The 71736-nt window shown below is 39.4% G+C and overlaps 4 protein-coding genes and 2 pseudogenes across 5 annotated transcripts; 3 read left to right on the top strand and 3 right to left on the bottom strand.

The window, feature by feature from the left end:
- Positions 1-17896: 17896 nt before the first annotated feature.
- LOC143534051 (cell division cycle 5-like protein pseudogene) lies at positions 17897-20004 on the top strand (annotated as a pseudogene).
- Positions 20005-20391: 387 nt separating this feature from the next.
- Positions 20392-24519, bottom strand: LOC143534074 (putative polygalacturonase At1g80170). Its single transcript, XM_077028670.1, has 9 exons — positions 24179-24519; positions 23973-24101; positions 23083-23253; positions 22979-22999; positions 22688-22895; positions 22034-22115; positions 21852-21960; positions 20931-21047; positions 20392-20835 (listed from the first exon to the last, which is right to left on the bottom strand). Exons 1-9 carry the CDS (start codon positions 24419-24421, stop codon positions 20533-20535), a joined length of 1383 nt encoding a protein of 460 aa, XP_076884785.1. The 5' UTR covers positions 24422-24519; the 3' UTR covers positions 20392-20532.
- A 1447-nt stretch (positions 24520-25966) lies between these two features.
- Positions 25967-28916, bottom strand: LOC143534075 (putative alpha,alpha-trehalose-phosphate synthase [UDP-forming] 10). 2 transcript variants are annotated; one of them, XM_077028671.1, is made up of 3 exons: positions 26729-28916; positions 26357-26630; positions 25967-26272 (listed from the first exon to the last, which is right to left on the bottom strand). In XM_077028671.1, exons 1-3 carry the CDS (start codon positions 28660-28662, stop codon positions 25967-25969), a joined length of 2514 nt encoding a protein of 837 aa, XP_076884786.1. In that variant the 5' UTR covers positions 28663-28916. The 2 variants fall into 2 exon arrangements, with proteins under 2 accessions (XP_076884786.1, XP_076884787.1); XM_077028672.1 differs by having other exon boundaries at positions 26177-26247.
- A 3409-nt stretch (positions 28917-32325) lies between these two features.
- On the bottom strand, positions 32326-35916 carry LOC143534091 (potassium transporter 6-like). Its single transcript, XM_077028686.1, has 7 exons — positions 35869-35916; positions 35302-35797; positions 35114-35167; positions 34199-34459; positions 34058-34110; positions 33834-33957; positions 32326-33724 (listed from the first exon to the last, which is right to left on the bottom strand). Exons 1-7 carry the CDS (start codon positions 35914-35916, stop codon positions 32445-32447), a joined length of 2316 nt encoding a protein of 771 aa, XP_076884801.1. The 3' UTR covers positions 32326-32444.
- A 16154-nt stretch (positions 35917-52070) lies between these two features.
- LOC143534077 (WAT1-related protein At5g40230-like) lies at positions 52071-53821 on the top strand. Its single transcript, XM_077028673.1, has 7 exons — positions 52071-52249; positions 52335-52400; positions 52653-52766; positions 52863-53097; positions 53163-53321; positions 53391-53542; positions 53626-53821. The coding sequence occupies exons 1-7, from the start codon at positions 52071-52073 to the stop codon at positions 53768-53770; spliced, it is 1050 nt and encodes a 349-aa protein (XP_076884788.1). The 3' UTR covers positions 53771-53821.
- A 9721-nt stretch (positions 53822-63542) lies between these two features.
- On the top strand, positions 63543-67191 carry LOC143534078 (WAT1-related protein At1g70260-like; annotated as a pseudogene).
- Positions 67192-71736: the final 4545 nt, after the last annotated feature.

A 71736-nucleotide genomic window follows, 5' to 3' on the forward strand; every position in this document is an offset into this window, starting at 1 on the left:
GACAGCCTCAAAATCCTGACACATGGATACTCTTGATGCAGCAAAAATGATATCATCCACGTAGACTTGAACCAGTAAGAAGTCACATCCTTCTCTCTTCACAAACAGCGTACTGTCAATCAATCCCCTTTCAAAACCATTTTCCAGCAAGTAGTCCGATAACGTAGAATACCAGGCACGAGGTGCCTGATGTAACCCATATAACGCCTTGCTCAACCTGTATACGTGATCCGGAAAGTCTGGGTCAGGAAAACCCGGAGGTTGCTCAACAAACACAACCTCATCAACTTTCCCGTTAAGAAACGCGCTCTTCACATCCAACTGAAACACCTTCATCTTTTTAGATGCAGCAAACGCCAAAAACAATCTAATCGCTTCTAACCGGGCAACAGGAGCGAAAACCTCATTGTAGTCAATACCCTCTTGTTGATTAAAACCTTTAACAACCAACCTCGCCTTATTTCTCACGATAATCCCCTTTTCATCCCTCTTGCACTTGAACACCCATTTCGTGCCTATAGCATGCACATTTCTTGGTTTTTCAACCAAGGTCCAAACTTCCATTTTCTCGAACTGAGCCAACTCTTCTTGCATGGCTTCGACCCACGAGCTGTCCTTTAAAGCCATTTGATAATTCTTTGGTTCAATTTGGCTTATAAAGCAGGAGTACAAACATTCATTCATTATACCTGTTTCTTTTATACTTGAATAAACACAGGTGTGCTCATTCAGGCTACTTCTGGTTTGTACACTCGAGGACACATCACCTATAACGTTCTCCAATGGGTGATCTTTGTGAATTCTCGTGGTCGGAACAGCACCGACATGCAAATTGTCTTCCAAGTTCGAAGAGATCTCATCTATGGTTGTTTCTGGCTGAGAGTGAAAAGGATTAATAAATTCATCTTCAGTTGAGGCCGCAGGGGTATCGATCGTGTTTGATGTGGAAGGTTGAGATTTCTCAAAAATCTGATGTTGCAATATATTCTCTTCCTCATCAAGTATCATCTTCGTCACAGCTCTTTCGTCTTCTTCAGAAATTTCCAAATTAGGTACGTTAAACGACTTAAAAAGTTTAACATAGTCAAACAGCTCAGCAGGTCCATTGCTTGGTTTTGGCGGTTGGTAACTAGTAATGTCGGTGTTACAAACCACCTCCACCTTGCAAGTTGTCGTATTGAAGACCCGTCTGTTGGGAGTCCCAACAACATAACCGACTAGGATTCCCTCATCGGCTACTTCACCAAATTTCGAGTTAGTCTTCAAAATCGAACAAGGAGACACAAAAGGTTCAAGACCGCACAAGTTGGGCTTCCTTCCGTGCATAAGCTCGTAACAAGTTTTTCCAAGTCTCTTAACGGTTAACACCCGATTCAGAACATAGCAGGCTGTAGCAACTGCTTCAGCCCAGAACATCACAGGAAGTTTTGAGTCTGCCAGCATAGTTCTGGCTCCTTCAATCAACGTTCGGTTCTTCCTTTCAGCTACTCCGTTCTGTTGTGGAGTATACGGAGCGCTGTATTGATGCTCAATACCCTTCTGAAGACAAAAGATTTCCATCTCAAAGTTCTTGAACTCTGTCCCATTGTCGCTTCTGATGAATTTAACTGATTTACTCATGACGTTCTCAACTTTTGTAATTAGATTCTTCACCATTTGAGCCGTCTCGTCTTTCGTTTTCAGAAAATATACCCACGAGTATCGCGAGTAGTCATCAGTGATCACCAAGCAGTAAGAGGTACCTCCTAGACTTTGTACATTCACGGGACCGAAGAGATCCATATGAAGTAGTTCTAGAGTACCGGCAATTGAGTTAATCTTCTTGGTGAGATGGGATTTCTTGTGTTGCTTTCCCTTCTTGCATGCTATACATTTGTCTTCAAAGTTAAAACTTTTTAAGGGAACGCCCATCACAAGCCCATTCTTGACAATGAAGTTCATCTTCCGAAGATGAATATGTCCCATTCTCCTGTGCCATAATTCTGATTCTGATTCGCTTGCCTTTGTCATTAAACAGGATTCTCTGGTGGCCATTTCAGTAGACCTCATATCCATCACATATGTATTCGTTTCACGTGGAGCTTTCATTACTATCCATTCTTCTGGTATATGTAAACCAGGCTTCAATACAATCGCTTCATTCTTAGTGAAATGGACAGTGTATTCTTTATCACAGATCTGCGACACACTCAGCAGATTGTGCTTTAATTCCTCCACAAAATTTACGTTTTCAAGTGTCATTCTCCCATTCGACACAGTTCCTCTACCGGTAATCCTTCCTCCGCTTTCACCAGCAAAACTAACTCTAGCTCCCTGAACAGGTTTTAAGTCTTGCAACAAGTGTTTGTTGCCTGTCATGTGCCTGGAACAGCCGCTATCTACAATCCAAAGATTGTTTGCAGCCCTGTTCAACTGTTCCTGCACAATAAAACAAAGAGTTAGAATCTTGGGACCCAAGACCAATTGGTCTTGGATCGATACGTCCCGTACCCTGGCTTTCTTAAGTTAGCATCAGGATAATTTCTGTAAGTCCTGTTAGGGAATCTCCCTGCAGATCGTGTGTAATGCCTTCCAAACCTTTGAGAATTGAAGGTGTTATATCTTGAGGTTTGGTTGTAAAACTGAGGTTGGTTTTTATGAAAACTTGAATTCGTTACATTTTGGCATTTTTTAAAGTTTTCATTTTTAGCAGTAACAAAATGACGCTTATACTCAGTTTTATTTGGCTTCACACCTCTTAATCTTGGCTCCAGAGGGCAATCTGCAACTAAATGCCCTAATTTGTTACATCTAAAGCAACACCGACTCTCCAATTTCTTGTCAAATGTTGGTTTGGATGTAGAGGTAGTGTTACCAGCCGTTCGTCTCACATAAGGTGGGACGTACGGATTGAGTGGAGAACTCTTTTTAGAAACTTTATTTTTATCTCCATCGGTGGGTAACCCTACCTTCTCTTTTGTCTGATCAGATTCGGACAACTTATCCGAATCCGATGAAACTGGACTCAAAACAGAAATATTCACATTAGAAACTTTCGAACTTGTTTCTCCACAGCTAACACTTGGTTTTACACTTGTAATCTTGATTGGAGTTGTCTGAGGAACTTCGAAATCGACAGATTTCTGAACACTCGGATTATAAGTATAGTTGTGGTTAAAGGGTGGTGGAACTTCATTATATCCGATTCCTCCCCTCTTTGCAAAGGTACCTGGATCACTCACGAGGTGATCAAGGATGGCCGAGGAATTCCTGAACTGCTCAAGTTTGCGGTTCAGTTCCACCACCTTTACCTGGTGGTCAGCAATCTGTTTATCTCGATCAGCAATCACTTTAGTTTTTTCCTCCAAAACTTCATAACTAAGATCAATTATTTCAATTTTCTCAGCAAGTTTAATTTTTAAGCTTTGAACGTCTTTTTCACATGCTTTTATTTTAATTTTATAACTCGTTTCTCTTGCTTTCGTAAAATGGTGATCTTCTTTAATAGTTTTAAAGTCAGCATCTAAATGGACATACTGATCAGTTATTGTTTTAAGTTGCTCAGACAGATTCTCACAACTAGTACAAATAGTTTTAGGACTTACCTCGGAGCGATTATCCTTGTCATCTGCCATGAAAGCTGTTTCTTCTTCAGTAGCTTTCTCAATCCCTTCAACCTTCTCACATTCTTTCACTTCAGCCTCAGCCATGTTCGCTTGTTCACCAGAACCACATGAATGCGAGTTCCAGTTGTACTCACCTGCTTCTCTGGTCAACATGGCGTTAATCTCTCTGTTAACTCCAGAATGTTGTGTAGGTCGACCTTGTCCTCGTTCAACCCTCTCATTTCTGCATTCCTTGGCAAAGTGCCCGTACTGCTGACAATTATAGCACCTTACCTTGGATTTGTCGAACCCGGGCCGACCACCAACAAATTTTCTTCCAGTTTTGTTCATAAAACGTTTCACACGCCTCACAATCATTGCCATTTGCCACTGCAAATCCATCTCCTCCAGATCATCAGCATCGATCTGATCGTAATCCTCATCAAGAGCAGCAGGGTCCACAATCTTCCCCTGGATGTAGTTTTCATAGGAAGCAATAAATGATGCATAGACTGCAAACTGCTCTTCAGCAGATTTTACACTCATAGGCATCTTGGAATAACTATTGCTAGATGCATTTGCAGAAAAACTACTTGTGGATGCTTGAGGCTTTGAAGTACTAGATCCTCCAGCAACGAAACATACATTACCATTCGTGTTTACAGAAACTTTTCCTTCATGAGACGAGTCAGAGCCTGACTCCCCTTTCGAGTAAAAAGCAGCAGATTCAGGCCTTGAACTTGAGCCTGAGTTAACCTTAGCACCATACATACCAGGGTCTTGTATCTGATCTGTTGGTGTTTCCTTTCGAACCATATTAAGCTCATAAGTTCTGAGCTTGTTTACTGCCGTTTCAAGATCACAATTTGGAAAGTCTCTGTCTTCCCTCATAAGGACGGTGTACATTTCCCACTTCGGTGGGAGAGCATCGAGAAGCTTTTCAACGATCTCTTCTTCTCGGTAAGCAATTGAATAATTGCTGAGCTCTGTCATTAGATGATAGTATCTGGTGATAATATCATCCAGTGATTCGTTCTTCAAAAATTTGAAGACGGAGAACTGGGTTTTTAAGAGTTTGATCTTTGATGCACGTATACCCACATTCCCCTCGAATCTATTTTCAAGAGCATCCCAAAGCTCTCTCGCAGAAGTGTACTTTCGGAACGTATGGAGAACCTCTTGAGGAAGTGCCATTGTTATCGCAGCATGGGCCTTGCTTTCGGCCTCGTACATTTTCTTCTCTTCGTCCTCCATTTTGCTGTACTTCTTAACCACATCGCGACCTTCGTATTGCGCAGTTGGAGGGATATATCCATCCTGGATGCACACCCACATTTTGGCATCCTGGTATTTGATGTATTGGATGAATCTGTCCTTCCATGCCACGAAGTCAGTTCCCTTCATCAGCCTCGGGGCCTTAGTGGCAGACCCCGCTTCTACTTCCATCTTGACCAAGTCGGAGATATTGATCGACGACATCCTTGCAAAAACCTGAAAAACCTGGAAAAACAAAAAAATATTAAAACAGCTCAGTTGGCGAAGTTAAGAATAACTTCGCTGAAAGAGAACTTCGCTGAGATCTTAAATTCGCTTGATTTGGGCGAAGTTAAGAATAACTTCGCTTAGCTCTGGCGAACTTATGAGTTGAGCGAACTTGGGTTTGAAGCGAAGTTGCGGATAACTTCGCTAAGGCGAACTTATGAAGTGAGCGAAGTTGTAGTTAACTTCGCTAATCCTTATATCTTCGCCAAAAACCCTAATTCCAGCGACGGCAACTTCGCCTGAAGAATGGTAACTTCGCCCGATGAACGGTAACTTCGCCCGATGAACAGGGAAGTTTGTTCAGATCTGTTTTCGTCAATCTAGCAGCTCCTGATCAATGCAAAGGCTTGAAAATGACTGTCAAGCACTAGCATAACTCAATCCCAACAAAAACACGTCCCGCGAATAGGTCAAACGAGACGTTTTCTACACCCGCGTGAAATCCCGAACCTCACAATCGAGCCGTTTGGCTCTGATACCACTTGTAGGTTCCTGGACGGATCGTACACGGGATGTCACTAACAACGCAGGTGCGGAATCCCTGCGTAGGTAGATACGAGTGTAGAGTATGTAGAGATCGAACACACAAGCAATAAACCAACCACGTTATATTGATAACAAACACGTGACCCGAGGTCACCGTTACAGACTATGACACGTAACTCGGTTACTGAAAACTGAAACGAAAACCCTAAACGAACAACCTTTAAACTGTTTCGTCTGAAACAGTATATAAACACGACAACTTCGCCACAGGCGAAGTTGTCAATAACTTCGCTGATTCAACAAGTTCGCCATAGCGAACTTGTTGACAACTTCGCGCATTACAAAACAAACATAAACAAAACATAATTACATTACAGACTCGATTACAAATGCTAGACTATGAACTACTGACATACATGTACCAACACTTACCAACCCGCCCATTGTCCAGCAACCCGCATACCAACCCCCAGTTTACGCGCCTAACCCTCTGTCAGCCTACCCAACACCTCCTGTAGTCCACAATTATGCCCTAACCAATCCAGCACTCCCTGCCCCGCCAACTAAGAAACCTTACACAGGAAACCATCCCTTTTGCCCAACCTGTAGACTCCACCACCCAACCCAAACCCCGTGTCGACTTTGTAACCGATGTGGCCGTACTGGTCACGCTGCTGAAAACTGTAGAGTCCTTCTCGCCAATCCAATTGCGCCAACACCACCAGTCTACCCACAGAACCCACAACCAACCTACCAAAACCCACGACCCAGATCGTGCTTTAACTGCGGTGACCCCAGTCATTTCCGGAACGCGTGCCCGAGACTACAAGTGCAAATCACACAAGCGAATCCGGTGAACCAGATTTCGAACCAAGTGACGCGTGGACGAGCTTTTAACATAACCGCGCACCAAGCGCAAGCGAATAATGACGTAGTTAATGGTACATTTTTACTTAACAGATTTTATGCTTCTGTACTTTTTGATACTGGCGCCGATCGAAGTTTTATCTCTCGCGCCTTCGAGCAGAAGCTTGCGCGACCGCGCAGCGATTTAAAAGAAAATTTTTCAGTTGAATTGGCTAACGGCGAAACTGTTTTAATTAACTCTGTGATTAAAGATTGCACGCTTAACCTTAACGAAAACGATTTTCTAATCGACCTCATCCCTATGCCTCTTGGAAGCTTTGATGTTATCATTGGTATGGACTGGCTTACGCATAATCGCGCCGAAGTTATTTGCGCCAAAAAGATGATTCGCATACCTCGAGAAAATGGTGATCTTCATATCTACGGCGAAAAACCCTCCCGCGGTCTTAAACTTATGTCTTGTGCCGAAGCCCGAAGGCTCATGCGGAAGAAGTGTGTTGCATTTTTAGCCCATGTGGTCAAACCTGCTGAAGAAAAGAAGCTTCGCGATATCCCTGTTGTGCGTGATTTCCCTGAAGTTTTTCCTGATGATCTTCCTGGTATCCCTCCCGCTCGTGAAGTCGAGTTTCGTGTTGATCTTGTCCCTGGTGCTTCCCCCGTAGCTAAATCTCCTTATCGTCTTGCACCCGCTGAGATGCAAGAATTGGCAAGCCAACTTCAAGAGTTGACTGCTAAAGGATTCATTCGCCCTAGCTCTTCGCCCTGGGGTGCTCCGGTGTTGTTCGTTAAAAAGAAAGATGGATCGTTCCGCATGTGTATTGATTACCGCGAGTTGAACAAACTCACCATTAAGAACCGGTATCCTTTACCGCGTATTGACGACCTCTTTGATCAACTCCAAGGTGCCTCTTGTTTCTCGAAGATTGATCTCCGCTCTGGTTATCACCAGTTGCGCATCCGCGATGAAGATGTTCCGAAGACTGCTTTTCGAACTCGTTATGGCCATTTTGAATTCTTGGTCATGTCCTTCGGTCTAACCAACGCACCCGCCGTTTTCATGGATCTAATGAATCGGGTGTGTAGGCCTTTCTTGGATAAATTCGTGATTGTGTTTATCGATGATGTTCTGGTGTATTCTAAGACCAAGGCCGAGCATGAGCAACATCTCCGATTGGTATTGCAAAAGCTTAGAGCTGAGCAACTCTATGCTAAGCTTTCCAAGTGTGAATTCTGGTCTGATGAAGTACAGTTTCTTGGTCATGTTGTCAACAAGATGGGTATTCATGTCGACCCATCCAAGATTGAAGCAATCAAGAACTGGTTTACGCCATCCTCTCCTTCTGAGATCCGTTCCTTTCTGGGCTTAGCTGGTTATTACCGGCGCTTCATTTCGAACTTCTCGAAGATCGCTTTGCCTTTAACAGCTCTAACGCACAAAGGTAAACCATATATTTGGGGCTCGAAGCAAGAAGAAGCCTTTCTAACGCTCAAGCGTCTGTTGTGTGAAGCTCCTGTTCTTGCGCTACCTGAGGGTAATGATGATTTTGTCGTGTACTGCGATGCCTCCAACCAAGGTCTCGGTTGTGTTCTTATGCAACGAGGCAAGGTTATCGCTTACGCATCAAGGCAACTTAAGGTTCATGAAAAGAATTATACAACTCACGATCTCGAACTTGGTGCAGTGGTATTTGCCTTGAAGATCTGGAGACACTACCTTTATGGTACTAAGTGTATCCTCTACACTGACCATAAAAGCCTTCAGCATATCTTTGATCAAAAGGAACTCAACATGAGACAACGCCGATGGAACGAACTCATCAGCGATTACGATTGTGAGATCCGGTATCATCCTGGTAAGGCTAATGTGGTAGCCGATGCGCTCAGCCGAAAACCCTGCCAACTTAACTGTATCTTGCCGCGCACCCAGCTTCACTTCGCGCCGATTCAAAGCAACCTTGAATCGCGTATTCGTGACGCGCAGCGCGCATCCATCAGTAATGGTAACCTTCGCGCCGAGTTAGCGTGTGGCGCGGAAGCGCACTTTGTCCCTAATCTGAGTGGAATTCTCTGTTATCTCAATCGCATCTGGATTCCCTTTGATGAGAATCTTCGCGCTGATATCCTGAGTGAAGCGCACAAATCTCGGTATTCTATTCATCCCGGCGCTGATAAGATGTACAAGGATTTGCGCATTACTTATTGGTGGCCCGGTATGAAAAAGGATATTGCTGTGTTCGTAGCTAAATGTCTGACCTGTTCTAAAGTGAAAGCTGAACACCAACGCCCATCTGGTTTGCTCGAACAACCAGAAATTCCTACGTGGAAATGGGAATGTGTAGCGATGGACTTTATTACCAAGTTACCTTTGACAGCAAGCAAACATGATAGCATTTGGGTAATAGTGGATCGTTTGACTAAGTCTGCTCACTTCCTGCCCATTCGTGAAAACTACCGTGTTGAGCAACTCGCGCAGCTTTATGTCAAGGAAATTGTCTGCCGCCATGGTACTCCTTTGAGCATCATATCCGATCGCGATGGCCGTTTTATATCTCGCTTTTGGAAATCTCTCCAATCTGCGCTAGGAACTCGCTTGGACATGAGTACGGCATATCATCCTCAGACTGACGGTCAGTCTGAGCGAACTATTCAAACTCTTGAGGATATGCTCCGATCTTGTGTTCTTGATTTTGGAGGTAATTGGGATTCACACCTGCCTTTGATTGAGTTCTCTTATAATAACAGCTATCATTCCAGTATTGGTATGGCCCCATTTGAAGCACTTTACGGTCGTAAGTGCCGCTCCCCGATTTGTTGGAGCGAAGTGGGTGAAACTCAAATCACAGGACCCGAACTTGTTCAAGAGACAACCGATAAAATCGCCAAGATCCGTGATCATCTGCTGACTGCCAGAAGCCGACAGAAGAGTTACGCAGATCGCAGACGAAAGCCTCTCGAATTTCAAGTTGGTGATCTTGTTCTCCTCAAAGTGTCGCCTTGGAAAGGTGTTGTCCGCTTTGGGAAGAAGGGTAAGCTTGCTCCTCGTTATGTTGGTCCATTCAAGATTCTCGCGCGTGTGGGAAAAGTTGCCTACAGACTTGACCTGCCGCCCGCGCTCAGTAATGTGCATCCAACGTTCCATGTATCCAATCTCAAGAAGTGTTTAGCTGACGAGAACCTTCACATTCCACTTGATGAAGTTCAAGTTGATGAATCTATGCATTTCGTTGAGAAGCCTGTTGAGATTATGGATCGCGAGGTTAAGCAAACCAAGCGCAGTCGTATCCCTATCGTGAAAGTTCGCTGGGAGTCCAAGCGCGGAGCCGAGTTTACATGGGAAAGGGAAGATCAAATGAAGATCAAGTACCCGCACCTGTTCTCTGCGCAACCTACTTCGAGATAAATTTCGGGACGAAATTTCTTAAAGTAGGGGAGACTGTGACATCTGCCCCGATCCGACCCGACCCAGGTACCCGTTTCCCTTATCCGATCTCTTTCTTTTATGATTTAATATTTATTTATACTTACATTTTACTTTTAATAATAATATATACTTTTCCTTCCCGCCTCTTTCTCTCTCTTTCTTTCCGCCGTCCCGTCCCTCTCCTTCTCTCTTTCCGCCTTCTTTTCCCTCTTGTCGCCGTCCCGCCCTTAAGCCTTGTTTCCCTCTTTTTCTTCTAACTCTTTGCTTGTCCTTTGTTCCTTCCCGCCTAAGGTTGTCTGCGCAGCTCCACGCGCCAGACCCCTTACAAGGAATCCTGCGTGAAGACCACCCGTTTCAGCGATGCGCGAGACGAACTCTTCTCGCAGCGCGCTAAGAATTGTAATTCTTCTCGCAGCGCGCGAAGGACGGTAGTTCTTCTCGCGACGCGCTAAGGATTTGTAGTTCTTCTCGCAGCGCGCTAAGAATCGTAGTTCATCCCTCGACGCGCGAAGAATTATAGTTCTTCCCGCGGTGCGCTAGGAATTTTAGTTCCTCCCGCGGCGCGCTAAGAAATGTGATTCTTCCCGCGGCGCGCTTAGAAATGTAGTTCTTTCCGCGACGCGTTAAGGTTGGTTCTGTCTGCCTTCGCGCTCGCGCTCTCTTGACCTTTTGTGTCTGCCTTTGCGCCTTAGCCTTCTCGCGCTGAATCCTTTGAGTTTTCTTCTGTTGAATCTAGCCATTTGCTTTTGTGTTGTCTTATCTTTTGAGCTGTTGACCTAATCTGCTTTATGTCTGAAAAGTTACTTTCGGCGCAGCATGCGCACCAACCCCATTGGTTGACAGATAAAGTGACTGACATAATCTTTTGAGATCTGCTTTTGCCATGCTTGACCTGTACCTTTATCTGATCCGCCCATGCCTTTTTACTGTTCCCTGACAGCTTTATCTTGCCTCTGCAGCTGCCATATCTTTCCATATCTTTTGCTTTTGGAATCTTTTGCTTTTTGAGATCTTTCCCCTTTTTCTAGGGATTATGTCTCCTAGGGTTTTCCTATAAATAATAATAATGTTTTAACACTACACACACAAAACACTTAATCTCTCCTGTTCTCTTGCTCCTTGCTCTCTCTGCCGCCTCCTCTCTGCCTCCGTCTTCCTCCCTGTTCTGCCCTGCTTTTCCGGTAATATATATAATAATTTGCTTATTAATTATGCTAACTTATAATCAAGACTTAGAACCAATCATTAAAACAATAATCTTATTTATAGGTTAACTTGTGCTTGTTTAAAGTTGGTTCTTGCTTTATCTTACACCGCATCTTTATCAAGTGAGTAATCTCGTACCTAATCCCTTTTTATTTTTAATGTTTTGGGATGTTCATGTGTTCATACAAACTTAGAGTCTTAAACTGTTTATGAACTTTAGTCGCGCAGTATCCCATGTGTTGAGGACGTAGACTTGGCTGTTTATTTGTATGTGTGGATCATTAACCGTCTTGTCGGTATATTCCGCAGTTTTCATGGTACCATTAGATGAACACGGGAGAACTATCGTTTATGATTTTCTCTTTTGTTTGCACATGCACAGTTTGTCTTGTTTGTGAGCTCAATTGTGAGCACTGGCAGTCTTATGAATCTTAGAGTTGGTCCCGATCAGATTACACCCTTGTTGAAAACCAGACATACACATGTTGCGCGCAGATTTATTGTTATCTATGTACTGTATTAAACTTGATTTCTCACCAACACGCAAGTGTTTGACGTTTTATTTTAACACATGTTCAGGTTTGCAGTAGCTGTTTTGGAGCTTGTGGACACGTAGGAAGTTTTCTTTATTTTTGACCTAGATTAAAATGTATCAAGACAAGTTATTGCTGTTCGAATATTATGATTTATAATATATTGATTTATGATGATTTATGTTATCTTATTTTTGCTTTGCGCGTGCGCGAATGAATGTATTTATTAAATATTGACACCCAATAGTGTCACGAGTAATGAAACAATATGTGGCGCCCCGATGTATAATCCGCCTTTGGTCGGGGTGTTACACTTCCCAGACCGGGGCCAACTTTCCTGGGCGTTCTTGGTTCGAAGCCTCGTTGTTACGCAGTATGTAGTCTCCTACTTTGAAGTTGCAGAGTTTTACCCGCGTGTTGTAGTACTTTTGCATTTGTCGCTTGTAGTTCTCTTCAGGCACTGCGGCTAAGTCTCTGCGTTCCTCGGTTAGCATAAGGTCCAACCGTCTTTCAGGATCATTGTCTTCTGGCTGAATCAAGACCCTTGGTGAGGGTAAACCAATTTCGACCGGGACCATGGCTTCCGTGCCATAAGTGAGGCTGAACGGGGTTTCTCCCGTACTGGCCTTCTTCAGCGTTCTGTTTGCCCAAAGGACGTGTGGAAGCTCGTCCACCCAGCCGGATCTGTGTTCCAAGAGTCTTTTCTTGATGCCTTCGACGATGCTCTTATTTGCTCTTTCCACCTCACCATTACCTTGCGGGTGTGCCACTGAGGTAAAGGTGTGGGTGATTTGAAGTTCTTTCAGCCACTGTTGTAGCTTCTTGTCAGCAAAGTTGGTGCCGTTATCGCTCACCAAATTCTGTGGAAGTCCAAAACGACAAATAATAAATTCCCAAATAAATTTTTTGATATGTTTTGCGGTTGTTTGGGCTAAGGGTTTTGCTTCTATCCACTTGGTGAAGTAGTCGATGGCTACCACTAGGAACTGAACATTTCCTGCTGCTGTAGGAAATGGGCCTGTCACATCGATGGCCCACTTCTGAAATGGCCATGAAGAAGTGACTGGAACAAGTTCATTCTTCGGGCGGTGCGTGTTGGGTGCGTAAAGCTGGCAAGACCTGCATTTTCTGATGTATGCCAGCGCATCCGTATGCATCCCCGGCCAAAAGTATCCCGCGTTGTTTAGCTTAGCTACAACAGCGCGGGGACCTGCGTGTACTCCACAGATGCCTTCGTGTACTTCCCTTAGGAGGTAGTCAGCATCTTGGTTGTCCACGCATCTTAAGAGTGGGCCAAGAAAGTTACGTCTGTAAAGGATGTCATCGATGAGTTGATAATTCAGTGCTTTACAGCGTAGTTTTCTTGCCTGTGTTTTTGATTCTGGTAGTGTACCTGCCGCAAGGTATTTTATTATTGGTGTCATCCACGTTTCCGTGCCGGTTTGGATGACACAAATTTCCTTGTGCGGGACCGAAGGTGCCTCGAGGAGTTCAATGCGGATATCCTTTCCTAAGTGGGTGAAGGCTAATGATGCAAGCTTGCTTAACGCATCCGAAGATTTGTTTTCACTTCGCTTGACGTGTATGACTTTGCAGTCGTTGAAATCGCGCATAAGGGATTTTGCTTGTGCGAGGTACAGGGCCATTGTGTCGTTCACGGCCGTGTACGTCCCGTTGATTTGATTGGCTACTAACATGGAATCCACGTGGGCTTCCAAGTTTTTCACTCCCATCTTACGCGCAATTCTCAGCCCAGCCAAGAATGCCTCATACTCGGCTTCGTTATTCGTACTTGGAAAATCCAGTCGAATAGCGTAAGTGTATTCTTGGCCTGCTGGGTTGGTTAGTTTCAGCCCTGCGCCTGAACCCTCGTTACTGGCTGCTCCATCAGTGTAGAGTCGCCAGACATCATTGATGTCTTGTGCTGGAGAGGGTTGAGCCTCTTCCTGGCACTCTTTTTCCCGCGATGCAGGCACTTCTGCAATAAAGTCGGCCAGAACCTGGCCTTTTATGGCTGGTCTTGGCTTATACTTTATCGCGTATTCCCCCAACTCAATTGCCCATTTGGCTAGGCGTCCCGATAACTCGGGTTTGCCTAGAACGTTTGCAAGTTTGAAGTTGGAGAGAATGGTGATTGGGTGACCCTGGAAATATCGTCTTAACCTGCGTGAAGCGTGTATAAGTGCTAAGACTAATTTTTCGAGGGTAGAGTACCGGGTTTCTACGTCTGTTAGGATACGGCTGACATAATAGATTGGCATCTGGATGCCTTTTCGCTCTACTAGCAGGACTGCCCCGGTTGCTCTATCTGTTGCGGAAAGGTATAGGATTAACTCCTCTCCCGCTTTTGGTGCTGTGAGCGTTGGGAGCTCGATCAAGCGTGACCGAATCTCCTGAAAAGCTGCTTCCGCTTCTGGTATCCAGCGGAAGTGCGTTTTCTTTAAGCAGTTTCTCAACGTTGACACGAAGGGAAACGACTTATCCGCGTGGTTTGCCAAAAAGCGATTAAGTGCCACTAGTCGTCCATTTAGTGTCTGAGCCTGTTTGATGGTAGTAGGTGATTCCATTTTGATAATGGCTTCGACCTTTTCAGGGTTCGCTCTGAAGCCATCTTTAGTGACGATGACCCCCAAGAACTTCCCTTCTTCCATTCCCAAGGCACATTTGCTCGGGTTGAGCTTCATGTTTATCTTCCTGAGCGTGTTGAAAGTCTCTTCGATGTCTTTCAACATCGCTTCTGGGTCAGGGCTTTTGATGACCAAGTCATCCATGTAAACTTCCAAGTTCCTCCCAATTTGGGCATGAAACTGGTTGTCCATCAGGCGTTGGTATGTGGACCTGGCATTCTTAAGTCCGAATGGCATCATTTGGTAACAAAATGTGCCATCGGGCGTCCGAAAAGCGGTTTTGTCCTGATCATCAACGGCCATGTGTATTTGATGGTACCCCTTATACGCGTCTAGGAAGCATTTAAGGCGGAACGGTGCCAACGAGTCCACCTTAAGATCAATTTCGGGTAACGGATAACAATCTTTGGGGCATGCTTTGTTTAAGTCCTTGAAATCTATGCACATGCGCCATTGTTTGTTATTCTTCGGTACCATAACGGGATTTGCAACCCAAGTTTGATATCTACTAACGCGTACGATGCCTGCGTCAAGGAGTTCCTTGACTTGGGTTCTACACGCGTTAGTTTGTTCTGGCCCCATTACTCTGCGCTTTTGTACGATCGGCGTAACAACCGGATCGCATTTGAGCTTATGCTCTGCCTTACTTCGGGGTATACCAGTCATGTCAGCTGGTGTCCACGCGAAGATATCAGCGTTTTTTTGTAATAAGCGCTTGAGTAAGGTGCGTGTGGGATCAACAATTGTTGGGCCAATGGTGACGGCCTGGTCAGGGTACTTGCCTTTGAAGGCCCATCTTTCTGGTTCGGTGATGGTTGGTTTAGCCATCTTTGGTTTGGGTTTAGATGAGACAGATGCGATGCATACCTGGGGAATGCCGGTGATCATCGCTACACCCTCAGCTGTTGGCCATCCCATCATGCCGTGGACTGAGGATACCACGGCGTTGAATCTTGCCATCCCGTCTCTCCCGAAGAGAATGTCGTATGTGTGGTGTGGCTTCCTCATCACGACAAAGTCCACATCTTCTGTGCGGGAGTGTTTCCCATCCGTAAGAGTGACGGGGAAAGATAGGATACCCAGGGGGGTGTTTGTGCTGCCATCAAACCCTTCCATCGAGGCGCAGATCGTTTCCAGGCGTTCCTTGTCTTCGTCATCTAGCTTGTCGAAGAACTGCCTGTACATCACCGTTGACGAGGCGCCGTTGTCAGCAAGAGTGCGAGAAGTGATGTAGTGCCCCAGCTGGCTTTTGATGACGATAGGGCCTTCTTTGCTGGGTCCTCCTGGCACTCGCGGGAAGCGCACCTCAGCTTCCTTCCACGCACATGGTTCTGGCGTTCGCCTTTTTCTTCCTCTGATCTTACCATGAACCATGTTGATGCTGATGTCCACGGGCTTTCGTCCGTTGCCTCGGTACCGGTTGTCGTTCCTTCCTCCCTTGATTGATGCCACCAGGTGTGCCAGTCTTCCATCCTTGACGAATGCTTCAACAATATCCTTCAAGGATGTACACTCTTCCGTACCATGACCTTTTGTCCCGTGGAAGTCACAGGATTTGCTCTGATCCGCATTAGGTCTCTGTCGGATCATTGGAGCTTTTGGCCACGGTAGCTTTTCGGTGGCAAATATCTCCGTGACGCTTTTGGTGAGTGGCGTCCACCGGTGCTTTTGGCTTGAAGGGTGTGTGTGATTTCTTCCGCCAACAAGAGGGTGAGAGCTGGATGAGGTTTCAAAGTTTACCCTTGACTGCCAGATACCTAGCTTCCTCTTTTTGTTCTGCCGGGCGATCCGAACATTGTTCTCTCTTGTCCTCTGCGTGTAGAGGTGTGTACTCTGGGGAAGATCCCTTCCCAGTTGCTTCTCCGTCTCGGCAAAGCGCTTGGCCGCCATCATGATGGCATCCCATGTTGATGGCATGCCATCCTTACCCGTCAATGTGCGGATAAGCTCTGGGTATTCGGCGCCTTGGATGAAAGCGGCGCGAACAAGATCTTCACTTATGTTGCCGAGACTTAGCTTTTTGGAGTTGAAGCGGGTGATGAAGTCTAGTAAAGATTCATCCTCCTCTCTAACGCAGTTGAGGATCGTCCACTGTTCTTCAGTATATTTCCTCTGCTGGCTGAAGTGCTGGCTGAACTTATTCTGAAAGTCCGCCCAATCATAAATGTGGTGGACCGGTAAACGATCGAACCATGCCCTGGCCGCTCCAACCAGAGTCATCTGGAACATATAACACCACGTGGGTTCCGTCCAGTTACTGACGGTTGCCCCCGCAATGAATCTGTTCAAGTGGTCGTCTGGGTCGGATAGACCATCATAAGTGCCAATGTTGGACCTTTGTTTGGCACTTCTCGGGGCGATTGCTTCCTCAATGTCCCTTGCGAACTTTGACTTTCCTGCATTTGTAGCAGTTGGTCTAAAGGTTTTGGAGAAGTCACGCGGGTTTCTCTCCGCATTTGTTGGTTTAAAAGCTTCCCCAAAATTCCTTTTTGGTTGGAAGTCCGTTTCCTTACGCTTCCCTTTCGCCTTATGGCGAGGGTTTGCGTCGGTATCGGATTCTTCCCTCTCGTCGTCTGAGTACTCGCACTCACTGTTCATATTGAGATGTTGGCGAGTACTGCCGAATTCGTCAGCCTGTTGAACTGAACGCAAGCGTTCATTCAATTCAGCTTGGAACTCTCTCTGACGTGCTTCGGCCTACGCCTTCACTTGATCTAGTGTTTGGCGAGGGACCCTCGTTCGTTTTTCCAACTGGGCATCAGTGAACCCCAGTGGAATATTTACTGCACTTGCCCCGGCTTGGGTAGCCGGGGTAGTGTTCGTAAGATTTGTATAACCGCCGGTGTTCCCAGTTACTGGGGTTGTGGTCACCGGGGTTTCTTGGTCACTTACTGATCTTGGGACTGGAGTAACGTTAACCATTTCTTCAGAAATTTTGAAAAAAACTAAGAATTAGTTCTAGCTTTTATGCACGGATGGCGCCAATGAAGAAACACTAAGTGAACCCTGGGCAGATTATAGATAATCTGGGGGTTAAATAATGTTTCCCACGAGGATGAGGTCCAGCAGAGAAGGTTGTTCTTCAGGAGACCTGCAAAACAGACACCGTAAGCTCGTCACTGAGAAGGGGGGGGGGTTCCTCCTTGTGACCACCCTCCGGCGTGAGAATCAGACTAGATTGCTCTGAATATAAGTGTATATTAAGAGATTGCTAGATAAGATTGAGATATCAGATGATGTCCTTACCATTCCAAGGTGTTGGAGTATTTATAGCCGAAGGTAGGTTTCCTAGAAGGTACAGCCGGCTGAATAGTATTCCTGTACTACCAACAGTGGGCTACGCACAGGCCATGCTGGTTGGTGGATAGGCTACGGCCAACAGTAACAAGGTCGGCTGTACACTGTTCCTTTACTGCCGGCTACGCACTGTTCCACCAACTGTAGGCTGCGCACGTCCCATTGTAAGGGTTGGTGAGTAGGCAGCGGCTAATAGTGACAAACAGTACTAGAGGGTGCTCCTCCTCGTACTGATGTCGGTGAGCTGTCACCCTGTGATTGGCTCATGGGCTGTTCTGGTCAAATCGTCTGTTCTGCCCATACCTTAGTTATATTGTATTTTTGTTAAATAAAATGTTATTATTCGGTCGAGAAAGTCATTGACTGAGCTTGTTATAAATTTATGTGCAGGCCGATGAAATGATTAAAGAAGAGGCGAAATTTGTGCGGGTGGCAATGGGGCATGAGGATGAGGATATTGATGAGTTTGTTGAAGCGCACAAAACATGCTTAAATGATATAATGTACTTCCCAACCCGTAACTCATATGGTCTTTCAAGTGTTGCTGGAAACACGGAAAAGCTTGCTGCTTATCAAGAGGAGTTTGATGTTGTTAAGAAGAAAATGGATGAGGATACAAGAAAGGCTAACCGTCTCGAGCAAAAGATTAAGCTTCTAACTAATGGCTATCAGGTTACAAAAATAAATTTCTCATTTTTTTTGGGTCTCTTTAATGTTCACACGTAGCTGCTTGTTTTCTTTATTTGAGGTGCGAGATGTGCGGGTTGGGTATTTTTAAGTTAAAACGAGCTAGCTCCAATTAATTTGATCATTAAATACTTTTTGTGTAGTATTTTTAAAAGTGTTTGTTAATAAGTAACATGTTAATTTGAATATAAAATGGTTTCTTTTTTTTTTCTTTCTTTTTCTTAAAAAAAATTGAGTTAAAAAGTAAGATATATCTTCATTAAAAATAAACTTAAGCTGACCCTTAACCTGTTCAACTTAATCGATCTTGACTCATTAATGTTTTAGATAGGGATGTTCACGGTATGGGAAAAGACAAGCTGAACTGGGTCGGGTTGGTTTTCACAGTTTGATGGTTCGGTTTGGTGGCTTTTGACTCTTTTATTTTTTCAAATGCGTCATTTTGTAACACATTTTTTTTAAAACTTAAGGATTTTTTATGAATAATAATATAGTAATATACACACAACTTTATGTTCCTAAAACTAAAAGAGTTTAATAATAAATGTGAAAAGGCTAGTGATGGGAATGGGCTATGATGGAAAAGTAACATATATGCATTCTCAAGGGGGCAAAGGGAAAATAATACAAGGGGGGCTAAGTGTAATATCAGGGGTAGTATAAGTAATAGATTATAAGGCTTATTAAGGTCAAGATTGAGTTTGTTCATTGTTAGGGCTTCGATGTATGGAGAGAGGGCATAGCCCTGGATTATCGGATTATCGTGTAACCTCTTCTTTACGTTTTAGTAATACAATCATTCTATCTCTTTGTTCCTATTTTCATCTCTTTGTTCCTATTTTCATCTCTAAATTCTATCAATCGCAATCAGAAATATATCAATTCCTATCAGCTAGTTTGGTTTGCATGACTGGTTTGAAGTTCTAAAACGTAGATCGTCATACCATTATAATCGGATCGTATATATTAAACCGGCCCTTATGAACACTCTTGAGCTAGTTTTTTTCATTTGAATCATTTGGCATGTTTGAGATAAAACACAGCCCGGAATCAAATAAATGTATTGAATCACATTGCTGAATGAAGCATGCCACAATTTAACACACTTTTATCTAAATGTTCACCAACAGACATGATGATGATTTTTGTCATTTATTTTGTGACCTTTTTACTAATTAGTTATTAATTACATGTAGATGCGTGCTGCGAATATCTGGTCACAAATTGAGGCAACTTTCAAGCAAATGGACACAGCTGGTACCGAATGCGAGTGCTTCCAAGCTTTACAAAGACAGGAAAAGCTAGCAGCATCAAACCGGATAAACAGCATCTGGGAAGATGTACAAAAGCAAAAAGAATTAGAGAAAACTTTACAGAACCGTTATGGTGATTTACTTGCTGAGCAAGAAAGGATCCATAATCTCATGCACAAGTACAAACAAGAAGAAGAAACCTCAGCAAACATACAAGATGCAAATACGGCTGAACATGATTCTGCTCAGAAAGACGGTCTTGAAACCAACAGTGAGGCTGATGTCATTCAAACTGATGGGCCCACAAAGATCTCAGATGAAGCCTCGGAGCCCGATAATGAAGCAAATCAGACCGTTGAGCCTATTGAAATGACTGAACTACCCTCGACTGATGTGTCTGCTCAAAAAGACGGTTCTGAAATCAACAGTGAGGCTGATGTCGTTCAAGTAGATCTGTCGAAATCTGAAGCCAATGAGCCGACGAGCCGACAAGGTAGATGACCCATGAAGGTACTCGTGTGTCAGTGTTTCATGTCTGTCTGAATGGAGGATTCTGACCCAAAGCCCACAATGATATTAAATTTTTGTTTCTGAAGAGAATGTTTTAACTGTATTCGTGTTTTTTGATTTATGTTTGTTTGCGATGTTGAACTGTTACGGTTTTGAATGCTTAACTAAATTATTAATAGTTGGTACTTATTTAAAACGGTCCGTTTTGTAATGTCTCTTTCTATCATTATCTTATTTATAGTCTTAAAGATACAAACTTTTCTTACACAAAAATATAAAAAAGAACCACTGAATCATTTTTAAAGAAAATGGCAACTTTATTATACAAATATGACCAAAATATAACTATATAAAGTTGAAACAACCAAAATAGTAGCAAATGCATATGTTACAAGATTTTCAGTAAACTAGAAAAATATATATCTTTTGATCTATCACACGATCATGCGATAGCCTCAAATAACATTCAAATACTATATAAAGTAACCTCTAGAGCACCTAAGACTCGAGGAAATAGAGCTAAAGCTCAGTATGCATCAAATGCTCGGTGTTAGTGTCGTTGACCTCACATTCTTCAGTAGTTGACTTGTCATTAGAAGTCAAACAGTCAGCAGAAGGTGTAATGGACCCATAGTTTATGCCGGTAACAGAGTTGCAATATGTTTTAGCTGTTTTACCATCGAACATTTGTAAATTAATGTTGTTTAATATAATGTTATTGCATGGCACCGTGTCGCTGCATGCAAATTTCATAGCTTCTGCGCTCTTTGATGTTCCAGTGATGTTTAGATACATTATTTGACTTATTTCCACAGCTGATGTCTATAACAAGAAAAGTGAAAACATATTTTATTTCAAGATTTATTTTTTTTAAATGTATAATATTAAACAAAAATAAAAACATGATGAAATTGTACCTGGTTTTTACAACTTTTAGGTGAATCGCAGTAGAACTGGTCGATTATGATCGGGTTGGCCGCATCTTCCATTTTCACATTTTGGTAGCGAACGGCTTTTACATAACCAGATCCTCCCTGTGCATGCCCAAAACAAGATGGATGTTAGTTTTCGAAAGGGTAAAATGGTAATAGTCATATAACAGTATAACACACAACTTAACATTTTTTCCATATAACTAAATATCAAATCCATTTAATCGAATAACCAAATCCAAACCATATCAAAAACAAAACAAAAAAAGTAGACAATAACCCAGGGGTGTGCAAGAAACCCAAAAAACCGAACAGAAACAAAAACCAATGGTTTGGTTTTATGTTTTCGTAAAAGCCGAATTAACGGTACGGTTTTGGTGAACCAAACCAAATTTCTAGATTTTTATTTTTTATTTTAAGTAATTTAATAAATATGTAATTCAAATACTTTTGGCCAAATGCATAATAGTCTATTAGTTAACAATTAACAAAATTATTTATACCTAAATTTATTACTTTCGGCCAACTTTCTTTTCGTCCTAAAATTTTCAAGCTCAAAATGGCAAAACCTGAGAAAACTGAAACCGAACCGAAACCAAAATGAAAACCGAAAAACCGAAACCGAGCCGGTTTCAAAAAATCCAAAAACCGAAGTTTAGGTTTTCGGTTTGGTTTTAGCCCAAAACCGCACCACGCACACCCTACAGAATAACCTGTTTTGGTACAACAAAAAGTTGTTTTAAGGTTGTTTGAGAATGTTTAGTGTTTACCCAAGCTGCTTATAATGTGCTAGTAAAATATATATATAAATTTTTTAAAAAAAGCGCGGTCACAAACCAAAGGAGTTGAAGTTGGCAGGAATCGAACCGTAGACACGTTTAATTTATTTTCGAGAAGTGGAAGTACCTGCCAAGTTTTAATTCTAAGGCCATTAGTAGTGCCTTTAATGAATGCTGTATCCAGGACTACTCTTGAGACTATTCCTGTACTGTTATCCTTACCCAAGCTTCCTATGCTGCAAATACCAAAATACACTTTTAATGCTACATATAAAATATTCCTTAACATTCTTACAGATCAATACACACCTGATTCCGTGACCGGGCCCGCAGTATATATTCTTCATCTTGATGTTTGAGCTTGCGTTCACAATCGAGACACAATCATCACCTGAGTAACATATGAGAAAATAGATCATGTTTAGTGTATGTTGACTTTTGAGGTCAAACACAGGGCCGGCCCGTGGGCTAGTGAAACCAAGCAAGGGCTTTAGGCCCACAAGTAATTAAGGCCTCCAAATCCAAAAAAAGAAAAAACATTAAATATAGATATATATATTTTTTTCACAGTTGTCATGAAGGCCCACAAAATCTCATTTTGATTCAGGCCTCCAAAATCAAACTTTATAGATGCCGCCTTTTGGAAACAAAAATAATTGACCAAGGATTTAATGTTGGCAGTATGCTGTATGAAATAGAATTACAGATATCAGTTATGAAGTCAAAACAAGTAAAAATAATTGTGTTGACTTTTAGCAAGTAGAATGTGTAGGATGTTCAAATAGGTCAAAACATGACACTTTGGCCGAAAATCTTTTATTTTCTTGTATAATCTTAGCGTGTCATATAAAATTAAAATAGTTATGCTAAACCAAAGACATATGCATAATCTATATCAGCCCGTTTACTAATGTTATTACTTATGTATGTTAGAACTTTAAAAGCAAGGAAAAAAGTTAAAACCTGTTCCGATTTTGCTGTTTTGAATAACAACATTTGTAGATCCGGTAAGATGGATTCCATCGGTGTTTGGACTATCTTCGGGAGAAGAAACTAGCACACTAAAGATGCGCACAGCGTCGCAGTGTGAGATAACGAAATTCATCTGTTGACTGTTTTGGAATGTAAGACCTTTGACTTTTATAGCAGAACTATGATCAATTGTGAATGCCTGCATAAACTCTTTTATATCAAATTTTTATTCAAACTTCTCCAAAAAAATAAAATAAAAGTTAAGTGTATATAAGTTCTTACAGATGGCGCGCCAACACAAGGCTGTAATAAAACAGAAAACATTGTGTCAATAAGTTGATTACTTGATAATAATGAATGATACTTAGAATTTTAAAAATATTTACATTTGTTTTGTTCTTTTTGCAAGATGCAGCCCACCATTTATGGCCTGAACCGTCAATAACTCCACGGCCTTGGAAAGTGGCACCCGCGATGTTCGAAAAGCTCAGCCAGTTCCTAGGACTCTTCGGGTCCCAGTTCTTGGGGTCATCTGGTGCTACAATTGTTCCATCAATCTGCATACAGTTATTTTCAACATTATGTTAGTTAATCATTTAATACAAGTATTATGCTCACTTGTTCTATGCAAATTGCACATTTGTCATTTGGATCAAGTCACTTAAAAAATGCAATATTAGGAAAAAATATATACATTTGTTTTAACTAGGGGTATAAACAAGTCGAGTCACTTGTGACTTTCTGGACGTCGGCTTGCTAGAAGCTCGATTCGAGCTGAGCTTAAACGAGCTCAGGCCAAAAAATGAGCTAGCCTAATAAACGAGCCAAGCTTCATATACCGAGCTTGCCTACGCTCACAACCTTAGACAAGCCTATTATATTATACATATATAATAGCTTTTATGTTAGAGAAATAGTTATTTTTCTAACATTTTATTTGTTGATAGTTATTTATATAAATAATTGCATAATACAAATAATTATACATATATAACGATGATTAAATCATATGTTATATATATACGTATATAAACAAATAAATGTTATATTAATATATATTATAGTTTCGTATGTGTGTGGATATATATATATATATAATTAATATATAATAAACAAGCCCGCTTGTGCCGAACTTGAGTTTGAAAATTTTCTAACAAGCGGAGGTCGAGCTTTGGATATTATGCTGAAAACGAGCCAAGCTTGAGTCTAGGCCAGCTCGGCTCGTTTACAATCGTAGTTTTAGCTGCTCTACCAGGACATATTGAAGTATAATTACCTGAATAATCAACTTTCCAGAGCATGGTCCATTGAATCTTGTTGCATTAACTAAATAAGTTCGGCCAGGCGGAACCAAAAGCACAGATTTCGCTGTAGAACATGCTTGTGTCCATGCACTTTCAAATGCCTAACAATGTTAACATAACAAAACACAATTAAAAAATAATTCGACACGTTTGTTAGTTTCATAATCATCGTATACACCTTCGTATCATCTGAAACTCCGTCTCCAGCCGCCCCAAAGCTATCCACATTCACAAGAATCTTGCCACCATGCTGACTTGACCATGATGGCATGTCAAAGTCATACAACTCGGTTTCATCGTCTTCAAACTCAAGATTTTCGACAAGAACATCGAAGTTGTCAGATAAAATGTCTTCAGCAGCCCTTACATGAAACACCAACAATAACATAACAAGAACAGAAATAAAGACGGTTTTGCCCATGATTTACGAGTTATGTTAGTTTCAGAAAAGCTTAAGATTTGTATAAATCAAATGGAACATGGGATTTTAATTTATATGAATAGATTAGTGCTAAGATAGAATCCATGGCTTGGCTTAAAAGTACATGAATGTGTTAGATTTTCTACATGACCAACACTTGAAGGTTTTTTTTGGGGGTAACCTTTGCTTTACTCATCAAATAGTTGTCTAGTGCATCACTATAAAAGTCCAAAAGTGTCTTTTGTGTTCTGTATGTGGGGCCCACTGCATATTAGATTAACATCCTTAGAAAAGTGGAAAGTTTTCCTGATTTAATGTTATCTACACATAGCCAAATTCATATGATGAATATCAACCAACGAACATCCAACAATCAACATACACATGCTACAAAAGATAATCAAAATGAATGTAACTTTACAAGATTTTGATCCATTAAAAAAATGGTGCATTTACTGGTTGTTGAAACTTGAAAGTGACCATCACTATTAGAAATGTGACAATCACCCGACGGCTTCTTGCGATAGTGACATGTGATCACTGACGGATTAGTGAAAAATTTATAGGTGATTTGTTAGCAATGTCTGTCGTTGATATGTCAGCAATAAATCTATTTATGCAATGTTACAGGTTTGACTTTAGGTTAACTCGAGGACTTGAAGAAAAAACGTTATCGAGACTATTAGGATATTAGCAAAACGAACAATATATTATTTACTATGATTTGAATTCGGTTATTGTATGAACAAGTTATGTGACTCTTTGTGTTATTATGAATTTAAATGAGTTGATTAAATATTGTCACTTAATAGTGTCGTGTGCGATGAACAATCGGTTGCGCCCCGACGTTTCCGTCATGGTCGGGGTGTGACAGACGCTCTATGAAGGACCACAGCACACGATCCAATAGCAATATAAAAAAAGGACCATTAACTCATTATAAATGTGACTCATATACACTGGTTATTTTCTTGTATTAGACGTTTTGAACCTTTCGGTGACGATACACAAGTACAATGTTGATATGCTAGTTAAAGTCGCGTATCATATGTCTTTAAAACATAAATTATGGAATTATTTTCAGATAACTACAATTGACTTAACATCACACATCATTTTCGGTTTAATGATATAAAATGATTTAAGTAATGACTATAGAATAGCTTTTACCAAAAAGCAACTTATTCTATGGAAAGAAGGGTCTTTTGTTTTGGGAATGTGGATAACGAAAAGGATATATGAAAATGAAATAATACTCCTTTTTTGGGAAACAACTATAAACGTTATCGACAAGAGATCCAAAGAAAAATTATGTGTGTGTTTTTTTTTATTTAAATACTTTGCGAATAGTTTATTAAGTTGTGTCATTGAGCTTTACTTGACACCAGGTTAAAATATGGTATATAAAAAGTTAGCTTCTATATATAATAACAATACCAAAAGAAAGAGTAACTCATAATATGAATTTTGAAGTCACATTCAACAAGTATGCACACCATACCATACCAGGTTAAAATATCAAACTGTTAACTGTACATGTAACTCTCAAAAAATTGTATCAAAAGTAACCTGAAATCTAGCACTTTTACCAGCATCTGGATCTGAAGCATTAGCAAGTCCTCCCAACAATTTAATAACATCAGCAGTGTCATCCAGATAATATTTAGCCTTACTCGGCTTCCGACCAACCGTGCACGCAAATATGTCTCCACTCGAAACCCTACTTCTAATGCTTTCAAACATGTCTTCGTCTGACCTGTCATCCCCTATGCATGTCACAAAATCTGGACCTTCTCCTTTTTCCACCATTTTTAATAATATCTTCTCTGCTACTAATCCTTTTGTCACACCCTGAATTTAATATAAAATAAAAATTATAATTTTTAATATTCATATTCATATTATGAGTTGGCTGAAATTTGGAAGCATACATACCTGAGGTTTGACTTCAACTATGTGTTGACCACGTTTAACCACGGCCGGTTCGTTAGCTAGCACGTTTTCTAGATGCACCAGCAGCTCCTTAGCTTGACACGAACCGAAGTCGGGATCAGCATCTTGGTGGTGCCAGACCAGACCACTTTCTTTGACCTCGATGCTTGAACCATCGGTTGCTTCTGTATACAGCCTCATAACCGGTTCAGCAATCTCCTTCCACTCGAGATCAGTAGCCGGGATACTTGATTCCCACTCGGAGCTCCCATTCCACCTGCAAACCGACACCAAATTTTGTTAAAAAATCATGAAATTTTTTTTAACTATCAGATAATATTTAAACAATAATAATAACAACAATAATAATAATACCTTGTGAAATAGCCATGTTCAGCAGCTAAACCGAGCTTCTCGCATGGTGCAAGCCACTCGCTTAACGAGCTTCTTCCGCGTCCACTAACAATGAAAACCGTGTTTTTGGGATCATTGCAAAGTGTGATCAAGATGCTTACTAGTTCTTCGCTAGGAGACTTTACAATGGAAGACTGTGGGACAAGTGTACCGTCATAATCGAGAAATATAGCCCGTCGGTTTGACTTTTTATACGCGGAAACGATATAATTTGGAGATAGTTTTCTGAAACTTGGAGAAAGAGAAACGACTCTAAAACCGAGGCCAAAACCGATACCCCAGCAGCGTTTGTTATAATGATCTTTCGATGCTCTTTCTAAATCCTGCATAAAGCTATGGGCCCAATAACCAACGTCGTGTGAGCTTACGTATTTATAGTGTTTTTCGTGTCTTAGTTTCTTCTCTGAATCTTTCATTGTTAAAGCAGAGGTTATAGCTCCAGCTACTGATTCAATGTCCCACGGGTTGACCCGTATAGCGCCGCTTAAAGACGGTGAACACCCGACAAATTCAGAGACAACTAACATGCTTGATTTGTCAATATGAGGCGAGCGTTGTCTGCAAACGATGTATTTATACGGTACTAAATTCATTCCGTCCCTAACCGCATTGACTATGCAACAATCAGCCATTGAATAATACGCTGACTTCTCGTAACGAGCGACGGGTCGGTCTATCAGAACCACAGGTTCATAATCAGGCGACCCGTACGTCTCGTTGATTCTATTCACAATTAAATAAGTCTCCCGTTTCGCTTCTTGTACATCTTTTCCCGTACTCCTTGCGGGATTCACTATCTGGATCAAAACCAGGTTACCTTGTACCGCAGGGTTCGTCTGCAACAAATATTCAAATGCTAGTAACTTAAGACTAATGCCTTTAAAGATATCCATGTCATCAACGCCAACTATCAGTTTCTTCCCCTTGAACCGTTGACTTATCTCGTTGACTTTACCAGATGTTATCGGAAGATTTAACACGGATTCAAGCCGACCCATATGGATGCCCACGGGCAAGATCTTGATATACACCGTTCGACCGAAGTAATCAAGCCCGATATGTCCTCGTTTGGATTCATAATCCAAGCCCATCATTCGACTGCAGCATGACAAAAAGTGACGTGCATAATCAAACGTGTGGAACCCGATAAGGTCACAGTTAAGAAGTCCTTTGAGAATCTCGTCTCTTACGGGAAGAGTTCGATAAATTTCCGATGAAGGAAACGGGCTGTGAAGGAAGAACCCGACTTTGACTCGATTATATCGTTTTCTTAAAAATGTAGGTAATATCATAAGATGATAATCATGAACCCAAATGGAATCAACTTCCGGGTCAGCAACTTCCATAACTTTGTCCGCAAATATTTTATTCGCAGACACGTACGCCTGCCAGAGAACACGGTCAAACCGGTCAGCGTGGTTGGGGCAAATAGGAAGCATGTAATGGAAAAGTGGCCACAACTGTTGTTTACAAAACCCTGCATAAAACTTTTTATGAAGATCATGAGGAAGAAACGTGGGAATGCAGCCAAATTCCTCTAGTAGCTTCTGTGCAACTTCTTCCTGTTCGCTAGCGTCTACTTCAACCTTGAGTGAACCAACATAGACAACCTCGGTTTCAGGAGAAAACCCGTCTTTTAGTTGCCAATAAAGCGAGTCTTCGTCAAAACTGAAAGTCAACTTTAGGGTATCCGGGTCCCGCTGAATATGTAACGGTAGCGTGTTCGTCACGATGATTTTTCTCTCGTGATAACCGGATGAGATGCTATCGGAATCCTCGTTGGTGATAATCCCGGGCAGGGTCATGACCCGTGGAAGATTTCTTGGCGTGTGAGGGATATCCAGTAGTTTGTCAGGAAACAAATCCAAAATGTTTGCACAAGATTTTGATGCCATTATTATTTGTATACCAGTGTTTTTTTATTATATAAACGCATCCGACGATAGGGATATCACGATCAAATTTCCTGAATAACACATAACATGTAGGTAGTATGGTTAACTAGCATGAAACATTTATATTATAAAGTCGGATTCTTGAATGTTCATACATGAAGAGTAAAGTCATTTAGATTCAATTGTGAATACAATTTTGCATAATGTATACAAAGAAGATAGAAAACAAAAGCAACAGTAAGCCTGTAAACGAACCAAACGTTCGGTGAACTGTTCATGAACCGTTCGGCGGAAAGTTCGTTTATGTTCTTTTATTTAATAAACGAACGAACATGAACAAAGCAAATGTGTTCGCTTAATAAAACAAACAAACATGAACACATTTATGTTTTCGTGAGCATTCGTTTATGTTTATTTGTGTTCATTTACATTTGTTTATATGTGTTCATTTATGTTCGTTAATTGTTCGTTTAGAAGTTAAACAAACAAGCATAAATGAGCACGAACATGTTCATTTTTTTTAAATAGACTGAACACGAACACAAAATATGTGTTCGATTAAGTGTTCGTGTTCGTTTGGTTTGTTTACAGGCCTAAGTAACAGTTTCCTAAATAGGTATTGATTTCTAGTTGGAAGCAAACTAGAATACTAAATTTCCACAAATAAAAATAAGAAAAATTCAAAACAGAAACGAAACACCCCATAAAACAAAAGCACCAAGAAATTAATAATATGCTATTATAACAAACAGCACCTAGAAAGAAAGAGGTATTAATCATGTATGAATTAGAAACAATTACAGATCTTGTAACACCAGTAAAGTAAAACAGAACATAATAACTAATCATGTTGTGTTATACAAATAAAAAACACTACTTGCCTGAGAGGATCTTGTTACAACCTTGAATGAGTCAGTAACTGAAACTCAATCCAGTTATAGAGAGAGAAAGAAAGAAAGAGAGTTGAGAATATTATTAAGGTTTTAGAGAGAGAAACAGGATAAACTTGCCACCGCACTTAACCAACACTAGTTAACTTACTTACTTGCTTGCTTAACCACGGTTACTTGCTTGGTTAGTTGGTTGGTTTTAGATAACATGACATTGTAGTTTTTTTTTTTAATATCTTAAATACTTCACATGTTTAGTCTTTTACATAAATAAGTAGGATTTTTTTTTTTTGAGTAATTTTAAAAATCACTTCCATGTGACTAGAGTGTAAACGAGCCAAGGCGTTCACGAGCTACTTGAGTTTAGATTGATACAAACCTCAAAACAAGTCGAGCTTGATCCGTGCTCAAGCCTCGAATAAAGCTCGTTTATTTGTCGAGCTTGAATGCTATGTATTTTTAAGTTTTACCTCTTTTGAGCTTACGTGTATTAATTTTACATTGCACAGCCAAGTTCGAGCTGAACTTTGGCTCGTATAAGGTACTACACGGGTTTGAGCTTAGACTCGTTTAAGGGTTTATTTTTTTAATCAAAACTTAGAAAAGTAATTAAAACATATATAGATTAGATCATAAATAATTAACTATTTGTCTGCATCTCTAATGTTATATGACTGCAAAACTACATGCTTTCGAACATCTTATATATCATCTTGAAACAAATAAATAGAAGTATTTATATAATACTCACAGTTTTCTACTGACGATTGGTTTTTAATAGTATAAACTTTTTTTTTTTTTTTTGGTAAGATTAAAACTATTTATTGAATTAACAACTCATTAGTTTGTTTTATTGTGAATATTTTAATTTTGTAGAATCGTTAGGATAACACATTACAAGATAGATTGTTTAAAAATAGAGATTTAGGTCTATAGGTTAGGCAATTTGCCTATTTATATAATACAAGTAACATTATCTTCTTCCTTTTTGGCACACTCAATGCTTAAACAAACAGTTAATTAAAGAAACAATATAAAGTGGGTGGCAAAGACTAGTCATTGGTTGACTAATCCCAAAACCAATGAGTTTAGAATTAGACCACACCCACTTTGTTCTTTTAGATTTAGCATTTAACATTATAAGTGAGCAATCAACGTTAAGTTTTCAAAATTAGTTAGGTTAAAACTTAAAATTTTGTTGCTATCTAACAACTATATAAACATGTAGATTTAGGATTAGATTTGTTCTTCTAAACACTTTGAATCATAAGGTTTATATAAAATCTAGATAAGATATGTTATACATCAAGTTATGCTAAATTAAGAAAGTTGGTTATTGACTAAGAAATAGTCTAGTGCTATATGAAAAGCTTAGTTATTAACAACATACTTATAAAATTATCTGAAAATATAGTGAACTGCAAATAAATTAAGAGATTTTTATATATTTTTCCTTACTTAACATCCCTAATTACATATTTCTCACACCTAAACAAGCATTTACATATTTCCCCTTTTCATATCAAATTACTAAGTTACCCGTATTCCTTACCATTAATAAATTAATTAAAAAACAAAGTTATATCAATTATTATAGAGTTAAACACACACCATCAAATCATCTTCCGGCAAGCTCGATTTTTCCGGCAAGCTTCCGGCCATCTCATCACCGCCATAAATGACTACCACCACTTTTTTTATTATACTTGAGTTGTTTTTGTTGGTAAAAAAAATAAATCCAAAACTTTTTTATATTGACTATTGATTAAAAAGTTCGATGCCAATCGGTTTATTAGTGTTCGATATGTTCGTCTTGGTTTGGATGAACTTGAGGAGATATATAATTGATGTTTTTAGAAAGGAGATATATGTAAATACTTATTTAATTATGTCATTAAGGGCAAACCAATCATTTAATTAGTTAATTTTAATGAAATAGGGAGATATGTAATATGTGTGGTTTAAGAAGGAGAAATATGTAATTGATTTTTATGAGATGGGTAAATATGTAATAAAGAAACTTAGCAAGGTGAAATATGTAAATACCCCATAAATTAAAAGGGTTAATAAATTATTGAAATTTATTTTTAGTATGACGATAATAGAATAGAAAGACGAGCAAGACATTAGCCAAGAGAGATAAGAGTTACGAATTACATAGCAAAGTAGGACTAACACCACCTCTTTCATACTTATATATTTAATTACCGTATAATAAACAATTACAAATGCATACACATTTAGTCGATCATATTTTACTTACATAGTTTTAGGCATTTTTTGTATTCGTAGACCAGACGTAGTGGTCACATTTTCTTCTCAAAGTGTGGTCCATAACGAGTTGCACACCACCTCCTCCCTCGTTTTCGTGCTTGTTTTGGATGCGCTTGTTGTGTACACAAGAGGTTGTGAGAGAGAGATAAAAAAAGGTAATGATTGCAAAAGGGTTTTGAGACTTTTTTGCAGCACGTGTCAAACAACCCTCTGTATGCTTAGTTACCACTACACGTGATCTTAAAGGTGATACTATTTTTTTTCCTTTTATTTATAGCTAGAATGATAATCTGACAAGGCAACACGTTATTGAAGGTCAACAGACATCCATCTAGTATTCCCCTAACCCGTTCTGACTCGTGACCACAACTCGCCTGACCCAACCCCATTTAAAAATGAAAAAAGAGATTCAGGATGTGGGTCTTGCCTCAAGAAGAAACTACACCAAAATACAAAACTATACCTACTTACCTATCTTCTATCAAACTTCAAAAACCCGCAAACCGCCACCCACGAGAAAGGGTGGATCGCCAGATATTGTTCGATCCACCCTTTAGTTATACATATATAGCTAAACCACAAAAAGATATTTACAAAAACATTAGTTATATTCGGTATTCACACGTGATATACCATTCCTACTTCAAGTGTCGAAGCATGAGGTACGGTTAACGAGTCGGTTGACGGCCTGCTGTTTCTTCTCAAGAACTCATAACCTAAATTTATAACAATCTTTTTAACCAAACTCGACCCTTGTTTCGCTTTAACATACGCGTGTCCCAAAATGTAGGCCACCCCAGCTTCCCGGGCCTCCATTAGGTCCCGCAACTCAGCCCGTGAACTATCATCCATCTTCGGGCTCTCGGGTGCTTCAAACCGCACTCTCTTCTTTACTTGGTTAACGGGTGAGGCCCGTATTTCTTGGGCCTCAGGCCCGTCTTGGTGTGTGGAAGATGTTCCAACAACAGTCATTGCCTCGCCATCATTGCATATTTCCCCATTGACACCGAGCCCGTCAGGGGTAGCATTGTCTTTTTGCTTCCGAATAAACTCCGCTACACTAGAAACCAAATCCTTTTCAAACTCCACGTCATCCTTGTGAACGTCACGATAACCGTACCTGACTATGCACCGATACACCCGGTGCTCTCGTGGGCCTATATGGTCCACTAGAAACCGTTCTTGGTGTTGCACGTGTGGGACCGGGACTGATTTCACACAAAGGAAAATAAGCACTTGATGGAAAGCAGGGAGGTTGGTCACAAAATGAGAGAAGATTGCAGGGATGCCGGACACGAGCTCGGTATGAACGAGCCCGATTCCTTGAACCCGGACTATGCCGAGCGTGGGGCCCAGGCTCAATAGCCAATCAACCGATACTTTATTTTGGACATCGAACTCATACTTTTTAATCGTACCATAGTGCCACACATACATCACGAGCATGAAGATAAGCGAGAGTGCGATCGGGACCCACGCCCCTTCAAGAAACTTAACAAGAGAAGCCGAAAAATACAAAGCTTCAATCGTCCCGAAAAACACCACGAAACCAATTGCAACAAAAACACTTTGGTGCCAGCATAGGACGATCACGAGAGACATTAAGCAAGTTGTAACCAACATAACTGTAATAACTGCCAAACCCGAAGCATTGCCCATACGTTTTGTATCTCTAAACCCGATGGTAACAGCTAAGCATAACATCATCAAGATCCAGTTGATCTCTGGGATATAAATTTGACCATGAAATTTTGAAGATGTGTGGACTATTTTAACCTTGGGAAAGCACCCGAGAGAAGAACATTGTTTTATAATCGAAAATGTCCCGGTAATTATGGCTTGACTTCCAACTACTGCAGCAAGTACCGCTATCAACAATACGGGCACCCTCAAATTCTCTAAACAAACGAAACAAAATCAGCCGACCCGAAGGATGATTTAGTAAATAACCAAATACATATTACATCACTTGACATGTTTTAATATTAAGGTTGAAAAGCAACTTACTCGGTACAGAGATGTAGAATCCAATCCGATAGTCATTTTCGATAACATGATGCTGAGACAAATAAGCAGCTTGTCCCATATATGCAAGAATTAAGGATGGGTAAACGAATGATGTGAAAGCTATCTGGAAAATAAAATCATAAGTATAAATAAAATGACTATTTCGACCCGAACCCATTTACCTGACCCGCCCATTTTGCCACCTCTACATGTAATGTGCATACCTGGATAGACAACTGTGAAAAGTGTCCAAGATCAGCAAACATAGCTTCCGAGCCTGGAAAATGAACACATTTTTAAAAAAAAATGCTTTAACCCTACAAGTTAGAAAAATTTATGTGTGCAATATAAAGGAAGAAACTTGCCTGTGATACATAATAAGATACCCCCTAACGATTTCCATCCTCCTGTTTGAGTTTTCTTGATAAACTTATACATATGAACCGGAGATAGTGCTTTATAGATATGCGGGTTCCAGTGAATAATATTGTATACACCGATTGAGCTGATGCACAAGAGCCACAATATAACCACGGGTGCAAACAAGTGCCCGACCCTGTGGGTCCCATAATGTTGCAGAGCAAACAGTGCTATCAGTACGATGCATGCAACAGGGACTTCTACATCTGCAACAAAATTATTATTCATATTAATATAAACATAAATGCAATCGTCAATCGTGTGATCGAATGTGGGCCCTCGTGTTGTGAGACGGCTAACGTTTCATATGCAATATTTGCAACTAAATAATATATGGCTCTTTTTAAGATTATGGAGAGATGACAACTGCTTCCATAACCATGAATGACCTTTTGAAGTCTATTGAACTCCATTTAGTGGCGGATGATGTGTGATCCATTACTTAAAGCAGTGTTTGTAAGTGTGCTTAAAATATTATTTATCTGATTCTGAATATTCATGTTGAAACATTAACTTGGTTGTTAAACTGTGCATAATCATGTTACGGGCGGTTGACTCGTTTGACTATAAAAGCATACTACGATTAGACGCTTTAACTTGTTTCATTCACAGGTTCATAAAATTACGGGAATTTGGTGATTATGCTACTTTATTTGATGGGAAGTTTTAACTACTTTCATTCACAAGTTCTTGCATTAGGGAATTTTATTTGGAATGATAAATATTCTTTTCATGATATTAAAAAAAAGGATCCCACAAACTAAAGACAAATAGCTAGTTAGAGAACTTAATTATGCAGATGACTAAGACATTGATTAGTCAGTTTCATTAACATACAACATCATAATTAAGATGCTTACATTTGTGATGTTCTTTGGCCATTGCAAGTTCCACACCCGAAACCGCCGAAAATACTGCAAAAATCATCATAACAACAAATTGAAAAAAAATTATGCAGAGCCCCAAATTGTCACAAAAACAACAAAAGATTCAGAAAAATGAGATTAATATGCATAAAATTAACCAAAAAGTTAAACAAATAAGAAACCTGAAAGAGCAGGAGTTAGAACACCATCACCAATAACCATACAAGCACCAACAAGAGCCAACACAAGCAGAAACCTCTGCAACACTCTATACTTCTCCAAAGTGGATTTAAGCCTTGACCCAAAAGAAGTCAGGGGTAAATTAGGTATTTCATTTTTATAGCTTGATAATTCTTCATCAACAAACTGAGAATTAGGCAATGAACTGAGTCTAGCATGCCTACAAAGCAAAGAATAGAGTGCAAATGTGCCTCCTTCACCATTATCATCAGCTTTAAGCACAATGAACACATATTTCAACAAAGGTACTAAAGTAAGAGTCCAGAAAATAAAACTCAGTGCTCCAAATATTTCTTCATTAGTCTCTGAGTGTTTAATATCTTCTGCAAAAGTGCTTTTGAAGACATATAAAGGTGATGTGCTTAAATCTCCATACACAACACCAAGGCTTTGGTAAGCTAATGCCAAGACTGTCCTCCATGACTGGTTCTGCACATTCTGCACAAAAAGCTAACAAATTTCATATGGGTATCATCAAATTTTAATCTTTTTGGCAAATTGTAACATACCCATCTCACCTTTTGATGTTTATGATGAAACCCATGTTCCAGATCCATCAGAAGTTGCTTCAAATTGATAAAGTTGTCACCTTTATCTTGAAAATCAGATGGGTCATTGAATAAAGGTTGAATCTTGAATTAATTAAGTAGAATGCAGAGAAACAAAGCCACCCACCCTACTAAAGACTAAAGAACATTGAATAAAATAGTTGATAATTACAAAATATGGTTTGCTAAATGGAGGCTAAAAACTGTATTTTATTTAATAATAATAATAATAATAATAATAATAATAATAATAATAATAATTGCGTGTGACGGTGGAACATGTATTTTGTAAAATTTGCTCTTCTGGATTTTTCTATTTGACTAATAAATTAGTAACACTTTTGACATAATAATATTCGGTTTCTCACGTAATAGGGTCAAAATCTTACAATAAACTTTAACACGATATCATCAATAAAATATATTTGAACAAGTTTTTGAATCAGCTTTCTCTTACAATAATAAAGTGTTTATTAGGGACATATATGGTTCGATTATTAGTCAGAACCAAAGCCGAAGTTCTCGGTTAATCTATTTTATTAACCAACTAGGTATAAACCCACTGTATTGCGGCGGCGCAGCAACGCGAGTTCATTCGGATACCAAAAAAATAGCATATTTAAAACAACGCTTAATCAGCCGGTAAAACCGGGTGTTACGGTGACAAATCGACACGAATTCGGTCAGTATTGAATATGTTCGCTACCGTATCGAAAATAAACCCAGATAATAATTTTATAAAATTGTCATAGTAAAATAAAATAATAATAATAATAATAATAATAATAATAAATGATATAAAACATAAAAAGAAACAAAAGAAATATTAATAGAATGAATTCCAATCTCCAACTAACCAAAGAAAAAAATAGTAAAAAACCAAAATCTTGATTTATTTTTTTACGACAAAAGCCCAAAAAAAAAGAATATGATGAGAACTTGAATTTGGGTTGATTAGTAAATCAAGAATTAAGATGCATTCCACCAACTATCAAACCAACTCAACAATTTGATTAAATCTTGAAAGTAATTAACTACATAGTTAAACTCATAACCTTAAAAAACTTTTGTGGCATCAAAATGTTCAATTATCTAATACCAAGTAAATTCCTGGCGCAAACGCGCCAGGTTGATGTTATTAGCAGTTGTACAACTTATCAAATCGTGTGGTGCGGCTGTGAGTTGAGATGAATTCGATCGGTGCCAGGTTACGAAACATAACATAAACTTAAAAAAAAATATTAATGGCCAAATACAACAAATTAACATAACGAAAACCGCGCGTTGTGCTGACGAATCGAAAACACTTCGGTTGGTATCTATCTGGTTATGGCGTCAAAAATAAAACAAAACATAAAGTCCTCCTCACCTAAATACAACAATTTTACGTATTTAAGATATAAAAAATGCGGCAAATAAAAAAAACACATGCAGTTGCGAACGAAATGTCGTCGAATTCATTGATTCCGAAATCAATGGACAAAAGAAATGCGGTAAAAAATTGCGTGTTGCGTTTGCAAACTGACGCGAATTTGGTTGGAATCGACGTTGTCAGTACTAATCGTACAAAGAAAACCACGCGTTATGGTGGTCAACTAACACGTGTTCGGTTGGTATCAGGTTACAATACCAAAATTAAAGTAATAAGCTAATTCATTCACACCCAAAATTGATAAAAAAAAACTGTGGTGAAAACAAAAAATATACGCACGTTGCAGCCGCGACTGATGCGAATTTGTTTGGAATCGACGGACAAAAAAAAACCCACAAGAAAAAATCCACGTTGCGACCACAAGCTGAAGCAAATTCGGTCGGAATCATTTGATGTTATCAACGATAAAAAACTCGCATTCTACGGTAACGAACGGACACAAATGTAAAAAATAAAAAGCAAAAAAAGTCAACTATGTCGCCAAAGATCTCTTTTATTGTATAAATAATTAGTTTTTGGTTAATCAGATTGGTTTATTCGGTTAGTTTTGCGGCTCGGTTTGGTTAATAACCAAAACCAAATTTCCTAAATTTTTTCTTAGAATCACATGAAATGTATGTATAGGTACATAAAGTTAAGATATAAAAGCTATATATATATATAATTTCAGTGATTCGGTTATTTTTGGTTACTTGACGGTAAAAAAAATAACCAATTTTCGGTTAATTTAGTTGTTAGTTAATTGGTTTAAGTTAATTCGGTTTATTGTTAATTTCAGTTCGATTTTATTGAGTCCTGGTTGAGTTTAGTGTTTATCAATCATGTGTCTTTGCATCATCCATATTGCATTAAGTCCTCACACGAATCAATTAATGGATTTGTTTTTTATTGTTAGGATTCCACATCATATATTATTGAGTTCTTCTCGTATCCACAACTAATTTTCAATCATTAAAACAATTTAAATTTGAAAAACAATGCTAATACGGTTTACCTACTTTTCCAAATTACTTCAAACCACTAATTATAAACAAATAATTTGTATTGTTGTAGTTGTAGGGTGAAATACAACTTGCACACGTAACTGTATGTGTAAGTCTAGTACAAAAGAATCGAATTAATTTCTTACACTTCTATTAGTATTAATAAAATAATATGTGATTCAGAAATCAAATCATTTTGCTTTTTCTTACTTGATATATAATATTATTGTCACTTGATAAAAAAAATAAATTTTTAATAAATTAGTTATAACAACAGTAGTAGTAATAATAATAGTAATAATAAAATGTTTTAGGTATATATTATCGAGATAAATTCTAGTAAGTTATCATTTACCTGATCTTGAAATAAGTTTTAGGAACATTGGTTTTTTTTTTATGTTTATTTTTTAGTGTAAGTATTTGTAATTTACCTGATGTTGTTGGTTAGTAAATACGTTGTATAAGGTTTTCAATGAAGATTTTAATGACCGGAAAAAAAGAAGTTTCATTAAAGAATCCAATTATAGAGTAGACACTTTGTTTAGCAACTTGTAAAATGTAAGGTGCATGTTGGTTTCAAATCACTAACTATAATAAATCATGTGGAAGTTAACGTATGTGTGTAAATTCAATGAGGTTGAATGTAACAATAGTCGTTGGAGAAGAAAATTAAGTAATCAACTGAGTTTAATACGCTTTCTCTAAAAGTCATAAATTTATGTTTAAAGTTATCTTTTTATTTATATATTAAAAATCCGACTTTGGTTTGCAAATATACTTTAATGTAACTAAGGTTATGTATTATGGACTAACTAACAGATACTAGTTAAAACGTTATGTCACTGTTACACGGTCATTGAGTCTTTAACTAGCCTATATAACAAGCTCTTTCTGGTTTAAAAAATATGCTTCACAAATAAGATTGACATAGCATGTCAAACGTGACACAATAAGACACAACATAATACGACACGATTATCTGCAGTGCTAGACATAAACACGGCACGATAACTAATCGTGTCATTTTATAATTTCAAAGATAAACACAAACCAGGTTAGCATGAAGCGACAAGCTTAGGAACCCACTGAAAGACATAATAAATAATACATATATATTAAGACAAAAAACATGTTGAAAGTTCATAAGAGAGAATAACATTGTTAATACATAACATAGTTTAATAAAAAATAAAAGTTTACATACAGGATACCTATTAAGACACAAATTTAAACAGGTCGGCATGCTTAAGATATGAAACTTGCTAAGTTCAAAGCCAAACATGTTAATATCCGTATCGTGTTACAATATTCATGTCAAAAATTGCCAACACTATTCACAAATAATACTATATGTAAAATAATGTAGTCGGTTGATGATATCTTCATTACTTTCTTTGGTAATAATAGCACAATCTCTTTATTGATAAACTTATAAAGTGTCTACTTTTAGAAAAGGTTTTGAAAGGTTAAATAAATTATTTATATAATACATTAACAACCAACTAAACAAGATGTAATTTCTAACTTTTTAATATTTTTATTATATTATGGAAAGTGAGAAGAAACTACTAATAAAATTTGAAATTAAGAAGAATAAGAAAAAAGAAAAGAATTCATAGTGGGAAAAGGAAAATAAATAAAGGAAGGGCACTTATTACTTGATATGTGCACCAACGACTCATGGATGGAGATCACATTGCTTTTCACCTTTGTTAAGTTGTTAGGTGCCATTCTTTCTCAACCTACTTATCAATCTTTTACCAACCCTTTTTCTTCTTAACAACCCTCTAAATACTTTTATATTATCCTTCGTATTACAGGGTTTGTTTTACATTATTCGTTTTTAATATTTATATATGTATATTTGAATTTTAATTTTATTTATTGTAAGAAAGTTAATAATTAATATACTTGAGGTTTGATGATGAAATGGTTTCACAAATAAATGATATGTTATAATACAGTTTAAAAGCTATCTGGGTTTTGTGATACCTATTACCCGTTTATTTTCTTTATTATAAAATTGTTTCTTAATAATAAATTATATCTTTTTTTAAATAAAATAGGATATTAATTTTTAGTATATCCCTATTTTATAAGATTTTCATATCAAATATTTTATGAGATTAATTTTTAATATAATGCTCGTTTAAGAGCTATCTGGGTTTGGTGCGACCTTTACCTGTGAATTCAGGTCAAATGCGTGAGAAACCTTCATTTACAAATAAAGCAATCTGATGGCTTGAAAGAATGGTTGTTTTACATTTTTCGTTTTTTAATATTTATTTTTTGGATTTTAATTTTCTTTATTGTAAGAAAGTTAATAATATATTTAGGGTTTGATGATCAAAGGATTAAAATTACCGAGAAAATAAAATAGGCATTTTTATTTTATTATGATGCTTGGTTAACATATATGAATAAAAGGAGTTATTACTCTACATTATTTTATTATGATGCTTGGTTAACATATATGAATAAAAGGAGTTATTACTCTACATTATTTGATAGACATGAAAAACCGAAGACATGATATAAATGACAAAAATACTCATGCCTCAAAATAAAGAATATTTTTACCAAATTAATAAAAACGGTAATCACGACAGTGGTGGTAACCACAGTGATGCTAACGATTCGGTGGTTGTGGTTCTAACATCATCAATTCTATAAAGTCTATAAAAAAAATATATTTTTAAGATATTGATTCTAGTATGCCTTTACTAACCGAGTAACATGTTCATTTGTAATGATCAAAATACCCTTTGGTGACTAAAATAAGATCAAAATACCCTTCAGAATAATTGCACTATGTGCATTCTCTAAGATGTCTTTCTTCTCCTTATCTGTTAGTGCTACAACCATAAATCAAAATCGTGCTTTCCATCGAATTTCTCCAACTCGAACTTGGTAGATACCATTCTCTAATTTGGATTGGATTACAATCGCCTTCTTTTGTATCAATTGATCCAGGCCCAAGTAATTTAAGAAGAGGATGCCCAAATCCTAGTAAGCCCATTGAGGCCCATAAACCATTTCATTTTCGACATCATACCCATGCATGCAGCCGGCCATATTATTACATTCACTTATAATGAGGCATTTGTATAAATTTTATAAAATTAACCTTTTGATTTATATAAATAAAACACAAATCGTGATCTTACAATATTTAAGTATCACTAAGATATTTGTTTAATAATGTTTTTGTTGCATGTCACTATATTTATATTGTGTTTTAAATAATTAATACTAGAGAATAAAGGTTCACCGAGTAGGGCAGAGGCGATGAATGGTTAAGATCTGGCTAAGGCCGGAAGGAAGGGGCTGACAGCAGTGGTTGTCGAGACAAATGAAGGACGTGTCGGTTTTTTATTTGGTGGAGGCCTCCAGCCTAGAATACAATCATGCATACACGTACAACCACGTGAACCAAAGATAAAATCGGTATGGATCACATTGTTCGCAATGATCCAAAAACAAACAAACCAAATATAACATATAGGAAAATAACTAAAAAAACCCCGCATGAAAGTGTAAAAAAAAAAAGAACCCGAACCTAGTATGACTATTGATGAAATTGAGTTTGATGAAACAAATTTTATGATATTTTCATCAATTATCCATGTACGACATGGGTCATAATCTAGTATAATATATTCACATATAAATAATGAGGTAATCGTATCAATTTAAAATACCCGCCTTTATAATAGTAAATAACACATACATCTTGATCTTGCAAGATTCTTTAATGACAGTCACTAGTCAACATTATATGCATAATTAAATTTAAAATACACTCATTGGTTCTGCTGCTAAAAATTAATGATATTGAATCTTTCTCAAGTCTCATTGTCTTCAAGATATTGAATCTTTTAACCACTGCTGCTAAGAAATTAATGATATTTTTGTCTTCAAATGATTAAGCTTTTAAACACTCATTGTCTCATTGTCTTCAAGATGCAGTTCAAATGACTGTGAGAATATAAGCATGCCATTAATAAAACATATTATTTGGATACACTAACACAAACCTAGGAAACTCAGCTAAGAATTACACCTTTGCAGGCCACTTATAAACTAATCAAATAAGTTAAAACACATGGTGCACTAAACAAATAAAGGAACTTTACCAGATTATTAAATAACGCGACTTTCGACATCATTTTCACTCGGTAACATCATGAACAAATAAATAAATCATAACTGTAGCATCCTAAGTGGTCCAGATACTAGCAAATCCATTAGCTTTAGCATTATGAAGAAACAGTAAGTGACCCGGGGCAGATTACGGATAATTTGGGGGTTAAGTAATGTTTCCCACGAGGATGAGGTCCAGCAGAGAAGGTTGTTCTTCAGGTGACCTGCAAAACAGACACCGTAAGCTCGTCACTGAGAAAGGGGGGGGGGGGTTCCTCCTTGTGACCACCCTCCGGCGTGAGAATCAGACTAGATTGCTCTGAATATAAGTGTATATTAAGAGATTGCTAGATAAGATAACGAGATATCAGATGATGTCCTTACCATTCCAAGGTGTTGGAGTATTTATAGCCGAAGGTAGGTTTCCTAGAAGGTACAGCCGGCTGAATAGTATTCCTGTTCTACCAACAGTGGACTACGCACAGGCCATGCTGGTTGGTGGATAGACTACGGCCGACAGTAACAAGGTCGGCTGTACACTGTTCCTTTACTGCCGGCTATGCACTGTTCCACCAACTGTAGGCTGCGCACGTCCCATAGTAAGGGTTGGTGAGTAGGCAGCGGCTAATAGTGACAAACAGTACTAGAGGGTGCTCCTCCTCGTACTGTTGTCGGTGAGCTGTCACCCTGTGATTGGTTCATGGGCTGTTCTGGTCAGATCGTCTGTTCTGCCCATACCTTAGTAGGTATAGTACAAAAGATCTTCCAGAAGCATACGGACTGGCTCATTTAGGCGGGCGTATTCCCGCCTTGCTCATTCCTTCATGTGACTACTGAAGTAGCTAGTGCCTTGTGCGTGTAGCCTTGCTGTCAGTGCGGGTAGCCTTCCCTGATGGCTTCCTCGCAAGTCAGGAGCGTTGAGTCCCACTTGTGTGGATTCTCCATGTGGTTTTGGTAGTTTTCAACATAGTGATCAATTATGCTAAAACCACCAATTCCATCTTGGAGTTTCAAACAATATAGTTCTCGACGTTCCCGTCATGCGGGGATGTTATTCCCGTTTCCGCAAGCATGGCCCAGAAGATCCTTCTTGGTTTGAATTCCCTGCAGAGTGCTAAGTATGTGAAGGGTTTTGCCTTGACACTGTACCCGCACTCGTCTTACGGTTACTTTACTTCCAAGGTATTCCTGGTGTCAATTCCCTGCGGGTGCTAAGTATGTTAAGGGTTTTGCCTTGACACTGTACCCGCACCCGTCTTATGGTTACTTGGTTGCCAAGGTAAGGGGTATTTTCCCGCTTACTTTTGAATCTTTTTGAATTTTTTTGAAATTCGAAGAGTTGGTGAAAGGATAAGAACAGTCCAAACTGCTGAAACGTCGTGCGACGGTTTCTTCTGACTGTGTCAGGACGTGCAGGAAGTTATGGTGACGTGACAGTACCTGGTCATTCCAGACGCTTTTTCAGGCGCGTGGGCGCGATTTTTCGGGCGCGTGGCCGCGAAATTAATGGTACGCGTCCTTTCAACAGCTGTTGCCAGCTTGCTTTTTGCCACGTGTCATAGTTTCATTACACCTTCGATTTCTCTCTCTTCCGCATTAAATTCATCGCATTAATTGCGATTAGTATATAAAGGGGGAGAGGGTTCTTTGTAATCCACACTTTCACTTTTCATCTTCAGAACGATTTCCGGCGAATACTCACCTTTTCAGTCGAGCATTCTCTTGAAATCGTTTTCTTCTTTCATATCTGCAAGATGTCTTCTGCTTACGATCTTGAGGGTACAGTCCAGGAGGCTGGGGTGCACGCCGAGCACCCGTCATCCACGTCCGACAAGGATGACAAGAGTACTGCTGGCGAGTGCCAGTGTGCTCTGCCTGTCGATTTATATCAGTACATCGTCAGGAAGTTCATGCTCGAGTCTCTCGAGCCTGAGTTTCCTGAACCTCATCAGACGGTGTATGATGCCCCCAGAGGCAAGATCGGGGTATATGCTGCATTCTTTGTCTATGGGAATCTTAGGTTCCCTTTGACAAAGTTTGTGTACCGTGTCCTGGAGAGGCACGGTGTGCACCTGACCGAGGTGCACCCGATGGCGATCGCGAAGATTCGCCACTTCGAGTGGGTGTGCCGGATTCTGGGCATTGAGCCCTTCGTCGACCGCCTGATGACCTTCTACTCTTAGAGGTGCATCCAGGGGTGGTATACGCTGATAACCCGAATCAAGGGTTTGAAGATTTGCGCAACCGAGCGCAGTCTTCGTTCGTGGAAGCGGGAGTTCTTCTACATCTCCGCTCGCGCCATCCCCCTTGCCATGAAATTTAAGAATGGGCAAGCTCTCCCAAGCCTTCACGCCTCCAACTACCAGGAGGCGGAATGGTTCTCGAAGATATCCCGAGTCCAATCTCCGGTTTACTGGTTTGGGGAGTCCGGGATGGTGATGCTCGGGATGAGCCGGGTGTGGAAGGATGCGGATGCGCGAAAGATCCCGATCGTCCTCGAATACGGTTTGAACTCTGTTCCTTACGGTATGCTCCGTTTCTTTTTGTTGATTTAGAATCTCTTCTAACTTCTTTCCTGTTTATTTCAGAGGGGAACGACTTGCAGTCGCTCCTGTATCCGCGGGAGGCTGACAGTCCCGCTCGGATGGGTACTCGCGCTCTAGACGAGAACGAGTTGCCCATCCTTGAACAGACGGCGGATCGGTTCGTGGAGGTCTACCCGCTAGGCCACGAGATCCTGAGCGCCAGGCGGCCAGGTAAGGCGTTATTCAACCCTCGACCCCTCAATGTTGAAACCTCTGCTGGAATTCCTCTAATCTTATGTTCTGATGAGGAATCCGCAGATGGTCCTCCGTTGGTGCGGAAGAAGAAGGCCGCCGGCGGGAAGGGGAAGGAGAAGGTGGCCTCCACTGCCGATCCGGTGCCTCGGTCTGACTCAGAGGCCGAGAGCGAGGAGTTGGCGGGGAACCCCGGTGGTGATAAGACCACCGCTCCGGAGGCTGCGACGACTGTCACCTCCAGAGAGCCCAGGATGACAATGGTGAGCGGCGTGAAGAGGCCGGCTCCATCGGGTTCATCCCCGCCTGTCCGCACTTTTAGGCTCAAGAAAACCCGTAAGTACAAACTTTATTTTTAACTTCATAGCTTTCCATCATTAATACTTCTTCTTTGTGCAGGCGTGGATGTTGACGCATTCCAGGGTGGAGCGGGGAGGAGTACCCCCCTGCCCATGACGGTAGGCTTGGTCAGCCTACCTGAGGCGACGACCCAGGCGGCTGCGCCTGCGTCTGCTTCCGCTGGTTCAGTTGCTCACTCCGTTGAGCCGACTGTTCCAGCTGTGATGACATCACCGCCGGCTGTCAGTGCCATTTTTACTGCATCTTTCACTGAGCTGGCGGTTACTTTTGCTGCGGACTCCGCAGCGGCGACCGCGGCGGCCTTCACCATGCCTCCTCCGTCATCGGCAACGACGACCGATCCTTCAGGTATGCATGGGGCTTCTCGCCAACCTCTGCCTCCTTCCCATCTACCTGACCTTTTGGACGGATTTCCCTTAGGTTCAGGTGATGGGTTTGGCGGCTATCGGCCTGTTATTGACCCTACAGGTGCGTAGGGTTCTTTTGGCCTAATTTTTATTTATTTATTTATTTATTTATTTATTTTTTTATTTTTTATATCATCTTTTCCTAACTGCTTTTTGTTTTTTGCAGTGTCGGATTCCAATGAAGTGTATGTTCCACGATGGAACATCCGCCGAGGAACAACCCTTCGCACACCTGTGGAGTGCGTGGAGTGGGCTCGTCACGCAGCTCCCAGTGGTGCGTTGGGGGAAGCCATGGCTAGCTACCAGGAGGGTAGGCTAACCAATGAGCTTCGGGTTCTTCTGGCCCGGATGCAGCCGCGCGTCGAGCTGCTTTGTCGTGAAAACGACAAGTTAAAAGCAGCTCGCATTAAAGAAGTAGCTCAGGCGCGGGCTGTCCGGGAGGAGAATAGGAGGCTCTCCGCCGCGGCTGCGGAGAAGGAGAAGGCGTTCAAGGCCCTTGAAGTTGATGTTCAGGCCCGTCTCGAGGCCCGTTCCAAGGCTGCCCAAGCTGTTAACGAACAGCTTCGGCTGGCTAAGGAAACTGCTAGGAACGCAACTGAAAGGGCCACCAAGGCAGAAGCTGTTGCTGAGCCTCTACGCCTCGAGAATGAGGAACTTAAAGCTAAATTAGAGGCGCTCCAACAGGCTCATGATGCCTTGGCGATGGAGGACGCGAAGAAGCTCCAAGAGATCCTGGACCAGAGGGGCGTGCTTGACCACACTGAGCGGAAGCTAAAGGGCGTCGAAGAGGCTGCTGCAAAGGAAGTGTTGCTTGCCAACCTCAATAAAAGTGAAGCCGAACGCGCCTGTAACCAAGCTCAAGCCGCCCTCCAAGAAGCTCTGGTTGCCAAGGAATGGCTTCTTCGAGAAGCGTTGTCTCAGGTAAGCTTTCCATGTCTTTACGTTTTCTTTGTAAATAGAAAAGGTTTTGATACTTGTATTTTTTCTTTTTTGTAGGTTGTGTATCGGGTCTTCTCAGAGACGTCTTATGACGATGCTATGAGCGCAGCCCTCAACGCTTCTCATGAGGATGGGGAAAAGGCCTGCTTCCTGCTTGGTCTAGGGTTCGTTGAGAAAGGCATCCCGCCTTCCAACTTCCCTTTGTATGATGTGGATACTGAAGCTGTTTATGACCAAGCAGTGAACCAGTATGCCGCCTTCCCGCATCCGGTGGTGGAGAAGGTGAACGAAGTCGCTGCTGCTGATGATGGGCTAGCTATCCTTAAAGCTTTCCTTGAACCACCACGCTCTACTGATGGAGCGGGTCCAAGTGGAAGTGGTCCTGAAGCTTGATCCTGAAGATCCCTTTCCACCATTAGCGTAGATTTTTGTTTTTGTATAGCTTCTTTTGTATGCGGGTATACACCCAGCAATCTTTGTAATATTTGAATTTGATGGAATAAAGATTGTGTTAATTCCTTGCCTTGTTTATTTTACGCATGTTTTGATTTAACTTAGCAATTTCTTTAGTACTTAGATAAGTTAACTTTTTAACGTGGCCAATTATAAGTTTGTTTCGCTTCCTCTTTCATGATTGTGCGGGTATGACCGTCACTTACACTTAGTAGGATGGCTTAACTTTTCTTATATCTGTCCTGCGTGAAAGCTTTCTTCATCTTTTCCTTTGAAATTTTCTAAGTGTTTAGAATAAGTTAACCTTTGAACGTGGCAGATAATAGGTTTAAGTTTTGCCTCCTTGTTCATGATTGTGCGGGTAAGACCGTCACTTGCACTTACAAGGATGGCTAGACTTTACTTACATCTGACCTGCGTGGAGGTTTTCCTTAAAACTTGAAATTTTTACCGTTGTGTTTATGCGGGTTTTGCCGCCTTCCACACGTAACGACTTACTTCTTCCCCTATTTATGCGGTGAATACCGGCACATCAGTGTGGGAAGTTCATAAGTATAAAGGTAAGGCTATCAACACATTGTGAAAGGAGAATCATTTCCATTAGAAGTGGCTCTAGGCCTTTTCTTTACAAGTTTGGAATTGATCTACATATAACATTTGCGTAATTGAGCTCCATTCCATGTTTTTGGGATGGGAGTGCCATCGAGCCTTTCGAGCCGGTATGCGCCCTTTCCCAGAACTTCTTTGATAATGTATGGCCCTTCCCAGACCGGGGCCAGCTTTCCTGGGCGTTCTTGGTTCGAAGCCTCGTTGTTACGCAGTATGTAGTCTCCTACATTGAAGTTGCAGAGTTTTACCCGCGTGTTGTAGTACTTTTGCATTTGTCGCTTATAGTTCTCTTCACGCACTGCGGCTAAGTCTCTGCGTTCCTCGGTTAGCATAAGATTTAACCGTCTTTCCGCATCATTGTCTTCTGGCTGAATCAAGACCCTTGGTGAGGGTAAACCAATTTCGACCGGGACCATGGCTTCAGTGCCATAAGTGAGACTGAACGGGGTTTCTCCCGTACTGGCCTTCTTCAGCGTTCTGTTTGCCCAAAGGACGTGCGGAAGCTCGTCCACCAAGCCGGATCTGTGTTCCAAGAGTCTTTTCTTTATGCCTTCGACGATGCTCTTATTTGCTCTTTCCACCTCACCATTACCTTGCGGGTGTGCCACTGAGGTAAATGTGTGGGTGATTTGAAGTTCTTTCAGCCACTGTTGTAGCTTCTTGTCAGCAAAGTTGGTGCCGTTATCGCTCACAAAATTCTGTGGAAGTCCAAAACGACAAATAATAAATTCCCAAATAAATTTTTTGATATGTTTCGCGGTTGTTTGGGCTAAGGGTTTTGCTTCTATCCACTTGGTGAAGTAGTCGATGGCTACCACTAGGAACTGAACATTTCCTGCTGCTGTAGGAAATGGGCCTGTCACATCGATGGCCCACTTCTGAAATGGCCATGAAGAGGTGACTGGAACAAGTTCATTCTTCGGGCGGTGCGTGTTGGGTGCGTAGAGCTGGCAAGACCTGCATTTTCTGATGTAAGCCAGCGCATCCGTATGCATCCCCGGCCAAAAGTATCCCGCGTTGTTTAGCTTAGCTACAACAGCGCGGGGACCTGCGTGTACTCCACAGATGCCTTCGTGTACTTCCCTTAGGAGGTAGTCAGCATCTTGGTTGTCCACGCATCTTAAGAGTGGGCCAAGAAAGTTACGTCTGTAAACGATGTCATCGATGAGTTGATAATTCAGTGCTTTACAGCGTAGTTTTCTTGCCTGTGTTTTTGACTCTGGTAGTGTACCTGCCGCAAGGTGTTTTATTATTGGTGTCATCCACGTTTCTGTGCCGGTTTGGATGACACAAATTTCCTTGTGCGGGACCGAAAGTGCCTCGAGGAGTTCAATGCGGATGTCCTTTCCCAAGTGGGTGAAGGCTAATGTTGCAAGCTTGCTTAACGCTTCCGCAGATTTGTTTTCACTACGCTTGACGTGTATGACTTTGCAATCATTAAAATCGCGCATAAGGGTTTTTGCTTGTGCGAGGTACAGGGCCATTGTGTCGTTCACGGCCGTGTACGTCCCGTTGATTTGATTGGCTACTAACATAGAATCCACGTGGGCTTCCAAGTGTTTCACTCCCATCTTACGCGCAATTCTCAGCCCGGCCAAGAATGCTTCATACTCGGCTTCGTTATTCGTACTTGGAAAATCCAGTCGAATAGCGTAAGTGTATTCTTGGCCTACTGGGTTGGTTAGTTTCAGCCCTGCGCCTGAACCCTCGTTACTGGCTGCTCCATCAGTGTAGAGTCGCCAGACATCATTGATGTCCTGTGCTGGAGAGGGTTAAGCCTCTTCCTGGCACTCTTTTTCCCGCGATGCAGGCACTTCCGCAATAAAGTCGGCCAAAACCTGGCCTTTTATGGCTGGTCTTGGCTTATACTTTATCGCGTATTCCCCCAACTCAATTTCCCATTTGGCTAGGCGTCCCGATAACTCGGGTTTGCGTAGAACGTTTGCGAGTTTGAAGTTGGAGAGAATGGTGATTGGATGACCCTGGAAATATCGTCTTAACCTGCGTGAGGCGTGTATAAGTGCTAAGACTAATTTTTCGAGGGTAGAGTACCGGGTTTCTACGTCTGTTAGGATACGGCTGACATAATAGATTGGCATCTGGGTGCCTTTCCGTTCAACTAGCAGGACCGCCCCGGTTTCTCTATCTGTTGCGGAAAGGTATAGGATTAACCCCTCCCCCGCTTCTGGTGCCGTGAGCGTTGGGAGTTCGATCAAGCGTGACCGAATCTCCTGAAAAGCTGCTTCCGCTTCTGGTGTCCAGCGGAAGTGCGTTTTCTTTAAACAGTTTCTCAACGTTGACACGAAAGGAAACGACTTATCCGCGTGGTTTGCCAAAAAGCGATTAAGTGCGACTAGTCGTCCATTCAGTGTCTGAGCCTGTTTGATGGTAGTAGGTGATTCCATTTTGATAATGGCTTCGACCTTTTCAGGGTTCGCTCTGAAGCCATCTTTAGTGACGATGACCCCCAAGAACTTCCCTTCTTCCATTCCAAAGGCACACTTGCTCGGGTTGAGCTTCATGTTTATCTTCCTGAGCATGTTGAAAGTTTCTTCGATGTCTTTCAACATCGCTTCTGCGTCAGGGCTTTTGATGACCAAGTCATCCATGTAGACTTCCAAGTTCCTCCTAATTTGGGCATGAAACTGGTTGTCCATCAGGCGTTGGTATGTGGACCCGGCATTCTTAAGTCCGAATGGCATCATTTGGTAACAAAATGTGCCATCGGGCGTCCGAAAAGCGGTTTTGTCCTGATCATCAACGGCCATGTGGATTTGATGGTACCCCTTATACGCGTCCAGGAAGCATTTAAGGCGAAACGGTGCTAACGATTCCACCTTAAGATCAATTTCGGGTAACGGATAACAATCTTTGGGGCATGCTTTGTTTAAGTCCTTGAAATCTATGCACATGCGCCGTTGTTTGTTATTCTTCGGTACCATCACGGGATTTGCAACCCATGTTTGATATCTACTAACGCGTACGATGCCTGCGTCAAGGAGTTCCTTGACTTGGGTTCTACACGCGTTAGTTTGTTCTGGCCCCATTACTCTGCGCTTTTGTACGATTGGCGTAACAGCCGGATCGCATTTGAGCTTATGCTCTGCCTTACTTCGGGGTACACCAGTCATGTCAGCTGGTGTCCACGCGAAGATGTCAGCGTTTTTCTGTAATAAGCGCTTGAGTAAGGTGCGTGTGGGATCAACAACTGTTGGGCCAATGGAAACGGCCTGGTCAGGGTATTTGCCGTTGAAGGCCTATCTTTCTGGTTCGGTGATGGTTGGTTTAGCCATCTTTGGTTTGGGTTTAGATGAGACAGATGCGATGCATACCTGGGGAATGCCGGTGATCATCGCTACACCCTCAGCTGTTGGCCATCCCATCATGCCGTGGACTGAGGATACCACGGCGTTGAATCTTGCCATCCCGTCTCTTCCGAAGAGAATGTCGTATGTGTGGTGTGGCTTCCTCATTACGACAAAATCCACGTCTTCTATGCGTGAGTGATTCCCGTCCGTAAGAGTGACGGGGAAAGATAGGATACCCAGGGGGGTGTTTGTGCTGCCATCGAACCCTTCCATCGAGGCGTAGATCGTTTCCAGGCGTTCCTTGTCTTCGTCATCTAGCCTGTCGAAGAACTGCCTGTACATCACCGTTGACGAGGCGCCGTTGTCAGCAAGAGTGCGAGAAGTGATGTAGTGCCCCAGCTGGCTTTTGATGACGATAGGGCCTTCTTTGCTGGGTCCTCCTGGCACTCGCGGGAAGCGCACCTCAGCTTCCTTCCACGCGCATGGTTCTGTCGTTCGCCTTTTTCTTCCTCTGATCTTACCATGAACCATGTTGATGCTGATGTCAACGGGCTTTCGTCCGTTGCCTCGGTACCGGTTATCGTTCCTTCCTCCCTTCTTGATTGATGCCACAAGGTGTGCAAGTCTTCCATCCTTGACGAATGTTTCAACAATATCCTTCAAGCATTACTAGACTCTTATTGGTTTCAACTTGATACTATGACTACTGTTGACTAATACATAAGCAATCTTGTGCCTCCAAGATCTTCAACATGAAGATGAAGGCTGCAGTGCCATTTTTGGCCATGGTGATCGCTCAAATTTCACAGTCGGGATTGACAGTAGCAGGCAAGAAAGCCATAGAAACCGGGATGCAAAACTTTTCGTTTGTATTCTACTCCAATGTTTTAACATGCCTAATAATCTTACCTTCTGCTTTTCTCATTCATAGGTACTTTTGTGTGTGTGTGTGTGCGTGCGCGTTTTGTATCTGCATCCTATAAGCGTGTCAGACTGATTGTTTGTTTATTATGCAGACCACCGAATCGTCCTCCCTTAACTTTCTCAGCCATTGGGGGTTTTCTTGTACTTGGCATACTCGGGTAATTAGTATTTGCATAAGTTATCTCACATATTCACACATCTACTTATAAATTCTATCTCATTTTACATTTCTTTAAGATCTATCTTTAAAATCCATTATTTTAACAGTCAATGAAGTTTGCAATATAAATGTACTTAGATTTGGACCACAATATCTAACTAGACGTGTAAAGAGTCCCATAATAAATCTGGTTAAGTGATCAAGAATCTGATTTGTTATTGTTATTATAAACAAAGTCCTCTGCTTTCAGATTTTTGGTACAAGTAGTTGGGTATGCAGGATATACATATGTCTCTGCAACAGTTGCAACCGCGATACTTAACCTCATACCGGGCTTTACATTTGTACTTGCCATCATCTTCGGGTATTAATCGAGATTCATATCTATTATTCATAACTCGCTATTTAACTAAAAGAACCGGAATCAACTACAAAAGATAATATTTTTCCATACTTTCAGAGTAGAAAGACTAGATACTAGACAAATGGCAATGTGGGTCAAACTTATTGGAACAGTAGTTTCGGTGTTGGGGGCTATTATAGTAACTTTCTACACAGGGCCTACGATTATAAAAACGACTCATTTAACTTCGGTTAGCCCACAACATCTCCTTGGAGAATCATCATACTGGATCCTAGGTGGCTTTCTGATGCTACTAGATAGTGTCTTAGCTGCTTTGTTCATTATAACGCAGGTACATTATACGCTTGAATGTTATTACTTGCGTGTGCAGGTTTGCTTACTTATGAATGTTTACAGGCATTAATCCTCAAGAAATACTCAGCAGTAATGATCGTCATGCTGGCTTACTGCTCCATTATAGTAGTTATATCTTTTTTAGCTTCGTTGATTTTGGAACATGATCTGAGTGCGTTTAGTTTACAGTCTAAAACGAGGTTACTTGCCATTCTGTACTCGGTAAGATCTTCTAACTTAATTTCTTTGGAAGTGAAATGTAAGTTATATATGCAAATAAGTTATTTATAGGGATTTTTTGGGGCCGGTTTTCAAATCACGATTGGAGCGTGGTGTGTGAAGATGAAAGGGCCACTTTTCGTTGCCATGTTTCATCCGTTAGGCATTGTAATTTCAGCTATTTTGGGTGTCATCTTTCTAGGGGATGGACTGTATCTTGGATGGTAATCTTTCTTGTTTATTGAGTTATATATTCATAACATACGGTTGACACCTGTGTTATAATACTTTAATATTTGGCGCGCAGTCTAATTGGATCAACGGTCATTGTTATTGGATTCTATGGTGTAATGTGGGGCAAGTCTAAAGAAGATAAAGCTGTTGAAGTTGAGAGCTCAAAGTCCCCTCTTTTGCAAGACAAATCCGAAGAGCGTACTTTTGTGTTATCATAAAATAAAGCAGCTTAATAAGCTAAACTTTGTATAATGCTCAATGACATGGTTTATCTACCTTTTTGCAGCTAATGACATGACTTATAAAAGTAACAACACACTGAAACCTAAAATCAAACAGTTCAACATGCATATTTTTTTATCCTCGAGAAGCAAAATGTCGTATTACGTATGCAACACAACTTCTATATAAGTATATAACCTCTTTGATTACCAATAACAGCTACATAATGTAAAGCATCAGGCTATAACCAAATTAAACATATAATTGAACATAACTTATTCGATAAAAAACTTACACATGCGATAGGTTTTGGCCTACTTCCTTTATGTTGAATCAGTTAGTTGCATTACACTAGATAAGTACTGATGTTGTTCAGTCATGAGCTGGCTGCAGCTGTACGGGTCGGTGGCTACTTCAAGTTCTCAGGTCAGCAGTGACAAGAATTAGATAATATACATATGCGCATACACAAGACGTCAACGAATCGGACTTTCAGCAAAAGCACACACAACTTTGACTTTTTTTGTAATGGTCAAAAGACAAGACATTTAGACGCCTCTGAGCAGGAAGAGTCAATTGCCTCTTGCATTCTAGAACAAACATATGCTAAAATCACAAAAATATTATTAGATATGTTAGCTAGCAAGGGGCTAGCTGGAGGATGACTTGTTCAAGTTCTAACATCAATGTGGCGGGCGTTGACGAAATACAAATGAGCATGCGCACAAAGTGGTCAACCTTTTGACTTTATGAAAAGTAAACATTCTGTTTTGAAAATTTCTCATCTTGGTATTATATTCGGCATGCTGATATTAGGAGGGTGTTCGACGCTTCCTAACAAGGAAGAGGCGGTTGCATACAAATATACAATACCCTTTGGAGCCAAAAGAAAGTTGTAATTTAGATAACATTATTGTATTGTTCTTCCTTGACAACATTGTAATGATCATAAATAACATTAAGTGGAGTCTCACGCTTGATAATATTCTTTAGCATTGATATTGGTTATCAGCATCACATAATTCTAATTTATATGCCTCAAGTACATGCTTAATAGTCGTTTATTTGCATTCTATCTCTCAAATCCTAACTTGGGACAGGATCTAATTGACTTAAATGGTTAAACGAACATAATTAACAAATGTATGAACAAAAACAAGCAAACAAACTTAAATGAACATAATTAACAAACGTAAGCAAATGCAAACGAACATGATTGACCAAGCAAATATAAACATAACTCCTTATGCATTTATTAAAATTTAAAAATGTGTGTTCATTTTCATACGTTTATTAAATAAACAACAGTTCATGAACGTTCGGTTCAATAAAAAAGTTCATAAAAGTTTAAACTCTGAGGAGGCATAGGCATGGGAAGCACGACCAAAGGCAGGCTCATTTTGAGAAGTATAATGGACCATGTAGAAACATGAAATGAATCTGACCTGATCCATGACGATGTTCCCTGGTCTTCGAGATGAACGAACCGCGACTCGATCTTCTTCTCCGGTAGCTTGAGATCTGCAATGATTTTTGGGGGTGTGGAGGTGACTGCTAAGAAATCTTGAGGATCTCTTGTTTACAGACACAAAAATGGCTATGGTGATGGCTCTTATTGAGACCAACAACCCTTAGTAAGGAGGTGGAGACCTCCTTATATAGGGAGCCTCATGGCCACCATCATGGTACCCTAATGGGCCTAGCCCAATTAGGGTTACCTCCACAAAACCCCCTCAGCCCAATAATATTGTATTAGTCAATATAATAAAATAAGCCAGACATAATAAATTAAGGTCGTAAGCCGGGTTTAGTACCATACCCCTACAAGCCCCCCAAGTCCAGTGTTGCTCCTAGGCGTGCAAGCGTTTAGGTGGAGCGCTGGACTTCATAAGGTGTGTTAGGATATGAGGCGGTTTTTTCCTCTTTCTTCGGCCTTGTCTTTATTGTCTTTGAGTTTTGAGAGGTTTCCTCCATGATGGTGACATGTTGTGATCCTTATGATAATAATGGTGCACTGGCATGAATAAGATATAGCACGCATCATAACAGTAGTGGCGCGGGGCCTAATAAAAGATAGAGTGCGCATCTCGATAATAATGTAATGCAACTTGCGCGCGAGGCAGCTTACGAGCTATAAAAATAATGAAGCTTGCGTTCGAGGCGACTTACGAGCTATAAAATAACGAAGCATGCGCGAGTTGCGGCTTATGAGCTATAATATGATGATAATGACTGGCCAACAAGGGCCTCTTCTATGCAGGATGACTATCCAGGCTTGTCTTCAAAATAATAATGGAGGCACAAACGGCCAGATAATAATAATAATGTCATAGGTGCTTGTGCGACTCGTAGCCGAACCTGCAAAAACATATCAACTAAAAGTGGATGTATTACAAGGTTCCCATCCTCGGGCAAATTATGAGGTGTGCCCAACCTACGTTGGCGCGTAGCCGTTTGGGATATTATTAGGCTCTCGACCTTTATGTTTGGCACGTGGCCATGTGGGATATTATTAGGCTCCCGACCTTTATGTTTGGCGCGTGGCCGTTTGGGATATTATTAGGCTCCCGACCTTTATGTTTGGCGCGTGGCCGTTTGGGATATTATTAGGCTCCCGACCTTTATGTTTGGCGCGTGGCCGTTTGAGATATTATTAGGCTCCCGTCCTTGGGCAAATTATGAGGTGTGCCCAACCTAATATTTGGACGTCTTCCATCCAAAGATGTAGTGGTGATATACCATGATAGTCCCCCAGTTCATTGCTGCTAAGTAATGTTAGTAGCATTGAAGTAATAGAGTTGTTAATAATGTTTCAATCCCGTGCGCGGACGAGTGTAAACAACATTTTATATCATGTATAAAAATGATAGTTGTTGTTTTAAGATGCGATATGAGATTAAATAATCGTTCATAGTCATATTTACTAATAATCGTCCCAAAGATTTGGTAATATACACGTTTATTAGTAAAGTCTATGACATCGTCCATTTCATTTCATAAACAAATATGACTTTTTTTAGTTTATTAATAAAAATGAAAATCGTGTCAAGACATGACTTGAATATCCGGATGCTTTATGATAGTATGCCTATACATCCGGATATATATATAAAAAGAAAATTATTACCTTATTAAGGTTCTGACTTTGGATACCATAGCTTCGGCGTGTGGATAACGCAACACTAATTTATGGACACCATGGTTGCACGTGTTCACAAAGCCAAAAATAAATAAGCACACCAAGTTGAAGGGACTGTTGTGAAACTTGGTTATCAAATTCTTCTCTGAAAATTTCATCCTTTCACGTGATGTTATAAAGTCACTTGCTTCCCATCTTTTTTTTTTGTTGAAATGTGAGTTTTTCACAAAAGTGAGAGTGAATATTAAAGGATAGAGCTGTGGAGGAAAGCACATTAAAGAGCATCTATGTAACAGGGGTGGCTTGCTAAGAGCGTTGTTGGCTCGCGGTTGTTCGGAGTTCATTCCTCTCGAACATGTAAGTGATCCGCGGTTTGCCTGCAAGGGCTTTCGATTGACCCGCAAATGTTCCGGTTAAGTTTTATACTTGACCCGCGTGGCGGAAGTGACCCGCCGGAATTTGCACGAAACATTTTAGCTGATCCGCGGAAGCTAGAAGATATGACCGTGGAAGCCATAAATTACCCGCCATTGTTTTGATTGGAGCTTTTCACGGGTCTGCGGAAGCTATGGCGCGGAAGCTGAAAACGACCTGCCATTGTCTTCCTCGGAGTTTTTTAGGTGATCCGCGGAAGCTAGAAGATATGACCGCGGAAGCCATTATGGGTCTTCATTACGGGGACGTCACCCAAGTTCACGACTTTAACTCGCAGATGATCCGCACGGGTTTTCTTTAGATGAGGTGATAATTTTGATAAAACATTCCTTTGAGTGATTGTTCTTGAAATAAATAAAGATGGAAGTTGGAGGGGTTTAATGAAAATTCTTTCTATTTTCAAAACCATATCTCTGCCATCCCACATGCAATTACTGTGCATTTTGTTATCCCAAGAAAGCTTTGTCGTGGTGAGAGTAGCAAGCACAAAATGTTTCATTGGTGAATATTTTTCATAAACTGGAGCGTTATGCGAGACATTCTTTGGCTAACATACGTTGTGCGGGAGCTTTCGGTGCATGTATGGTGTTAAAGGTTGGTGTTGACTGGATGCTGTGTTTAGCCAACGTCTACCGGATTGACACGGGGAAGAAAGAATTTTCATGCGAGACCTTCGCTTGCAAGCGGCAGAAGTTTGAAATGACCTGCAGGAGCTATACTCATGGTCGCGGAAGCCTGAATTGACCTTCCAATGTCATGCTCGGAACTTTTTAGGTGCTCCGCGGAAGCCGGGATTGGTCCGTCTGAAGCACACTTGTGACCCGCGGAGGTCGAATTTGATCCGCATGGAGCAATTTCGATCCGCCGGTGAGTACTTTTGGTCCGCGAGAGTGCGTAAGTGATCCGCGGCATTCATAGGTGACCTTCACTGGAAGGAATTGGCCCGCGGGTGAGACCCGCTGTTATTTTGAGTTGATCCGCGGAACACGCATGTGACCCGCGAAAGCTTGCTTGAAGCTTTAAGTGATCCGCGGAAGTCGTATGTGATCCACCAAAGCTTGCTTGAAGCTTTTTAAGTGATACGGGAAGCCGTATGTGATCCGCCAAAGCTTTTTTGCTACCCGCAGAAGCCAAAAATTGGTCCAAGTGTATGCTTGTGGTCCGCGGCAAACGAAAATGACTTGTGAGAGAGCTTTGCTGGGTGCGGAAGATGTTAAAAGATTACATGGAAGCCAAAAATCGACCTGCATGAGATTATAGTTGATCCGCGGGAGCGATTTCGATCCGTGGTTGATTGAAGTTGACCTGCGGGTGCGTGCATGCATGGAGGCGGAGTGGTGATCCAAGGTCGCGTATGCATGGCGGCGGAGTAGTGATCCGCGGGCGCGCATGCATAGCGGCTGAAAGTTGAGCGCGCAAGCATAGCGGCTGAAAGTTGAGCGCGCATGCATGGCGAAGAGTTGAGCGCGCATGCATGGCGGCGAGTTGCGCACAAGCATGGTAGAGTTGAGCGCGCATGCATGGCGAAGGGTTGAGCGCATGCATGGCGGGGAGTTGAGCGCGCATGCATGGCGGGAGTTGAGCGCGCATGCATGGCGGGGAGTTGAGCGCGCATGCATGGCGGAGAGTTGAGCGCGCATGCATGGCGGGAGTTGAGCGCGCATGCATGGCGAAGGGTTGAGCGCGCAGCGCGCATGCATGGCGGGAGTTGAGCGCGCATGCATGGCGGAGTTGAGCGCGCATGCATGGCGGGAGTTGAGCGCGCATGCATGGCGGGGAGTTGAGCGCGCATGCATGGCGGAGGGTTGAGCGCGCATGCATGGCGTGGTTGAGCGCGCATGCATGGCGGGGAGTTGAGCGCGCATGCATGGCGGGAGTTGAGCGCGCATGCATGGCGGGGGGTTGAGCGCGCATGCATGGCGGGGGGTTGAGCGCGCATGCATGGCGGGGGGTTGAGCGCGCATGCATGGGGGGAGTTGAGCGCGCATGCATGGCGGGAGTTGAGCGCGCATGCATGGCGGGGAGTTGAGCGCGCATGCATGGCGGGGAGTTGAGCGCGCATGCATGGCGGGAGTTGAGCGCGCATGCATGGCGCAGGGTTGAGCGCGCATGCATGACGGAGGGTTGAGCGCGCATGCATGGCGGGAGTTGAGCGCGTATGCATGGCGCAGGGTTGAGCGCGCATGCATGGCGGAGGGTTGAGCGCGCATGCATGGCGGGAGTTGAGCGCGCATGAACAGATCTGAATATCCACATCAGGTAGGTTTTATGTAAAAACCAACAGATCTGAAAGGATTTATAGATCTATGAATATGAAAGGTGACTATTGCTCAAACGAACCCAGATCTGAAAAAATCATAACTAGATCTGGTATATTTCACTTATAAAACACACAGATCTAATGGTTTTCCCCAAAGTTTGGTGGTATTTCTTCTTGTATATTTCCGGATCTAGAAATATTTTCAGATCTACGGATTTTTGGACTTTCATAGAACAGATCTGAAAGAAGAAATCGTAGAACCTAGAGTATTTGATGAACAGATCGGAGGACCGAGACGAAAAACAAGACATGGTTCGTTGCCGGTCCCACGGATGGCGTCAATGTAGAAACATGAAATGAATCTGACCTGATCCATGACGATGTTCCCGGGTCTTCGAGATGAACGAACCGCGACTCGATCTTCTTCTCCGGTAGCTTGAGATCTGCAATGATTTTTGGAGGTGTGGAGGTAACTGCTAAGAAATCTCGAGGATCTCTTGTTTACAGACACAAAAATGGTTATGGTGATGGCTCTTATTGAGAACAACAACCCTTAGTAAGGAGGTGGAGACCTCCTTATATAGGGAGCCTCATGGCCACCATCATGGTACCCTAATGGGCCTAGCCCAATTAGGGTTACCTCCACAAAACCCCTCAGCCCAATAATATTGTATTAGTCCATATAATAAAATTAGCCAGACATAATAAATTAAGGTCGTAAGCCGGGTTTAGTACCATACCCCTACAATATATGATATGAATGAATGGATGTTTGGGATTCAATTGTTTAATTAAAGTCAAAGTATCAGTAGTATAATTATAATTATAAAATTATTCATTTGACACTACTATACATCAGTTTATCTAGAAAAATATATTAAATCTTGTAGAGTTCAAAGCATACCACCGTCCACCAATTAGTATATGAGGTCATCAGTCATTTAAGTCATTTAACCTGGTGTGCAACTTGCTACAGAAAGATATCATTTTCATATGGATGATTATATATATTGTTCTAAGATTATGTAAACTGAAGTTATAAATTAATGGTTAAAGATAAAGTTACCATCTTAACTTTTGCAGGCACTTACTAGGGTAAAAAATAAAATGAAAGAAAAATGATTCATGATCACCAAGAATTCAAGAAAGCAGCCAAAAATAAACCAAAAAAACCTTAACAGCAGTTTAGTTTGAGTTTGTAACTTATTTATGAAAAGTTTTGAATTTTACGAATCTTGAACGAAAAGTTTTCTTGAGTGAAATCAGAGGGTTAAATGATGGATTTTGGGGATGATAGCTGGGCCAAACCGCCGTGGGCATTTTATCACAAGGTCCGACTCATCAAAACCTTTCCGTTGATTGGTGATGGACCTCGTAATTTTACCTATAGCCCAAGTTACACCGTTCTTAAGCTTAGGCACTTTCGGCCAAGTTTACCCTTATCAAGTTAGTCCACGTAAGAGTAACCTAACTATTTAATCAACTTCTTATTAAATATCAATCATGTATCCTAATTGTGTCGCACTTCATGTAGATTGTAGACCAGCCCCAACCTTGCGAGTACTCGAGTTGGGCTATCACACAGCTAGGGGTGCAAACGTGCTGATCCGAGCCTAAGCTCGACCAGGCTTGAGCTCGGCTCGTTTAATAAACGGAGCTCGAGCTCGACTCATTTTGAGATTTATTTTCAAATCTCGAGCTCGGCTCAGGGTCGGCTCATTTACTATTTATTAATTAATTTTAAATATTTATAACTATTTCTATATATTTTTTCCATTATAGTTTTATGTATAAAATAATGTATATCATTCAGTTATAAATAGTTGTTTTTCATAATATTATACATATTAAAAAGTTATATAATTAATAGACTCGTTTAGGCTCGTGAGCCAGCTCAAACTCTATAAGTGAAGCTAGCTCATGCTCGGGCTCGTTTATTAAACAAGTTTACTTTAGGCTCGGGCTCAATTAAGTTAGTCTCAATCGTGCTTTCTCACAAGCCAATCTCAAATAGTTCGCAAACGGCTCGGCTCGCTTGTAACCGTATCTTCAGAAAGCCTTAAATGTACATGCATGTCATTTTCTTTGGAATAAAGAAAATAAGGTATGTCATCATTTTTGTCATGTTTCTAAACATTCAACACGGTATTTTTGTTCCATTCTACATGGATTTATATAAGGAAAAAAAATGTAAAAGTTTATACTTTAGATGGACGGGTAAGTGAGTGAATTATTAATATTTGTTAAAAACATATATGACTTTTGTGGGGTCAGTAGTAACACGAGCCACCCAACATCCAAAAATCATATCGACATGACCCCAATATCTACTAGACATTATTCTTTCTTAATGTAATTCATATCTAAACATGTATTTATTCCTTTTGCTTTTGACACTTTTGGTTTTCTCGCACTTGAAGCTGTGGAGTTACTTACCCGTGTTCAGCGGGTCATGCATAGTAATGTTATGACTCAAAGATCAGCAAATATAGTTTTTAAAAGATTGAGTTTTGCGATTCAAAAAGGGGTAGCGGCGCAGTTTGTTGCCCGCTTGCCTTCTGTTTCGATGTAATCCAATAAACAATCAATAAATTTGTTTTTAGTTATGAAACAATTTATTATATGAAATTGCTTCTACTGTGAATTAAAAAAATTCATATTCCTTAAGACCATCTAGTATTATATACGTGGCTTCCACATATATAGCCTATGGGTGCCACCAGGAAAATCACCAGGCCATGCATATATTGCATTGAAATATGATACATAAGTGTAAAATTTAATATTAATATTAACTTTAAATGATATACATTAGCTTCGATAATATTGAAATCTTGAATGTTAATCATATAATGATTTTGCATTAGTAATACACTAATACATCTATATAATTAACCTTTTTTTGTTAAATGCTTCATACATGTGTAAGAATATGTATTAAAATTATTTAAGTGGTGACGCCATCAATAGGTATTAATTTTTAATTACATAGAATTATTAATTAATCAATAATATTGCATCATCTACTTGCTATAATTAGCTAGAAAGGATGATGTTGATTTTATTTATTAAAAGTAAAACAGGAAACAAGAGAACGGTATAATTAACCCAAAAGTTTGCTATATATTAACAATGCAAAAAATTTATCAGAGTGGATTTTCAATTATTTGATACTCAAATCATTACAAAAGTTTCGACCCAACATTATCTTTCCATTTGATTATTTTTTATTTAGCAATTTAGATATGAAGATACGTGAAGAGAAACATGTTGATTCAGAGTATAATTTGTAGTATTAATTTGTGTTAGATAAAAATTAAAATTGTAAAACATATATCTTTAAAATATATCCCATGAAGACTTGGACATTTGGAATGTTGTTTGCTTATTACTTCATTTTCATATAAATTTAGAAACTAGATTTTCTTATAAGATTTATTTTTTTGATATTCTATTTGCATACTTCATCTTTAGTTAATTCTCGTTTGCATGGTTCATGATATAACTTTTTTCTTCCTTTAGTTATACATTTAATTAGTGTGTATTGATCTTATTTCTTTTAAATACCAACTAACTTGTACAAATTTCATAAATATACAAATACCCAAATTGAATTATACACGTATAACCAGAGTCAGGTATTTTGTATTTAATAATTGTGAGGCCTGTAGAAGTCAATTAAAATGAGATAAAATAATAATAATAATAATATATAATAATAATAATAATAATAATAATAATAATAATATTCAAAAATACTAGATTGCCTTCCCTCTATGTGATTGGGCCATTCGAGTTGCTGCAACACCCCTTTAGTACCTTCACCATTCCTCAAAGGTTACTCTCTCTCTTTCACACCTTTAAATGGGCCTGTTTGCAACGAAAACATGAACTATCTTGAGAGACATAACTAGAGAAAGAACAAAAGAAAATTATGGAAACAAAGGCTATGGTGGTTGGTGAAGTAGTGCCATGCATGCTAATGGCTTTAATGGAGTTTTGCACCATTGGATTGACCATCTTGGCTAGCACCGTCTTGTCCAAAGGGCTAAGTCCTTTTGTGTTCGTCGTTTATATGAATGCACTCTCTTCTGTCTTCCTTCTGCCATTCAACACGTTCATCGTCACGAAAAACAAGTTCGATTCTTTCCTTTAGTTAATTACTTAATAATGTCACACTACAACATGTTAGGGCTATATCGACGACTTTGGTCATAATATCACATATGGATCATACCGCAAAAACATGAACGAATGCATGCATGCATGCAGAATTAATCAATTTTAGCCTATTTATAACACCAATGGTTACTCAAAGTTTGTTTAATTTTATATTGGTTATCGTGCAGGAGAGAAGAACTTCTGCCATGGTTTCTTCTTCTTGGTTTCGTAGGGTTTGTATTCTTGCTCTAGATCTCTAGCTTCCTCGTAAGATAAAGATTTCCATTACTAGCGATGGAAATCGATCGAGGGTTTAGGGTTTAGCAGTTCTAAAGATTGATATTATATTGAAGTTAGTCATAATATTTTTGGTAAACGAAGTGAATAATGACCAAGTTTCTAATTTGATCGATCTTCCAAGTTAATTATGAAAATTAAAACGTAAAAGGGAAAACAACTTTTGAGCTAAACTTCAAAATCATTTGTGTACAACCTCATAGTAATAATAGTCAAGTATATAGGCAAATATGTGTACAAATCACTTAATAGTAATGTATATTGGTAATTTCAAATGATATATGATAAAGCTTCACATACACTCAATATATAAAGAATAAATCCAAATGAAGTGAACAGATAATTTAGCTTAACACAAGTTAATGATGATCAGTTTTTGTATGTGTTTGATATTTAAGGATCGTAATAGTCGGATTAATTTCTAGACATCCAAAAGATAAAGGTTGGCAATCAGATCTGATACGATGTTTAATTTCTGTGCGTACGTAGGGTGACAATGGCACAAAATCTAGCGTTTGTGGGATAGAGTTATAGTTCCCCGATCGTTGCTATTGGAATGGGCTGTTTGATCCCCACTATTTCATTCATTCTTGCCGCCATTTGCAGGTTTGCTTCATCTTTTCCCCTTAATTTATAAAAAAATGTAACTTTTATATTGAATATCAAATATGAAAAAAAAATTGTTGTAAATATATGTAATATATCATTACACGTATAATCAATACTGATTACATATATTTGGTTAGCTCGTTGATTACATATATGTTATACACAAACCTATATATATTAATTATTAATTTACGTATAAATTATTAACATATATATAGTACATATGAGAAAAAAATAAAATAAACTTTTTCATTGATCGACAGTGGTTCTTATGATTTTTATACGAAGAAGTTCTCATTTTATCTTTTACGATCATTCGCTATTTAACGTAAGCATTTAATTATTAAGAAAAATTACCAACACATTATTAGCAAAGCTTCTATAATCATATGAACATGTCAAACTTTTATTACAAAAGACAACCAAGCACAGTAACGATTGATATTTAAAAAAAAAAGATCATATACTTTGTATTAGACTTATAAGCATAAGTAGAATTGTTCAAAAAGTACATCTAAATATTTTGGATTTGCGTATGACGAAGAATAAAGTCAAACTTTATTATTGTTTAACTTAATTTAAAAATGGTTTAAAAGAATATTTGATTCGGTAATCAGAACTGATGGCTCTCAAAGCACCCTGGAAAGACAAATTGACGTCAGTTTTCTTTGGCCTCTATTGTGGTCGTAAATAAACAAAATTAAAAATAAAAATTGTTTATCTATATCAAATTATGAATTATTTATATATGCCGGACTAAAAGAGTATTATGTATAAAAAAATAAGTGATAATACAAAAATATTTTTAGATGAATTCAAAGCGAATATGCTCAAGCTCAGTTTATTCAGCTCAAATGCTTTTATTTGAATGAACAACAAAAACATATTATTATTTAAATATATTATTATTCAGCTGATCCAATTTTGATGGTGATTAAAATAAGTTTTGTATATTTGTTTTCTTTTATCTACTTTTGCAAATGGGTTATAAAGCGTTATTATTGTACGTTTACAGAAAGACAAAGGTGGATTTGAGAAGCTCGAGCAGTCAAATAAAATTAATGGGCACATTGATATCAGTTGTCGGAGCCGTGATGCTTACGGTGTGTAGGGGTCCGGTGGTCAAAAAACCCTTCGGCTCATCTTCAACTAGCTCCACGGCTATTTGTTTTCTTGTCCCAACATGAAAATTGGGTTCTTGGTTGTGCTCTTTTTGCAGCTGCGTCTTTGTCTTACTCGATATGGAATATTATTCAGGTAAAACCGACTAACATGTAAATGAACCGAACGAACACGGAAATGGACAAACAATTAATCAAACACGTATTTGTGTTTGTGTTCGTTTATGTAAAAAAAATGAGCATCTTCGTGTTCGTTTATGTTCATTTGTTTAACTTCTAAACGAACGGTACGTTCACGATAAACAGACATAAATGAGCATAACTGAACAAAGATAAACAAACAAAAATGAACATATATAAACAAAAGTAAATGAACACAATCAAACATAAATGAGCACAAAAATGAACAAATATAAAACCATTAACTAGATAACTGTTCAAGATAATATTTAAATATTTTCTATTAATATGTAAACAAATATAAATGAGCATATATAAACGGACATAAGCGAACATAAATAAACATAAATGAACGAACGATACATGTGTTCATGTTCGTTCGTTTTTATTAAACGAACACGCTTTTTTTGTTCATGTTCGCTTGTTTATTAAATAAACGAACTTTCCACCAAACGGTTCACCGATTACTGGCCTATGTAAAATATAATAATGCCCATCCAATTTTATCAATAAAAGAGGTATTGTTGCTATAAATTGTATCCAAGATTTGTAGGTGGGAACCGTTGAAAAATGCCCGGACGTAATGACAGTGGCTTCTAGTTCTAGCTTATTTGGGACATTTCTATCGGCTTTGCTTGCTATAATCATAGAGAGAGACCCTGTTGCATGGAGGCTGCAATTTGACATGGGACTCCTTGTCATTGTGTTAACGGTAAGCGATCTATCTAGTTCATAATATCTTTATAAACTTAATGTTGATGAATATAAGATATAACTATAGAAGTGCAATATGCTCTACAAGAATCGATTAAAAGTCTAACTGTTAATTTGTTTAATTAATTCCAAAACAAGCAATATTTGGAAGTGTTATCAAAAGCCATGTACATATGTGGTGTGCGCAAAGAAAAAGCCACTTTTACGTTGTTATGTTCAAGCCTCTTGGGGTCCCAATTGCTGGCATGTTTGGTTGTGTTTTCTTTGCTCAAACGTTTCATTACGGAAGGTATATACTAATCCTTAGTATTTCATCCTAACTTTCATCTAACTTGGTTTATTTTAGCAATAACTCAAAGATATTGTCAATGCAGCTTAACGGCCGCAGCGATAACTGGAATCGGATATTACACAATGATGTGGGGTCAACTTAAAGAGGACGAAAGTAGGAGGGAATTAATGGAAGAAAGAGCACCTCTTTTACAAGAAGAGCAAGTTTAAATAAGAGGAAGCAGTTTTACATATCATATGAATGTTTGCATGTATGTTTAATTGTAAGTATATATGCATGCTAGCGAGGGTATATTTTAGAGGCCCTGGTTACAAGCATACCTTATATAACAATGCATGAAACTATTAAGTTTAGATTTGAAATGGTTTGCATTAAAACCGAAAACAAATAAAGCTCAATGGATCGAGCTACTATGACTTGGTTATTACGTGTTGTATTAATTAATTATGAGTTTTATTTTGGGACTACATGATAATGAGTAACGATTATACTAATTCCATCGTTCATGTATAAATTTTCAAACAAATTAAACCACAAGATGGCTTTGTTTCTACATGTAACATGCACAATATCTTATGATTGTACATGCAAGATATATCGAGATGTTTCAGATATATTATTTTTATCAGTTTCTTATATTTTTGTAGGTTTAAACTATCACAATAAATTTAAAATGAGTTAGAAACCAAATGCGCAATGAATGTTAAAAATTCCCGACCAAATTCTGCGCAATGACTTATGAATGAGCATATTATTTGGTTTTAGAAGAAAGAAAAATGCATACTAGTTGACATGCTCTAGCTAGCCTCTAATAGTGAACGAAATTATTAAGGCCATATGTTAGAACCATCTCCTCTATCATTACTCTCATCAATCAACATATGTTATGGTCATCATTCTTTATTCTCATTTCTTTCAGCTAGTTTTTAATAAAATACTCAAAGAAAAGGATAAACCAATAAAATGGTGACACCTCACCGACCAATTAAGAATCATGTGCGTATCCAGACCATTCTTACTATGCAAAGATTCACGATGACTGTGTGTGTGGGGGTTGTTTCCATTTATATCTATATTCTGTATATATTATTTAAAAAAATACATTATATCCTCTTTCTATTGGTTTATTTTTCTTTTTTTCATAAATAACAAACTATTATAGAATTTTTTATTAATAAAATAATTCAATAATAAAATAAATATTTACCATTAAATTTAACATATTTTTAGTAATGCATTAATTACCTATTTTTATACCTACATTGAATACATTGAAATATGTTATGTAACCCTAATTAGTTTTAAGAGATGGTCATACTTGTACCTTTTTTGTTTTAAATTTTATAAGTTTATTGGATGATTTCTATAGTTCTACCCGTGACGGCCAAGGGATTAATTAGATTCACTTTCAAAATTCATATTCTGGCCAATTTTGCAAATTTAGGTATTATCAAACAATGAATAGTATCGAAATCAAAATGGATAATATTATGCCATATCCAACACATTTCAATTAACCTATTATCGATCAAATAAGTAATAATTTTTTATTCTATTTTTGAGTGTTTGTGTTTATTTGATTTTAACATAGTCTTAACAATAATGTATGTTTATTTGGGGACCGATGCAAATTATATAATTAGAATTGTGAGTTAAAGAAACCAATTAATTTATCAAACTGTAAGTGGACATTTGTTTTAATTCATTTTATGGTTTAAGTTTAATTTCATGTTTATGAGGTGCGTTCTCTCATTCTATGGTTTTAATTTTAATTCATTATACTGAATTTCTTCATTTGTAGTTGTCTGTATGAATATCAATTGCAATTATATATCAAATTGACGTCTCAAAAAACATATTAAAAAATATCCTGTCGTTTGAAATTATATGTGTGTACTTGACAACTTCTATATTTTCACCCGTGTCGTACACGGGTCAATAACCTAGCTATTCTTATAATTCAGTTGTCACTTCATCTCACGCAAAGCTTTGATGCATGTGTACCACATTGCTTGGTCTAATATGCAAGAAGCTTGGCTTCAAGATAAATTGGTTTGGAAATAAAAATATAAACATGGAAAGGCCCATAAGAATAGTCATAGTTATTAAAAGTCCGCATTTCTTAGCTAAAGTCCATTTTCCATGCAAGACCCAATATGTGTGCTTCCAATTCCTAGGCCCTCATTTCTTGAAGTTTATGACGCCTCTATCGGTATAAATGACAAAATTTACATCCATTTCAGTTGGAATATTGGTTATAACCCACTGCCGTCGTCCTTAAACAACGACTGAAGCACGACCAATGCTCTCGCTATTGCAAAGCCCTGCAACTGAAACATGATAACTTGTGCTCCCACTGTCGTTATATCCTTTGATTGGTTTTCCCGAACCTTTCCATGCTCGTTCATTCTGAATCTTCACTTCAACTCTGGGTGCTTCTCTTGCAAAAACAACCTCTTCTGCCAATAAGCTTCGATGAATAGGAAGCAGGACTTCCCATATGACCATATCTCAATGACATGAATAACATCGGACTTTTTGGATCCTGCGATTACGCTTGAGTCTCTTGACTCTCCAATCACTATTGTATGCTTTCTCCGAATTACTTGAGCTCTTCATCCCATGATATGTCCTTTCACCCATCAAACTCTTATCATCATTGGATTTCCCTAAACATCTGATTTCAATTGTAATTCTCTAATTTTCACCCTTAACGCCTTGTCTAATCGTTTATGACAAAACAAATCCTCAATCTGCATTATCCACCAACCAAACCTCTTTCCATCAAACTTCTCTATCATGAGCTTTTCGTCGTCAGTCATAACAATAACTAAGCGAAAAAGTGATCAAAATAGAGACAAACAATGGCACGAGCCTGAACTGAACAACCTACTTATGCGCATCGAAACAATGAACTGTAAATCAGAACAAAAACTTTAAATTGAACTGTAACCGGCCCAATAGGTTTAAGCTTACAAATCCTAACAAAGAGGATATAAGTTAAGCCCAACTTGGTCCACGAGGACTAGGGCCGACTAAACCCTATCATGCGCCTCCCCTAAACCGGCTCAATCTAGACCAGGTTTAAGCATGCATATCCTAACAAAGAGGATACAAGCCGGTTAAGGTGGCATGCCTTTAGCATACAAAACAATGTGGCACAGACCCCTAACTAAGTGCATTAATTTGTAGGCTAAGCTTAACCTATAGATGATACGTGTTAACTGATGGTTGATTAGAAGGTGAGTTTCACTAACTTTTTATTTTTTTAATCAAATTTGGAGTCTGAAAAGGGCCGACTAAGGATTAACCTCCTTAGCCGACTAGTCCAACATGATGACCTATTATTGAAGTGAAATTGAAATCTTTATAAATATGTATAAATGTATAATGTATAAATATGTAGGCTAAAGTATAGTATCTATAATTGAATAAACAAGTAAACATTGGTAATTTTCCCTAAGATTGCGTGTTGTGAAGTAAGAGATGGTGCTTCCCTTCTCAAAATGGATGTTGTTCATTCAGTTACAGGAGATGGCGCCTCCTCGTGACTCCCCTCCAGCATTACTAGATGACAAGAAAAAAAGAATCAACCTTGACGTCAAAGAGATGACTGAGCTGAAGGATGAATGAATTCATGCGCCCTCCCTCTTAATAGTTTAATCTCTCTTTTGGTTACAACATTTGTAAGATTTGTAGTATTCGTTTATAAACTTTTGGTTTTTACAACTAGAAAAAGAAAAGAAAAAAAAACTGAAAAAATTAACCAAAAGGAACCAATTAGGACTCTAGGAAAGAGAACTTTTAGACATACTTTTTCGATTTTCCTATGGACAACTAAATTTTAACATATTATATTCAGTGGCTAACGACACTCAAATTTAATTAGTAGATTTCCTTAAAATAAAAAACAGGATAATGCAATAAATCGGTTAAAAATATTGTTATGAATAATAATTATTATGGTTATCAACACTTAAAATAGATTTGACTTCTTCCTCAAGTTTTCCTATCCTATATATACATCTCATTATACCTCATTGTAAGACACACCTAATGAATGAAATCTTCATTTTTTTCCCTGCATATCTCTCACATGTTTGACTATTAGGCTTGTTTCATAATATATTATCAGCACAAAGGGCTTTTAGAGTTGGATTGCATCATCTTACTGTAAGTTATGTTGTCTAATTTATTAATCATTGTTTGTTATTCTCTCCGGTATAAACCCTATTATAATTCATACATAATTGATAACATTAGAGATTTACTTTATTATTCTTTTAAATCTCTCAAAGAAATTATATTTTAATTCATACGATATTGAGTTGCGTTAAAGAATTGTTTTGTTATTTGAAGTCTCTCAAAAATCAAAATAATCCTTATTGTATTCTGGACAATTTTGGATTATGAGAAATTTATATTTATGCATTAATTATTAATATGCTTAATAGTTTAATTGATTTTTTAAAGAACTGTTACTTGAATCCGTTCAATATGTACAAAACAAAAAGAGGGGTACTAGTTCCTTCCATATCCACCCCATAACTTAAACCTTATAAGTTATATACGTAATAACTCTTCAAATTAGTTATGTGATATTATGTGTTAATTAGTTAATATGGTAATTATATTTTTTCTGTTTATATACGGTTTTTTTATTGTACAACACTATTCATAAAGTGATACACATATATGTTTTTTCTTCAAAATAAAGTTAGATAACTGTGATAATTTTATTATGACAATAAAAT

This window comes from Bidens hawaiensis, unplaced genomic scaffold (assembly GCF_021521415.1).
Source record: "Bidens hawaiensis isolate Kalapana, Puna unplaced genomic scaffold, B.hawaiensis_p1.1 tig00010056_1, whole genome shotgun sequence".
Classification (NCBI taxonomy): domain Eukaryota; kingdom Viridiplantae; phylum Streptophyta; class Magnoliopsida; order Asterales; family Asteraceae; genus Bidens; species Bidens hawaiensis.

What these genes read in the sequence shown, in the direction of transcription:
- LOC143534077 (XM_077028673.1), top strand. Translation starts at nt 52,071, where the DNA reads ATGAAGATGAAGGCTGCAGTGCCATTTTTGGCCATGGTGATCGCTCAA. An exon ending in TCTGCTTTTCTCATTCATAG is followed by an intron (nt 52,250 to 52,334) that starts GTACTTTTGTGT and finishes TTTATTATGCAG; the next exon opens with ACCACCGAATCGTCCTCCCT. An exon ending in CTTGTACTTGGCATACTCGG is followed by an intron (nt 52,401 to 52,652) that starts GTAATTAGTATT and finishes CTCTGCTTTCAG; the next exon opens with ATTTTTGGTACAAGTAGTTG.
- LOC143534091 (XM_077028686.1), bottom strand. Translation starts at nt 35,916, where the DNA reads ATGGATCTGGAACATGGGTTTCATCATAAACATCAAAAGGTGAGATGG. An exon ending in AACATCAAAAGGTGAGATGG is followed by an intron (nt 35,798 to 35,868) that starts GTATGTTACAAT and finishes CTTTTTGTGCAG; the next exon opens with AATGTGCAGAACCAGTCATG. An exon ending in ATTCTACATCTCTGTACCGA is followed by an intron (nt 33,725 to 33,833) that starts GTAAGTTGCTTT and finishes TCGTTTGTTTAG; the next exon opens with AGAATTTGAGGGTGCCCGTA.
- LOC143534075 (XM_077028671.1), bottom strand. Translation starts at nt 28,662, where the DNA reads ATGGCATCAAAATCTTGTGCAAACATTTTGGATTTGTTTCCTGACAAA. An exon ending in GAACATGGCTATTTCACAAG is followed by an intron (nt 26,631 to 26,728) that starts GTATTATTATTA and finishes GTCGGTTTGCAG; the next exon opens with GTGGAATGGGAGCTCCGAGT. An exon ending in TAGTTGAAGTCAAACCTCAG is followed by an intron (nt 26,273 to 26,356) that starts GTATGTATGCTT and finishes TATTAAATTCAG; the next exon opens with GGTGTGACAAAAGGATTAGT.
- LOC143534074 (XM_077028670.1), bottom strand. Translation starts at nt 24,421, where the DNA reads ATGGGCAAAACCGTCTTTATTTCTGTTCTTGTTATGTTATTGTTGGTG. An exon ending in CTTGTGTTGGCGCGCCATCT is followed by an intron (nt 22,896 to 22,978) that starts GTAAGAACTTAT and finishes GAGTTTATGCAG; the next exon opens with GCATTCACAATTGATCATAG. An exon ending in CTAAAAGTTGTAAAAACCAG is followed by an intron (nt 20,836 to 20,930) that starts GTACAATTTCAT and finishes TTCTTGTTATAG; the next exon opens with ACATCAGCTGTGGAAATAAG.